The following is a 71811-nucleotide window of genomic DNA, read 5'->3' on the forward strand; positions in this document are numbered from 1 at the left end:
CGGAGCAAAGCCTCCCTCCAGGATTAATGAGTAATGACCTCATGTTTGCATTTGATCCAGGAAAGTGAGAAATTTACATATTTCTTTCCTTTGGGCTAGAAGAAAATGTTGCTTTCTCAATGGCCCAAAAACTCTCCCTGTGAAGAGGAGTCTGTTGAAATGTTAATCCTTCAGGTGTTTTTCCTTCAGTTCAGTTTTTAGTCTGTTTTCTAAAATCTGTTTGCAAACAGCTCAGACTGAGAAATTCCTGCTTTGCTGTAAAGTTGCTGCTTTACTGCACTGAGAAAAAATATCAGCAGCCATAGCTACTTGGTTTTTTTTTTTTTTAAATCAGTGCCAAAAGTTCCTATCTCATGGCTTCTGTATATATTTTTTGAGCTTGATTTTGCTGTTTAAAGAGATGTTACCATTCATGGAAATTTTTTAAAAGGCTTAGTTAAGTGCAAATTAGCTAAGATCACTTCTATCTCTGTGTGTGAGGAATTTGTCTCATGGTGGCTTTCACAGGTCTTTCTTTGAAATGCATTCCCTCAAGCCTGATGTTTCTCTATAGAAAATTATTTTATTTCCTAGCCTTGAAATGAGCTGAAGTTTTAATGTTTATTTCTGAAGTCAGCTACAGTATATAAAGTTCATACTCAGTTACATATTTAGGGTTTTTTCTTTTCCCAATGCCTTGATGGTATTTTCTGCTTGGCAGTGGGTTGGACTGGATGACCTCTTGTGGTCTCTTCTAACTCTGTTTTCCAACCTTATGACTCTTAAGATTTTAACAATCTTATGCTTTTTTTCTATTCAAAGCTTCTGAAAGATTTTCAGCATTTTTTGTAGAAATTAGCTTAAGCACACTATTTTTGCCTATGTAGAATTTTCTAGAATATAATGTTAGAATTTCTGTATATTATGATTTAACGACATTTATTTTCCATGCATAGGTTGCCTTAGCAAGTTTCAATTGAAATAATGATTTTTCTAAAATTTTCAGAATTTCCTGTATTGAGGTTAATTTAAAATGTTTTATGGTGCTAAACTTTATTCAATTGCAGGTTTATGATTTTTAGACCTACAGCAAGATTCCATGGAAAGGAATTATTTTAAAGAATTTCTAAAGAATTCTCAATTCTAATGCTAACGTTGTTTTGTTTCTAGCTTAAGTACAACGCTGCAAGGATGCTGGAGAATCATTGTTAGTTGTGTTTTTCTCTATTTAGTGTTTATGTGGTTTAAATGGTTGTCTAACACTTTATTTCTATTATTATGCAGGTTCTTTCAGGTTTCTTATTTCTTATGAAAAGAATAAAATGGAGTATTTTAAGCACATGATTGGGGAAAGCTGATTTCTGAATTCTGCTATTGCTGCTCTGCTGGTACAGTCGGTGGACCACTAATACTCCTCTTGCTCCTCTGGTGGCGCTCCTTCATCTGGTATGACAAAACCTTCATCCGTGGCATAAAGAATCTCAACAATCCTTTGAAGAGCCAGTGTGGTGTAGTGGTTAAGAGCGGTAGACTCGTTATCTGGGGAACCGGGTTCGTGTCTCCATTCCTCCACATGCAGCTGCTGGGTGACCTTGGGCTAGTCACACTTCTCTGAAGTCTCTCAGCCCCACTCACCCCACAGAGTGTTTGTTGTGGGGGAGGAAGGGAAAGGAGAATGTTAGCCGCTTTGAGACTCCTTCGGGTAGTGAAAAGCGGGATATCAAATCCAAACTCTTCTTCTTCTTCTTCTTCACTCTCTCCTTCGTTCTCCTGACAGATCAGCTCAATGTTCCTCAGTTTTCCAAAGTAGAAGTCTCTTTCCTTCTCCAAATCTTCCACAGTCATCTTTAATACATTGATCTGTTGGATCAATTCAGCAGACTCTTCTTCCCCAATTCCTCCAGGAGCCTTTTTAACCATCGCAGGTCCAGTTTTATTAGCCACTGTTGTTCTCTGTGCAACCATGGGCCTCGCTGGAGCTGTGCCAGTAGAACTAAGATTCTTTTTGGGTTTGTTGAGCAGGGGTACGACAAGAGCAGGGGCTGGTGCCGTCTCCTGGCCTTGCCGAGCTGCCACAGGGTCATAGTCTTTCCCATCGTTGTTGTTGTTGTTCAGTCGTTCAGTCGTGTCCGACTCTTCGTGACCCCATGGACCAGAGTACGCCGGGCACGCCTATCCTTCGCTGCCTCTCGCAGTTTGGCCAAACTCATGTTAGTAGCTTCAAGAACACTGTCCAACCATCTCATCCTCTGTCGTCCCCTTCTCCTTTCCCATCGTAGTTTGCATCAAAGAATTTTTTGAACCACTGAACAAATTCAAAATTATCCTGGAATTTTCCTTTCACTAATTTGTCCACAGGAATTATTTTGTCAACACCCATTCGTTTAAAACCTGCTTGTAGGACCTTGTAGTTTTGGATGTATTCGTGTTCCAACTTTGCCTGGAATTTTACTTTCTTCAGTGTTACAGAACCAGGGAACAGCATATCCATAAACTGACAATAAGCAGCGCCTGAGCAAAGCTGCTCTATCTTTGTCAAATTCAATTGTAAGGACTCATTGATCCAGGCGAGCATGTCATGTCGACTCAAGTTATCGCTTGTCACCGAAGTGGAATACACATTGACGGCCATTTTCTCAGTCGCTCGCCGTTCAAACCGGCCCCGCCCGGGATATAACGTCACGCGGGTACGCCGGCGGGCTGACGTCACTTCCCATATGAGGTTTGTTGATCTCTCTCTGAAGACGAATCCAGATGCATTACTATAATCTCTGTTTCTTTGTTCTCTGATGTGTAGGTAGCTAAGTTGCTAGTCCTCAAAGTGGTTCAAACTGGAATGAAAGTGTTATTTCTTTTGCTCACAGCTAGAGGGTGTGTTACAGTTTAAACTACTTGTTATCTTTGTGAATGTTTTTTAAAATTTCTTCCTTTGTTAAGGTTTTCCAGAAGCTATTCTTTAAAACTTTTAATTAGTTTTAGAATTAAATGATAGCTTATATTTTTAAAGTTTCTTTTTCAGATTTCTAAAGTCTTATCTACAGTGGTGTATTATCTTTGCTTTAATCTTTTGTGTTTAGATTGTCCTTCATCTAGAGAGGAGCCATACTCAAGTTGTTACAGGTTTCCTGCTGAAAGAAAGCTTACTCGGGAGTAAATTTACCTACCCGGCTATTTGCTTCAAATTTAGTGTTTCCAAGAAAAAAAAATTTCTGTCTACTGCCAATGGAGTTCTCTACTCAGTGCTACTCAGTTTTTTGGAAGTTCTAGTTTACTGATTTCCAATCTTTAATTTCATAGTTATTATTACAGTTAAGTTGTTATATAATAGTGTTTTTTATGAATTTCCTTTCCTTTCTACTGCATGAACAAAAAATAAAAATAAAATAAAAATAAAAAGGTGTATTATATCCCTAGATGTTTTCTGAACTATGTTTTTCTAAAAAATATATTTCTAATCAAAGTTTTTCTAATGGACTAAAAAATTTCTTTTAGAATTTTGAACAGAATAATTTGATTCTGATTTCTTTAATTAAATATTTCTTTTCACAGGTATTTCTTATATTATTATTGAGAATCTAAACAATCTCAATTAGAGTTTCTTAATTAAACAAGTTTCTTCTCAAGTATTAGTTTCAGGATAGAGGTTCTTCTCAATCATTTGATTTGTATGAAGATGAAACAGATTTTTAATCATTTCGCTCAGCTCTAATTTTGGAGCAAAGGAGCAATTGTTTTTGCTTTAACAGGTCTATGGTGAAGTGCTAGCTGAAGTGTGTGACCACAGATGTGCAAAATCCTGTAAGATTCCTGTCCCAGAGTTTCATCCTAATGCTGAAGTTAACCAGACAATCATAACTGGACAACTAAACTGAGGAGAGTTGAAGACTCTGTTCCAGATGCCAAGTCTTCAAAAGAAGATCAGTGTGATCCAGAAAGTTTAAGAGACTTTTTAGCCAAAAGAACTTTTACCCAGAAGACCTTTCTTCTAGTTACCATTGATCAGAAATCCATCATTCTTCAGTTGATTGCTGATTCTATTATTGCTTCAATTTATTGATTGTACCTTATGTATTGATTTGTATCTTCTGTAAACATTGTGTTTGTATTCTATGATTTTATCTCATGATGTTATTATTATTGTATGCTTACTTCATAATTGCTATTAATTGTTGTATGCTTATTTCTTATTCAAGTTTTTCCTGATATAAGGTAGTCTAATTTCATTTTGATATTGCTAGTTTTTGCTTATTTTAGAATGGTTAATGTTTTCTAATTTTCTTAGTTAGAATGATTTTAGTTAGTTTAGTTTGTGATATGTTTTCTGATACAATGCATTCCCTCTTTCTGCAACATTTTCTCTAATATCTTTCCTAGACCTGGTTCAGGTTTGTCTCCAAGGGATTTATACGTGATTCAACAACAGTTCCAGGTGGATGAAGATGACACCATGCCATTGCTTCAGTAATGTGTTATTAACAGCAACAAACAAACAAAACAAAAAAGAAAAAAGAAAAAAAAAGGTTGATATGTGGTATTCATGCAGGGATAAATAAGGAATAAATAAATTGCCTAAGAACATTGTGGAGGTCGAGCGGGACATTCCGAGACCAATATTGGTTGTGTTTGAGTGCAAAGCTCCTTTCTGGTTCTGGCGGCAAAATATGATTTTCATATTTATCCTACATGACCTGAATCTGGCTGTATTAATTGGCTGTGTCTTAAAACTCCATTGCTGGCTAGCAACAGAGTCACGTCTCTCTTTTCCAATTTGGCTGCTGTTTAGTTCACAAGAGCATGGCAAAAGGATGTGTTCTTTGATAATCCCTGAGAACCCCAGAACATATGTTTCCTTTGATGTTAGTTCCTGGAGGCCTGAGCAAATGTCATAATGGCAGGGATCTGCCAAGAAGATTTCTCTCTTATCTGTATCCTGTTTCTTTCTTCTACCTGATCTTGGAATGCTAATTACCTGTAGCTAGGAAGTAGGGTTAGATCAAACCAGTTTCCTGCTAAGTTCAAAGATTCTTTGTTCTTCTCATGGCCACATGGCCTGTGGGGGGAGTTTGCTCTGGACACTGTGATTGGATGATTTGAATCTTGGAAGGCGGGTTTTGTGTTCAATAAAAAGTACCTGTATGAGGGCTGGAGGAGAGCTCTCTCTCTTTCTCATCTACCCTCATACAGGTTGTTTGCTGGTTCAAACGTCCTTGTCTTTTCTCTATTCTTTAAAGTAACGTGCCGTGGTAATTCAACTAGAAACACCACACTGACTCAGGGTTGCCTCTCTTCAGCTGCAAAGGACAGACTCTGCAATAAAACTTTCCACTACTCCCTGTGAAAATGTGGCAACACTTGCTCATTAGAAGACAACTTGAAGCTATTTCTTACATTTTGAAGGTGACTAATAAAACTGTGAATGAGTTTCATCTGCAAAGAAGAAAAAGGGATATCTTTAATTAAAAGAGAAGGAAATCAATGTAACTTTTTGTGTGCTGTACTGTGCTTTCTTCTTTTCATTCCAGGTGGTTAACATGCAATGCACAAATTTAGACCAGTTTAATCTTTCACTTTCACTTTTTACGGTCACGGAGGCAAACAGACCGTACTAGCTCCTTGCTCTCTGCGTTTCAGATTCCTGCAAAAGCCTTACAAGAATTCAAAGCAGTTCTGAGGAACCCGCCCATCTGAAGGAGCAACTCTGCACCAGGCAAGCTCTCCCTGAAAGTGGAAGAGTTTTGAGGAAACTCCTGAAAGCGGTAAGCCATTAATCCACTCATTCTTAAACAGCCTGGCAGATCCAGATTCTTGTATGAAGCTGAACAAACCTAATGCTTGAAGCCAGCTCCTCCTACAGCACTGCTGTGTCACAAAGCAAATGGGATCTGACCACCCTGTGATTGGACACCTTACCCAGGGGTCCCAAGGCATGGCCCAAACCCAACTGAGAGTGTGAAAGGTAAGGCAGAAGCCTAAGAGGTGTGATAGGGCGCAGAGCTGGATTCAGGTTTGATGAGGACCTAAGCTACTGAAAGGGACTCGGGTGGCACTGTGGGTTAAACCACAGAGCCTAGACCAGGCTTGCTGATCAGAAAGTTGGCAGTTCGAATCCCTGTGACGGAGTGAACTCTTTTTGCTCTGTCCCTGCTCCTGCCCACCTAGCAGTTTGAAAGCACGTCAAAGTAGATAAATAGGTACCGCTCCAGCGGGAAGGTAAATGGCGTTTCCGTGCGCTCCTCTGGTTCGCCAGAAGTGGCTTAGTTATGCTGGCCACATGACCCAGAATCTGTACGCCAGCTCCCTCGGCCAGTAACGCGAGATGAGCGCCGCAACCCCAGAGTTGTCCGCGACTGGACCTAACGGTCAGGGGTCCCTTTACCTTTACCTAAGCTACTTAAGGTAATAGGGTTGTCCTTTGTCAACAACAAATTGTCGCTATTTTTGTGTTGAACATATGCTATATGGTAATGGTAATTTATGGACCTCATAGGTATCTCAAGCCATTTGCATATAACAAAATATGTATTTTATCAAAGTAATTGTTGAACTGAAATACAATTAAGAAGAAGTAGGCTAGCAGGCGGGGCCCATTACTTACATCAGGCATCCCCAAACTCGGCAAGCCAAAGCATGAAGTTTGGCAAGTAAACAGGGATTACCATTGCAAAACATTGCAACGCTCAACCTGACATCACTTTATTACATCAACACAATATGGGGACAGGGACGCGGGTGGCGCTGTGGTGTAAACCACTGAGCCTTGGGCTTGCCGATCAGAAGGTCGGTGGTTCGAATCCCTGCGACGGAGTGAGCTCCTGTTGCTCAGTCCCAGCTCCTGCCAACCTAGCAGTTTGAAAGCACGTCAAAGTGCAAGTAGATAAATAGGTACTGCTCCGGCTGGAAGGTAAATGGCATTTCCGTGCACTGCTCTGGTTTCGCCAGAAGCGGCTTAGTCATGCTGGCTACATGACCCGGAAAACATGTCTGTGGACAAATGCTGGTTCCTTTGGCCAGTAAAGCGAGATGAGCTCCCCAACCCCAGAGTCATCCGCGACTGGACTTACCGGTAACTGTCAGGGGGTCCTTTACCTATAATATGGGGACAGGCCTCTGGCGATGCATGGCAGCTTGTGGAATGATATTTTTGACTCAAATGGTAGATTTACCGTAATTTTCGGTGTATGAGACTCCCCCCATGTATAAGACGCCCATTTTGGGGGACTCCAAATTAAGAAAACACCCCTCAGCACTACCTGAGCGTAAGACAAGCCCTAATTTTAAACCTATTTTTTTGGGGGGGGGGACAACTAGTCTTATACACGGAAAAATATGGTCATTAAACAGAAATAAGCTTTTGTGGGGTGGGGTGGTTCAATATACAGTCATACCTTGGAAGTTGAACGGAATCTGTTCCGGAAGTCCATCCGACTTCCAAAACGTTTGGAAACCAAAGCCAATTGGAAGCCGAAGAAGCCCCATCGGACGTTCAGCTTCCAAAAATAGTTCACAAACCGGAATAGTCACTTCTGGGTTTGCGGTGTTCCGGAGCCCAAACATTCAACTTGCAATGCGTTCCAGATCCAAGGTACGAATGTACATTGTTGTTTCTTGTATAAATGTGTGACGACAACAACAAATTTAGGAGAATGATCACACACACGAGATGGATAGTTTGTGTCCTTTATGTAGCTTTCACATGGGAAATATGTATGGACCTTGCAGGTGGACAGGAAACTTTTTAACGTGTTTTCTTTGGGTGTGTTTGTGTTATTTCTTGGTCTTCCAGTTCTTTAAGCAGTCCAGCAGTCTCAATGTCCCAGATGCACTCCAGAAATTCTTATTCGTCACTGGTGAAAGGTATTCAGTATTTTGATGTCACCGGGGGCTTCAACCCTTGCAAGCTCCTTCTTACGGGAGACCAAGCTTTCCCTGTGCTGGTGAGTACGAAAGGCAACGTACTAATAGCCGCATCCTGTTATGGGGCAGGCCGGATGGTGGTGACGGCGCACGAAGCCATGCTGCAAATGCCCCAGTTCCTGCCGTTCATTAGGAATAGCCTAGAGTGGCTCAAGCCGTCTCCAATAGCAAAAGTGGGTGTCCACCAGAACATGGCCACTCTCTCTGATCTGCTCCTCGGGAATTCTGTTCAGGTGCATCCAAACGCCAAGCTTGGGGGCTCCTTTGGGGTCTACTGTATCAATGCCTATGACGACACAGAAGCTCACGGCCTTGTTCAGTTTGTAGAGAGAGGTGGCGGTCTGCTCATTGGAGGGCAGGCCTGGCATTGGTCCTATCAACATGGAAAAGAGAAGGTGCTGGCTGAATTTCCTGGCAACCGGGTGACTGGCGCGGCTGGAGTCTACTTCACCGCTGCTGTGGGAGACAACGGGGTCTTCCCTGTGCAACCTGATATACCAGATGTTCCCCCAAGCCCTGAGTAAGTATACCTCTTTATCTCCATTTATTCTTCTTGGGAGAAGAAACAATGCAATAGTCAAACTTTGGTTCTCGAACGGCTCAGTTTTCGAACATTGCGGCTCCCGAAGGCTGAAAACCTAGAAGTAACTGTTCCGGTTTTCGAATGATTTTCAAAAGCCAAACGTGCTACGCAGCTTCTGTTTTGAGTTTCCCTATTGTACTGAGGCTTCCGCTTTCAGCTTTCGGTTGTCGAACGTTTCAGAAGTCCAACCGTCTTCCAAAACGGATTATGTTCAACAAACGAGGTTTGAGTGAAGATTTGTTTGAAGTATTCCGTCCCTGACATCATGTCACAATTTGGGATGACCAACAGATAGACACAGCAAGATTCATTGTGGGGAAACACCCACACCCTGTTTGTGTATACAGAGAAGAGGAAAACCATAATGAATCTGCCTGCCCCAAATAATCAGAAAAGCGAAAACGTATCCTAGCCGTCAGATGCATAATGGGCCCTTAACAATGCCAAAATAATGACAACATACAAATCCATTTTTTGTGTGAGTGGATAGAATGCACATAGTGCGCAAAGATACTCTTTTAAAGCATAAATCTAGCCTAAGTATAAGTCAGGGTGGGGCGGGGACAATCTACCTGCTACATAAATAGGTTATAGCCCTCTGCAGGGCTTTTCCCCCCCAGCTGGGACTCGCCATAACTCAGTTCCAGCACCTTTCAAGGTGGGCTCCATTGCCATTACAAGAGAACAAGGGCGGTGTTCATGGTGAGTTCCAGCCCCTCTTTGCATAGAGAAACAGCACTGATCCTCAGGACGATGCCCCAAATCAATTTGGCTTCTGAACACCAGTAGAAACCACAAGTAGGGTGTTTTTGAGGCTTTTGCTCCCCTTATTAAGAGACACAGGTTTCACTCCAAAGTTTTTGTGGGAAATAGTGAAGGATGAGCATCCCGATGCTCCCTCGGGATAAATTAAGAAATCACCTAAGTTATTTCAACCTGAGCTTCCTCTGCAGTGACTGCCCTTCAAAAAAGTAGGCCTTTTGTCCAGTGTTAAAAAATAGGGTAGAAAAGCTATTTGTCACATAGCTCCTGGAAAGTCTAGCCGCCATTTTGTCCTTCTTACAAGGGTGACTTGTGCTGCAGTGAGACTACAGTGCCATCGCCAGCCTCTACAACCTGCGTCATGCTCCACAATATCTATCACACCCCTCTGTGGCAACTTTCATGTTGCAGACTGGCAAGACTGTAATTTCCACATCTATGCTTGACTTTTGTCTGCCTTGGGACCTTGATCTGTTTTATGTGGATCTCGATACATATTGACACATGTTGATGTCATACATTTGCAGTTGAATAGTTGTACCCATGTATTATTATGTTTGAGTTCTATATTATATCTGTTTATATGTAAAAATGATGGGAAATTGAGATTACTTTATCAGCCGGTTACGATCTTTGTGTGTTTGGTATAGCGTTGTTTGTGACCTTGGTTCTTTTGGGTGTTAATCGCAGCGAGAAAAGAGGCATTTTCTTACTCTGGAGTCAGGCAGGGAGGCATTTCTCACCCTGTGCCCTCAGCACCCACTTTATTCTTAAGTCAGAGTCACCATACGTGGCAACAAGACTTTGTATTCTGACAATCCTCAGCGTCCTGGCTAATTCTGAATGCTAGTTTTGTCCGAATCAAACAGGTTGCTCAGTGGGCTTACGAATCTATTAAGGACACACCAAATAGGATGGAATAGCTCCATTAGTTGTTATGGGGGCAGCAGGGAGACAGGAGGGATGGTCCAAAGACCAAGGGCTGGGCAAGCTACGTTTTACCCCATTGAATTTTTTCTCAAGCTAACTGTTGCCTGGGTATTAATGTAGCACAGCTTTACAAGTATATACAGTTGTACCTTGGATCCCGAACACCATGGAACTCAAGACGTTTTGGCCCCCAAACACTGCAAACATAGAAGTGATTGTTCCGGTATGTGAATGTTCTTTTGGAACCCAAACGTCCGACTGGGCTTCCGCAGCTTCTGGTTGGCTGGTTCAGAAACTGCAATTTGGTTTTCAAACACTTTGGAAGTTGAACGGACTTCCAGAACTGATTCCGTTTTACTTCCAAGGTACAACTGTACAGGAAAGAGCCAAAGGGACTGGAGTCTGGTAAGATAATACTTTGTACATTTTTTGGAAGGTTCCATGGGGAATTACAGATGGATCTCGCAAGTGTGCTTGGCAAAGCTAATGCCCTTCTGTCCTCTCAGATACACCTGTAGACCAGCATTCCAAACATACCAGAGGGAGTCCAGAAAATCTTACGAATCTTTGGTGAAAGGTATTGAGTCTTTGGCTATCACTGGGGAGTTCAATCCTTGCGAGCTGCTTCTCACCGGAGACCAAGCTCTCCCTGTCCTTGTAAGCACCAACGGGCAAGTACTAATAGCTGCATCCTGGTACGGTGCAGGCCGGATGGTGGTAACGGCTCACGAATCTATGCTGCAAATGCCCCAGTTCCTGCCGTTCATTAGAAACAGCCTAGAGTGGCTCAAGCCGTCCTCGACGGCGCAAATCGGTGTCCACAAAAGGTTGGATGCCCTCTCCGAGTTGCTCCTCAGTAATGGTGTCAAGGTGCACCCAGATGCAAGGCCTGGAGACTCTTTTGGGGTCTACTGCGTTGATGCTTACGATGCTGCGCAAGCTGATGGCCTTGTGCAGTTTGTAAAGAGAGGCGGGGGTCTGCTCACTGGAGGGCAGGCCTGGCAATGGTCAAGTCAACACGGAAAGGAGAAAGTGCTGGCTGAATTTCCTGGCAACAGGGTGACCAGCGTGTCCGGGGTTTACTTCACTGCCAACGTGGGAGAGAATGGGATCTTCCCGGTGAAAGAGAAAATGCCCAAGGTTCCCCTGATCACCCCGTAAGTACACTATTTGTCTGTTTTATTCACGTGTCTAATGCATACTTTTTTCTTTGTTTTATATAATTTTACACATTTTAACTCTAACAATTTTAAAGCATTAAAAGGTTCATTGAAACCTTCAGACCTCCTTCACTCCCTCCATTGGTTCCATATTTACAATAACTTATTCTGCATCTTTTACCCGTATCCATCTATTATATATCTATAGTTGTTGTTGTTGTTCAGTCGTGTCACACTCTTCGTGACCCCATGGACCACAGCACACCAGGCACCCCTATCCTCCACTGTCTCCTGCAGTTTGGCCAAACTCATGCCAGTCGCTTTGAGAACACTGTCCAACCATCTCATCCTCTTATTGTCCCCTTCTCCTTGTGCCCTCCATCTTTCCCAACATCAGGGTCCTTTCTAGGGAGTCTTCTCTTCTCATGAGGTGGCCAAAGTATCTATAGTCACCATAGTTAATTCCATATTACAAGTGTCATTATATCCCTGCCAATGATTTTAACTGTTTACAGAGGTCTTTTAAATATATTAAAAATTCACTCCAGTCCTTTAGGAATACTTGATCTTCCTGGTTTCTGATCTTTCCAGTCCGTTTACTTTCATAGGATGTAATCAAGGCGGTGTGAAATAGACCACTGTAAGAAAATCAGTCTATAAATATCCGCAAATCATTATTAAAAACATCAATAAAACATCAGTTGGTAGTGCTTGGTTAAAAAGTGGAATTCGTATTGTGAAGGCCTGTCTAAACAGGACAGTTTTCTGAAGGTGTCTGAAAGGTGGCAGGGATGCTTCCTGCCAAACGTCTACTGGCAGGGAGTTCCACAGGGCAGGGTCTGCCACCTTAAAGGCTCAGACCCTCTCGAGAGCAGTCTGGGTGCTAAATTCTGCACTAGCTATAGCTTCTGGACCAGGTACAAGGGCAGCCCCACATCAAGTGTGTTACAGTAATCAAGCCTTTATGTTTCCAGTGCATGGACCACTGTGCTCAGGCTGTCATGATCCAGGAACAGAATACCACCAAGACATTTGGTATTTAAACTTAGTATGAAGTATTTAATCTTTACACTGCATTTGTCACGATTTGGCCTTGAATTCCAAGGCGCTCCATTGCCCTGTTAGACAGCAGAGTTGCAGTAGCCTATTAGGAGTTGGCAGGTCTGGTTCCAATATATCAGGCAGAGCCAAAAGTTCATTAGCAAAGAGAACTTTTTACTAAGGATTTTCAGCTTCGTAACAGGGAAAAAAGCTTCAGAAAACTTAGCAGACAAGAAGGGTAGGAAAACAAAAGCCCACTGAGCAGATGCTTAATTTTACTGTTTACTATTAGATACTGATGGATTATTGAATATTTATTTCAAAGTTATTGTGACTGTTTTATATTGAATCAGATTGTTGCTATCAATGTTTGATGTTTTATTATGTTTTTATATGTGTTGGAAGCCGCCCAGAGTGGCTGGGGCAACCGAGCCAGATGGACAGGTATAAATAAATAAATAAAATTATTATTATTATTAGCTGCGCATGGAATTGCCAAAGGAATGGCTTTGGTTCCAATGCAATGAGCCTCCAAGTGTTGGGACTCCCAACTCTCCTCAGCCCAGATCATTGGCTAAACTGAGAGGCTTGACAAGAATCCAAAACATTAGGAAAGGACCAAGTTAGGCAAGAAAAAAGGGCCAGGGCCTTTTCAATATTGGCCCCGACTTGGTGGAACAGCCTATCACAAGAGACCAGGGCCCTGCGGGATTTGGCATCTTTCTGCAGGGCCTGCAAGACGGAGCTGTTCCACCTGGCCTTTGGGTTGGTTTCTGTTTAATATTTATGCTTCATCTTTATTGGTGGGTTATTTTGAAATTGAGACCTGCAGTTTTAATTGAATTTTTAAATTTGTATTTTAATCTGTTATTTTAAATTGATCGTTTTTATGTTTTTTGCTGTGATTTTAATTGATGTTAGCCGCCCTGAGCCCGGTTTTCTGGCTGGGAAGGGCGGGGTATAAATAAAATTATTATTATTATTATTATTATTATTATTATTATTATTATTATTATTATTATTATTATAACCCCCAGTTTTAATAACCTAGTTTTATCTATTCTTTTTTAAAGACATGGATTAGACATTGAGGGTGACTTAAAGACTCTTCTGAATGGAGTGACGACCTTCTGTTTTAAGGGCATGATTCCTTCTGACCTGCTTATCCACGGGAACCTGGCATTTCCAGTGGGCGTAACCGATTCTTTCCAGTGCTTTGCTGGAGCCGCCTACTATGGCAGGGGACGTGTTGTGGTCTCCTCCCACGAAGGCATGCTTAACACACCATCCATGAAAACCTTCCTTCTCAACGCCATCAACTGGGTTACTGCTGGAAAGGGAGGGAAGGTTGGCGTCGGAGGCCAACTGAAGGAACTTTACTCCATGTTAAATCAGGCTGGGATCCCTTGTGAGCTAACGGATCTTAAGGCTGGCTTGAGCGTGTACTGTTGCAACGCCTACAGTGACAAAGAGAAGGAAAGAATCCACGAATTCGTCTCTGAAGGAGGTGGTCTCCTAATCGGCGCACAAGCTTGGTACTGGACTTATCAAAATCCCACCGCCTGTGCCGCCGCACAGTATCCAGGAAACAAGATACTGAATAAATTTGGGATTGGGATCACCGGACACAGTATCAACCTACCTGATGAAAGTTACCCAGCGAGACAGGCCAGCGCTGTTGCTTCGACCTATCACTTCCGCAAAGCGCTCTTGCAATTCAAGGAACACATCCAGAGCAAGCAAGCTCTGCAGACTTCATATTCCTCATGGCTCAAGAAGCTGGGACAAGACTGTGCCACATTCCTGAGCATCCCAGCTACCAACTCTCCACCTCTCTCCTCGGTCCATGAGGATATGATGGAGCTGGTCAAGTTCAAGTTTTTTCAGCCGGAACTCACCGAAACTCAGAGAATAACGGAGGCGTCCATGTTGAGCTCCGGCACCACTTTTTCTAGAAAAATAGCACTTCTCTGCGAGATTCCTGGTGTCAGTGCAAGCAACCCAATTAAAAGTACCTCGGACAAAGCCATTTTAATTCAAATGGCATTCCAGCTCTACAATAATCTACCACATTTCCGAGACCCAGTGCCCCATCTGATTCAGAACCTTCCAAACTATCCCACAGCACCTCCTCAAGTCATTCAGATCAACGGAATTAATGATGGTGAGAGATTTTGTTGCTTAAAACCAGTTTATTACCACGGTGTTATCTCCCTCAGGTGAATCTGTTCCTTTCGGATTGTCCGATTGCCTCCTTATCTGAAAATGGGCCATTTTGCAAACTTGGTTCAGAACTCATTTCTCTCAGTTCTGGTCATGTTCCAAGTTGCAGTCCAAAGTGTCTCTCCCATTTGTTAACAGTTTCTGCAGCATTAATAGGGGGTGTTGTCAGGGAACTGCCCTCAGCAGGGCGGGAGGTGTCGTTGATGTACCGACAGCCCTGACACCTCCTCAGTAGTGACACCTCTTCAAGCGGGAAAAGCGGTACCTCCTCCAGCGGGGAGGAGCAAGCTGCAGGCAGCCCGTTGAGGCAGGGGCTTGAGGGTGTTACTGAGAGCCTCAGCACGCCTTGTTAGTTTCACTCTGACGGGAGCGTTCCACTTCCGTCGCCCCACTTGAGCAGAGGGGGTCAAAAGGAGACAGGGGAGGTTGGGGTGACAGCCGGAAACCGGCACTCCCGTATTCTGCAAGTGACTGAGATGGTCATGTTTTCTTGTTCTCTGTATTTTTATATTTTTCTATATTTTTGTAGAGCTCCGGACCACAAGACGAACCTGGGTTTTCCTCCTCTAAAAGGCAGGGAGGGGGGCGCACCTTCTCCATTCACAGCGGCTCATCCCCGCTTGCTTTAAAGGGACATGGGGACGAGGGGAGAAACGGAGCGGGGATGAGCCTGCTTTTGGCATCAGCGCGCAGGGTGGTGGAGAAAGCAGCAGCATCCCCGTTGTTTTCTCCACCACCCTGTGCCTTGCACCGATCCCAAAAGTCTGCTTTTGGGATCGGCGGGCAGCGCGTGGGGTGGTGGAGGAAATCCTCCACCAACCTCCCTGCCGCCCACCGATCCCAAAAGCAGGCATCGCAGCTACCTCCCCCCACCTCCCGCCAAACGCGGCGGGGAATGGGGGAAGGCAGCAGGAAGTGAAGGGGATGTTGCTGGATCATGCCAGGATCTCCGTTCATGGAGCTGCCAGCATGATCCAGCAACATCTCCACTGCCTCCCCCCACCTCCCGCCGAATGCGGCGGGGGATGGGGCGAGGCCATGGGAGCGAAGCCTTCGCTCCATAAGGCGCACAGGGATTTTCCCTTCCTTTTTAGGAGGGAAAAGGCGCGTCTTATGGAGCGTAAAATACAGTAGTCTGCACCAATACACTGTTCTGAAGACAGTTGGGACTCATGCTTGGTCACTCACTTGCGAGCAACCGCCAGCAGATCTGACAGGTGTCATAGGAGCCACTGGCACATTTCAAGTGTGGGGGTTGCACACGTTGGCCTCCCCACCCTGCCATTCCCAGGAGCAGCCAATGGGGGGGCGACCTTGCTCCTCCGCATCTCCCAGCAGCATTTCCACTTGCCAGGTGGAAGGGAGAGGGGCAAGGTAGTGGGGAAAGGCTGGGACTGTGTGGGCTCACCAGCTGTCAGGCATGCAGAGTCCTTACCCCCCTTCCGTAACTTCACATGCAAGAACTAACAAGCAGTTGATTTGTAGTTCTTTTATTGCAGCATCACGTTGTGAGCACAATCACACAGCTCTGCACAAGGGCAGTTTTGGCTAGTCTAATGCTACTTCTGACTTCCAAAGCATTTTGGGCGCCAACGGAAGTTCCTCCCTCCCTCTGACCCCTTTGCTCTCCGATACGTTCAGACCTCCATGTCCGTGGTGAAGGGCTGAAATATACTCGGAGTCAAGTGTGAATTTCATGCTCTTTATTCAGCTCATAGTAGTGAGGAATGCAGTTCCCCCAAAATGTTTGCTTTATATACACTATTTACACAATGGGCCCCACGTGATTGGCTAATTCCGGGATGCTCCTGTATGCCAATCGGAGTGCGGATTCACTTCCACCTGGAGCTGGATTGGGTGGCTCCTGCAGACCAATCAGACTGCTGCAATCTCAATCCTATTGTTCTGGGACCATTCAGACTGCTGCAGTTTGGATCCTATTCAACTCAGTACATAACAAGGGCAGTCCCCCATGCTCTCAAGAGACGTCTCAACTAGCTACCTCCTCCCTTCTGGTTCTCGTCGTTATCTCAGAACTGGGTAACTCCTCCCTAAGTCATTCAGCTTATTCTCTCTGCTTCTGAACATGCTGTGGACAAGGGAGGCAACTCTTCCCCCTCCAGCTCTCCATCAGAGAGAAGCCGGTCTGCCATAGAATGCATCCCACAGTCCTGGCCTTCAGACTGTTCCCTGACACCAGCAGGGGCAATAGATCGGCCACACTAGGGTGCCTGCACAGCCCCAACCTGCTGCTTGGAGGCCAGGTGTGTGGCGGGGCCTCTTGACATTAGCTGTTCCTGGCTGTGACACAAAGGAGCCACATTAGTCAAACATGGATGTGTGCCCACATTTGGCTGAAATGTGTGCATGCAGTGCATTCACTCAATAAGCAATCCTGATTATTTAACCCAGATAAATGAAAATATTAAGTGAAAGGTTGTTTAAAACAAACAAACAAACAAACACTGTGAGAGGGCTCTATAGAACAGTCTTCCTCAGCCTGCCAGATGGTTTGTGACTACAATTCCCATCATCCCTGACCACTGGGTCCTGCTAGCTAGGGATCATGGGAGTTGTAGGCCAAAAACATCTGGAGGGCTGAGGTTGAGGAAGCCTGCTATAGAAACTTTTTTCAGTAGGCAACATTTGGAAAAGTCTCACCCTCTGAAAGGAAATATTAAATGGAACTTGCTGCTTACTATTAACCCAAACAGTCCACTAAGAGGTTGTTCAGTAGACGATGAGTTCATTGCTATCAGTTTCTATTTTATTCAATACATAACAAAGGAAGAGCATACAGTGGGTCCTCTGAATACCCAGGCACCTCTATAGAGATGTATTGGAATTTCAAGTTTTTTTCAATGAAGGGATATAAACGTAATACACTGTAGAGCCTATGATCTACCTCCTATGATTCACCTCCATGTCTTGGTTTGGCCTTGCAGGAGACGAAGCTTGGAGAAGCACCGGCCTTTATGTTCCTCCGGCGAAGACCGTCACTTTGCTCTTTCCGCCCAACGCCACCAATGCTCAGCTGCAGGTGATGGTTTTAAAACATCAGAGTCAGGGCTGCGACTACAGCTTTGAGGGGACAACTGGGTTGAAACAATTAGCTCCTCCATCTCTTTAAATCTCTGTCAAGAGGATCGGGACCAGGCTGCTGGGAAGATAAGGGTAGCTGATCATTTCCCCTGGTGCAGTTTTCTCGGTAACTGTTCTCCCTCCCGGTAAATTTCCCCATCGGAATATTCAGCAAGAGTTACCTGGAAACACTCCCATGGGGAGAGACTTGACCCTTTCCCCTCCTCCCTAGCCGGTATTTGTGATTGATGGTTTATATTCCACTAACTTTTAATACTCAGGGTATATCCACTGAAAAATCAATGGCCATGACTGAGGTTCATTATTTTCAATGGCGCAACTCTGAAGTAAAGTTCGTCGAATACAAACCTTTATAACATCGGTATTTTACAAGAATACAGCACAAGATAGGGTGGTTTACAAGGACAGGTGCAGAAAAATGCACCTTTGGGAGCCAAGCGTAGCACAACCAGTCCCCATCCCCCAGCTGAAGACTGCTCCGAGGTCTACCCCTTTGACCACCAGGCTCCACCTCCCAACACGCTAGTCCAGGCATAGGCAAACTCCGGCTCTCCAGATGTCTGGAACTACAGTACAATTCCCTTCATCCTTAGCTAACAGGACCAGTGGTCAGGGGTGATGGGAATTGTAGTCCCAAACATCTGGAGGGCCAGAGTTTGCCTATGCCTGTGCTAGTCTCTGCCTCCCAACTCACCAGGCTCCGTTAATTTCAATGCGGCTACTCTGAGCAAAAGTTAGTTGAATACAACCCTGTATACAATTAGTATTTTATTTATTGATTTAACTGTACATTGGGTTTTGATAGGACTGTTTTATAATCCACTTGTTATGGGACCTACAATACGTATTTTTTTTTACACTTTTGAGCACCAGGCTGCACTTCCCAACTTGCCAGTCCCTCCCCCAACTAACCAATCTCCACTTCCTCACTCACAGAAAGACCTTCTCTGCCACCTTTGCCCTTATCCCACCTCACAAGATTGTTGTGAAGATTGCGTGTGATTATAACCAAATTGTATCATGCAGAGTCCCTTAGATAAAAGAGCGGAAAGAAATGCAATAGTGCCTTGAGTCTTCAACAACAGGAGACCTTATCAACTGCCCCTTGGGGTTAATATTTTGCACCACCTGCTTGTTGAATCCAGCATCCTTTTCTCCAGGTCCAGGTTGGCTGCCATTCCGATGACCTGAGCAATGCCGAGAAGTTGCTGCGTCCTCCGGTAGTGATCAGGCGGTTTGAAGTTATGAGTCAGAGGATGGAAGTCTCCAGCTTGTGGGGTGGCCTCTTGTACATTGTGCTGCCAAAGAAGTCTTCAGTGGGCACCATATCAGTCACTGTCGAAGGGGCTTCCCTGGCTCCTTATTTCAAGCTTGGTAAGGGGGCTCCCTTTGTAAGAAGCAGGGGAGATATTTTGTGAGATCAGAAATCTGATTAAGTTGTGCAGGAACCCAACTGCATCATTAAGTTCTTGCTAAACAGGGCTGCCTTCAGATGTCTTCCTAAGGTTTTATAGTTGGTTATCTCCTTGACTTGCGGGTCACGCAACTCCATATCCTCCAACATTTCTCTGATGAAAATAGGGATGTCCTAAGGAAAAGGAGGACCTTCTGTGACCAAATCAGAAACCAGGGTGGCTTCTGTAAATCTGGGACCATCCTTGGAAAACAAGACACTTGGGAGGTTCAGGCATTTTCTAGATTATGCAGGATCACACCCAACTACATAATGAAAAATAAAGCCCACTCAGAGCAAGGGCAAACCTTCCTGAATCCACCTGCCCTTTCTCTGGAGGTATCATCAGAACCCGAGACTCTTCACAAACATTATCGTCAAGACGGCGCTCTTATTGGGAGGAATACACTGACCAAAACCCATCCATTTCTTTTTTCTTTTTTCATTTCTCCACGCTGGAATATGCAGTTAATTGTTATTACTTCTTTCTGCAACAAAATAAATAAATGCATTCAGGTGAAACCAGCCTATCTGCATGGAATGGCACTATCCGCCACTACCCTGCTCCCTGGGCTGAGTTAGAAACGGAGAACATCATCTTGACAGTGGCCTCCGGTGATGTGCGGGGAATGGAGAATCCAGAGATCCTTCTGAACACCTGGGCTCAGATGATGAGAGCAGTGGCCAAGTTAGCAGCCATCCCTCTCCTTTTCCCCAGACCAGAAAGAATAGTGGGAGATGTCCAAATATCTGTTGGTAAGTACAAACTTGTTCACATACAGGTGGGTGAAAACAGTATATTCTCCTATCCATTTTGCACAACCCTCCTGTCTTTAAATAAGGAGCCACCGGGATCTATAAAAATATCCTCAGAGATGCATCTGAGCTGTAAGCTTGTATTGGTTTAAACCATCATGGCTTCCACAAAGAATCATTGGAATGTGTGGTTTGGTGAAAAATTGGCTGAAGGGGTGAAAAATTGGCGAAAAATTGGCTGCTGCTGAGGGCCTGAAGGGCCTTCCTTCTTTCTTGGTAACCGATGTTACCAAGGGATGTCCGCATGGGGCTGTCGGGATCCACAGAATGCTGTGTGAGATAATAAGTCTGCAGGCCTGAGTGTACTAGTAAAGTAGAACTAGCTGATGCAACTGGCTGGTGTAATCAGCCCGCAATACTTACCATAGAAGTGCTGGGTCAGAGTGACTCAGCAGTAATGTGCTGACAGGTGATTAGCTATCATCAGTATAAAAGGGAAACCTGTCCAGCAGAGTTAGGTAGTAGAAAAGTGTGGTCAGAGAGAGAAAGGTCTTCCTATTTGCCTTAAGGTGCAGCCAGGTACTCTGTTTGTCTCTATGAACTGCTCGTGTATCTTAGCCTGTAGATATTTGTATATACTTCACAATTAATATACCGCACTGAAGAACCTCGGACTTCAGTGCCATGGAGGAATTTGCGACAGGGGCTTGGGATCATGTCAGGCTGGAGCAATCCAGTGAGCTCTTGGAGCTGTCTGACTTGGGACGCCAGCCCAGGCCAGGAAGGGAGGACTGATAAGAGAGCTGCAGAAGGAAGCGAAGGAGGGTGGTGCGCAGCTCAAAGAGACTCAAGACATATCAGAAGATAGTCTTTCAGAGACTGATACCCCACCCCGCAGCTTGCAGGAGCGTCGAAGGGGTGGGTTGCGAGAGAAGGGGAAGTTGTCGTTACTTAAGCGACGTCAGAGGGTGGGGTCCTCACGTGGGGATAAAGGAAGGAGGAACAACGCTGTAGAGCAAGATGAGTCATTGTCCAATGTAGCCGGCAGGGGGCTCCAGACCTGAGGCTGGTTTGTTTTCCCTTTCTATTAATAAACTTCAACCTTTCACTGAGTGAACGCGTACGTGTCTGGCTGCGGCTTACAGATTGAGGGGTGAGGGGGGTACAGCGGTGGAGGCAGATATTTTAAGCGAAGGGCTTTGAGATATGGAGCGCTGGTACAACCGTTACTTTTTCATAAATCAAACATGCGTGCCACCCGTAACAGTCCATAAAGAATTTTTAAATTACACAATAATAAAATCTTTATACAAAATTTGAACAAAGCACGAATGGCTCCTAGAGCCAAAAATACCAAAATGGGTGCCACCACTGGAGGCAATGTCAATGAAGAAGAGCAACTCCGAAATAAGATGGCCAACATATCAACAATTAGCAGTTGAGAAAGAGGGAGATATCAAATTAAAACCATATGAAGAAATTAAAAATTATTGCAGTAGTTGGCTACAGTACCATCAATTAGTACACAGATTTAGACAAGATAAAAAGAAGGGATTCAAACAAAATATATCTAAATTACAGAGTGAACTAATTCAACCCAAGAAGATGATTATATCCAAAATGTATAGATTGTTGCTAGAATGGGAGCTAAAAGTGAAAGTACTAAAGAGGAGATGATCAATGGACAAGGGATATTGGTCACGTAATTGAGCTTGAAAGATGGGAGAGGTTATGGAGGAGAGATCTGCATTTTACAGCCTGCTCAACAATCAAAGAAAACATGCTCAAGATGATGTACCGATGGTACATCACTCTGGAAAAATTATCAAAAATTTACAAAAATCAATCTAATCTGTCTTGGAAGTGCAAAAAGGAGGTGGGCACATTTTACCATTTATGGTGGGGATGCAAAGTTACCAAAAGCAAAGCTACAGGGAACCAGGCAGAGGGCCTTCTCGGTAGTGGCGCCCGCCCTGTGGAACGCCCTCCCATCAGGGGACACAGAGATAAACAACTACCTGTCATTTAGAAAATACCTGAAGGCAGCCCTGTTTAGGGAAGTTTTTAATTTGTGACTTTGTATTGTGTTTTAATATTTGTTGAAGGCCACCCAGAGTGGCCGGGGAGACCCAGCCAGGTGGGCGCGGTATAAATAATAAATTATTATTATTATTATTAAAAGATTCTGGAACAAAATATATGAGGGGTTTAAAAAATAATATTCAAAATTACATCCATAAAGAAACCAGAAGCCTTTTTATTAGGATTAATTTCGGATGAAATCCCCCAAAATAATATCAATGTATTCTTATATGCCACAGCTGCAGCGAGGTTATTAATTGCCAAAAATTGGAAAGGGGAGAAAATCCCAACAATATCAGAGTGGAGAAATAAAATGTGCCAATTGGTAGGGATGGCAAAATTAACAGCAAATATCAGAGGCCGATCAAACCAAGAAATAATAAAGGAATGGGAAGGAGTAAAAGATTCTATGATTGTACACTGCTCCAGAATGGATATGTTGGTGGATTTGGAGTAAATTGTGCATGGGAAAATGAGAGGAAAATTAAAAGATACTAGGATAATGATATAGAAAGTAGCAACACAACTAAGAAAGAGCAAGTAAAATATTGAGTAAATGAAATCACGCATGGGTGAGGGGGAGTGTGGGATAATGGGAATAATATAATTTTATGTATTGGATTTTTTGTGTTTGTTTATGGCTTCATTTTTTATTTTTTGTAAGGATTTGAAGTTGAATAAATAAAGATTTGTTTTTTTTAAAGAGATATGGCTATGCTCGAACTCCTTCCAACCTGCGCCCCATCCCAAGGGACAAAAGTAGGATGATCAGGATTACCTACCTCCATCATTGGTGTTGTGCAATGCTAGGTCTATAGACAATAAAACCGCCACCCTGTGAGACTTCTTTGCCTCACAGAGGGTTGATCTGGCTTGTGTGATGGGAGACCTGGGTGCGCAAAGGCGAGATGGTGCCCTTGGGTTTCTCCATCCTTCCACCAATCGCAGACTGTGGGCCATGGGGAGGGGTGTTTTTAATCTGGGAGGATTGCCCTTTCAGAGCTCTGCCAGGGCCATCAATCTCCAGTATTGAATGTGTTGGCTTGGTGTGAGGCACCGAGGAGAGCTTGTCTGTCTGGCTGTTGTACCGACCACCTAGCGCACCGGCAGCCACCCTTAATCAGCAGTCTTAATCATGTTCTTGTAGAATCTTGTCATAGGAGCCCGTGCGGCTTCGTTTTCAAAATAATGAGTTTTGTTATCAGAATTGTTTAGGTTAGCTAACCTGGGTTTAAGTAACATGAAATAGTTTGGGAGAATTCTCCCCCTACTGCTCTTTATTTATTCTTTTGGTTTGATCTTAGTAACTATCTGATTTCCCTCTGAGGAAACTGACGGAGTATCCAGTGAAACGAGGAAGAGCCGGCAGCTCGTTTAATATACATTTACCTCGTTTTAGGGATTAGTCACGGCTGAGTATTTGATACTTTTTTCCCTTGGTTATTTGCATCCCGTGATTGTCTTTCTGTTTTTTCGCTAACATTGGAGGACTGGCTGTTAAAAATGTTTGAGTACGCCGAGCTGGCGAAGATGACGGGAAAGGTTAGGAACCAGGACAATCAGAAGTTCTAGAATGATTGGAGTAAATTTATTGACTATTTAAGAGAAAATTGTAAAAATTTAAAGACACTAACAGGACTGACATAATCCCTACAACATAAGTCATTAGAAATCTTTGACCAGGACTTGGAGAAGATGAAATCATGAGAAGGATCAGAGATGAACATTAAAGGCATTAATAGTTAATTGGAATAAAAAAAAAGTTTGAAGGAAAGGAGGGAAGTCATAGCTCGACAGAGCATTAGTATCATAGTTAATATTGTAAGATGGATAATGTATTGTTGGTTTAATTGAAATAAAAACAATATTTCTTTATGCAGTGACTGCAGCTAGAGTACTAGTGGCTAAGTATTGGAAGAGCCAAAACATTCCATCGAGAGGAATGGTTACTGTATTTTTCGCTCCATAAGATGCATTTTTTTCCTCCTAAAAAGTGAGGGGAAATATCTGTGCGTCTTATGGAGCAAATGGTGGTCCCTGGGGCCGAATTGCCCAGGGGCCAAAAGAGGATCATGCTTTTTATTTTAAAAAGAGAAAAGGGGGTGTTGAAAGGACCCCGCTCAGCAGCTGATCAGCAAGAGATCAGGAGAGAGATGAGAGTCCCAGCTCCCTTTCAGCTCCACCCTCTTGCCCAGGCCTCCATTGTTGAATGGGCTGCAGAGGGAGGTTGTTTGTTTCCCCAGCGACATGTGACTGGCTGATTAGATTATCTGTCTGGAAACTGTAGAAAAGGCTCCCTTTCCTTTAGAAGCTGCAGAAATGTGAGTTGAACCCCATAAAACGGGGCTTTTCTTCTTTGCATTTCCCCCTTTGCAAAAAAAGCTGCACAAATTTGAGCTGACCATCAAAAAAACAGGGCTTTCAGAGGAGGAAAACCAGAATTTTTTTATTAGTTTCCTCTTCTAAAAACGAAGTGCGCCCTATGGTTCGGTGCACCCTATGGAGCGAAAAATACGGTACTTAAATTCAGCGAGTACTTGGAACTTACAGTATCTATTCCACACAAAAGAAACAGTGCTGTAGAGCTTTATACCTTTCTAACGTTGTCAATTCTCAGTAAAAAGTTAAAAAAAACACCACAAATTAAAAATAATAATTTACTATTTGTACCCTGCCCATCTGACTGGGTTGCCCCAGCCACTGTGGGCAGCTGCCAACATCTATAAAAATCTAATGAAATATCAAGCATTAAAATGCTGCCTTATACACACAATGACATGGAAAGCAACCCCCCATGCAAATCTGATTTTTCTGTATGTTAGAATTCCAATAAAAATATTTTTTAGGGGGAAATAACACAGTACAATACATAGACAAACCACAGTACCTTATTCATTTTAAAGCTGAGGGGAAAGATACCAATGATTTATTATCTGCAAACGATTTATTCAGCTTTCACGGAGAAGCATGCGTCTGTCTTACAAGTACCCCCTGTCCCAACTCTCTCGCCAGGTTGGATGCACTCTGGCTACCCGATCATGGCTAATGTGGCGGCATCAGAGGAGATCACGGATGTACAACGCATGTACACCAAAGGCACTTGGGGCCCAATCCATGAACTGGGTCACAATCAGCAGAAGAGTCAGTGGGAATTCCCCCCGCATACCACGGAAGCTACCTGCAATCTCTGGTCTGTTTACGTCAATGAAACTGTGCTGAACATCCCCAGAGAAAGAGCCCATCCAGAGCTTAAACTTGAGAGCAGAATGAGGAGGGTGAAGGACTATATTCGAGGAGGAGCTCGGCTGAAGGACTTCACGGTGTGGACTGCACTGGAACCTTACTTGCAGGTACATAAAGAAAGTACTCTATATGGAGTCAAGACTACTGGATGTTCGAGATAAGGCCGACTATAAGCCAAGTGGATAACAAGCTCTCCTGGCCGACTGCCAGGCAGCCATCCTCGGTCCACAGCGTTTCCTTTGGTGTGTGTAATAAAACAGTCTTAGCAGAGATAAGGTCAATAAAGCTTCAGAATACGACAGCTCTATTCTAAGTCATCTTTTATTCCAAAAATATGTACATCAGCCAGGAGCAAATGAATTTCTCTTCCTCTTGTCTCATAGCACGGAAAAGAACTGCAACACAGATTACAATAGCAATATAGAACACACAAAGCATCCAGTCAGAACGTCACTTCCTGTGCAGAGTTTTAACCCTGTGTTAACCTGATTCCACAACACTGGACCATTTAGACCAGTGGTGCCTTCACTGGCCAATGGTAGAAGATGCTCATACTGACCCTATTTGCTGCAAGCCAGGTAGAAAAAATTGCTCAGGGGTCATTCCATGAAAATGAGGAAATTTTTTTAATTTTTTTTTAAAAAAAATAATAATTTTTTTACATGTTAAGTTTGTGTACACATATCAAATTGTTTTGGCAACAAAACAAATTATTCCCAGAATGCTTCATTCCAAGATGGCCACCACCTGAATGTAGCACATGTTGCAAATGAATTTGTTTTTGAAGTTAGACATACATTAAAGGTAAGATAAAATCTATTCAAACCATGTAAACAATTATTGTAATATGTATACTGAAAGCTTAAAATGTCATCTTTTGATTGCAAATAATCTATATTGCTCCAATTACATTTTTCATTGGTATTGATTGATTCTAATTATTGATGATGAAGCTGTAACGTGAGTTACCAAAACAAGTTATTTTTAGAATATCTTCCTGAATTGGAGCTTCAGAATTAAACTTTTCTGCATTTTCCTTCTAGGCAATAGATGCAATGTAATCATGTAAACATTATAATTTTATGTTACAGTTTGTGCCCTACAAACACTATCAACATGTGTAACGCGAGTTACCGCAATTATGGTAACTCACGTTACAGTGCTCAAATTTTGCATTCTAATTGCTCTTTTTGGAAAATTACTTTTTGGAAAATTACACCTGTGTGGCACAGGATGAAATTCAAAGTGCTCACTGGAAACAAAACCAAGTAAGCTTGTTTACTTGTTCAATGTGGTATAGTGGGAAGCACCACCCATTGGTTCTTGCATTTGACAATTCTGATCATTCAAAGGAGAAAGTGGTATGTTACATAGATTTCATTTTGCAGCAGATTCGTAAAGAAGTTGACATAATTAATGTATGGTCTGATGGACCAAGCTCACAATTTAAGAACAAATATGTTGTGGCTGCAATTGCTGCTCTTGAAGAAAAGCACCACAAGAAAATAAGGTGGAACTACTTTGCTACATCGCATGGCAAAGGCCCAGTTGATGGCACAGGAGGGACCATTAAGCGTCAAGTTTGGAATGCAGTGAGAGCAAGAAAGCAAATAGTTTTCAACAGTGGCGTAGCAAGCCTCTGCGCTGTTGGGGGCGGCGGCGGTGCAGAGGCACCCCCCTGGGGGGAGGGGCACGACGCGTGCATCGTGACGTCATCGTGACGTCACGGCGCACATGGATGCAGAAAGGGGGAATTTCCCCCTTTCCGCGGCTTTTTTTGGTGGGAGTGGGCCAGCGAGGAGGGGGTGACAAGCGTGACACCCCCCCTCACTGGCCCACCCACCCCCCGCCGAAAAAAACGGCGGAAAGGGGAAAAGGAGAAGCAGAGCAGGTACTTGAATGCGCCTGCTCTGCTTCCTTTTCCCCCCCTCCCAGCGGTTTTTTTTTGGCGGGGGTGGGCCAGCGAGGAGGGGGTGTCATGCCAGTGACAAGCGTGACACCCCCTCCTCGCTGGCCCACCCTCCGCCAAAAAATAGCCGCTGGGAAGGGGGGAAAGGCGACATGCTCTCGTTCGGGGCCCGCCCGGCGGGGTGGGGTGGGAAGGGCCAGCCAAAGTGTCACCCCCTCACCTGGAACTAGGGGCGGCCCGCCCCCCGTCCCCCCTTGCTACGCCCCTGGTTTTCAGTGCCACTCAGTTTGTCACCACAGCAACTAAAGTCTCTATGGTGAAAATAGTGATCACACCAGGCCAAATCGTTAAAAGAAACGCTACGCTGAATACAATGAATATTTTCAAAAGTGCGCAGCCAGTGAAGGCCATATAAAAGATGCACCATATTAAGATTCTGGAACACAAACCTATTTGCTCCATACTTTCTAAAAATAGTGATGCAGTAACTAAGCAGACCTATGAAGTGGGAGTTCTACCTTCATTTAGTTCTAACCTTCCTACTGTTGCAAGTTCAACAGTTCCTGCTGATATTAAGCTTGGATCTTGGGTAGAAGTGAGTTATGAGGGAAATGTTTTTTCCAGGAACTGTGAAAGACATTAAAATTGTTGAAGAGCAGCAGGAGTACAAAGTTAGTGCTATGAAAAAAACTGGAAATTTCTGGACATGGCCGATCTAAAGTCATTGGCGTAATTTCCCCACCTACTATGGTTAATTCAAGAGGCTATTATAGATTCTAAACTGTCTCTAACATTCATGTTTAAATAAATATTTGTCAAAATTTCCTAAGTGACAAGAAAATAATTATTTACCTTCATAAAATTCCAATGTATGAAATTATTATTTGAAAAGTAACGCGAGTTACCATATTATGTAACGTGAGTTACCATGAGAAAAGTTATTCAATTAATAACCATTGAAATTTGAAATGCCTGACCACTATGCTATGAAAGGCAAGATTTCTGTAATACTATTGCCTAAAAAGTTTTTTTCTAAATTCCTCATAAGAGGAGGAAAAAGAAAAAACGTGGGTACATAAAATTAGGCTGTCCAATTCATGTAACGCGAGTTACCACACAAAAATAATTTTTATTTTTAATATTTTGAAATTAATATGAAAAAGGTAATAGGTTTTTAAAATAACCAGGTATGTATTATATACACAATTATTTTATTCAAGATTGCTTCTCATTTACTATGTTTAGATATTACTTAATTGTAGTAATCATAAGTCAAATGTAACGCGAGTTACCATGGAATGACCCTCAGGTCTTTCATTCCTTCAGGACTCTGGGTTGTATTTCAACTCTGCAATATTCAGGGTCGAGTCATTTGAAATCTATTGACTATAGTCCCATCCATTGAACTTCTGTAGGCCTAAACTTTGGATTCAGCCATTGCCGGGGTGGCATTCAGGAGCAGAAAAGACAACTGGCGATGCACAGGGGGGGTGTTTTGATGTCCCCCACTTTCCAGTGCAGACCCTCCTCTCCACCTCCCAACTTATCACAAACTGCTTAACGAATATTATCCCCTTCATTATAAAAGCCTGTGCTTTTAAGAAATGGGACATCAAACACCTCTCAGATCTAACTCGGCTATCCAAGTGCCAAAAGACAGTTTGAATTGTAAAACTATAAGCCAGAATTAAACTGGTTTAAGCTGTAGAGCTACAAACCCTAGGAAGGAAGGATGTCTTATTGAACATGACAGGACTTAGAACCAAGTAGGCAGGCGGAATGTTCCTTTTTTGCAGGGACTTCTGGGAACTGTAGTTTTGTGAGAGTGTTTGTTGCTTCTGTTACTGGAGTGACTTTATAGATGGGGAAATGGGAGGACTGGGGAAATTCCAAGGGCTGCAGAAGTATTTCTATGAGGCCTATTCTAAAACCAGCCCAAGGAGGACCAAGCGTGGTCAGTGGTGGGGAGTGGAGGATCATTGGAGGACAAAGGGGAATGCCGTGCAGTGAAGTAGCTGGAATCCTGAAGAGCTGCTCTCATTTGTTCCCAGAATTCTCAAGGGCCGGGGGGGCGGAGCAATGCAAGTCATAAATCGTGTAAAACTCATTAATGCTTCGGTAGCATAAATAGGCACCCAGAGAGACAGGAAAAGCAACCGTGATATATTTTTAAGTCCTTAGGAAAGGGACTGAATAATTATTTTTTCCAGTTGCAGGAGGCCTTTGGCTGGGACCCCTACATCCACATCTTCGCAGAGTACCAAACAATGACCCACATCCCAACTGACAACAGCTCCAAGATGAACCTCTGGACACGCCATTTCTCCCAACAAGTGAGCAAAAATCTGGGTCCTTTCTTTAAAGCTTGGGGGTGGCCAATTGAGGATAATCTCACTCGGGAGCTGGCCAGATCCTTTCCCCCATGGACAGAGGATCCGATGAAGAAGTATGAATCTTGCTAAGAAAGGGAAACTAACAGACTGAAATTGTGCTGAATAGGATACAGTCACAATCAACCAATATAAGCCCCAGCTATAGAGCTGTAAACCATGCTGACAGTGGTCAATGAATGTATTCAGGATGCTTTCTTCTCCCATTTAGCCATTATTCTCTGTTCAAGCAGGACCTGAGAATGCAACAGCACTCACAACTTGTGATTCCTGGCAACTGGTATTCAGAAACTTTAATGCCACTGACCATGGATAGTAGCCATTGATCGTTCTATTCTCCATCCGTGTGTTTGTGTGTTTTAAGATTTGGTATCTGGTTACAACTATTGTAAGAGAAATGCAAACTAATCAACCTCATAAACTGGAGAAATGAATGCTCTTGATGCCCTGGAATAACAAAATCGATGATAATATACATGCAAATTACCATTACCAAACTTTTTTCACGCAATCGTTGCAAGGATGCCCTCTATCACCGCTTTGATTCATTACATTATTGGAAACATTATTAACATCATTAAGGAAAGATAAAAGAAATAAGGGGCATAAATTTGGGAACACAATGTTACAAAATTAAAGCATTTGCAGACGATGTAATTATAACAACAGAAGCAGCAGAAGAAAGTATTCAGAAAACATTAATAAAAATGAAAGAATTTGGTTAAGTTTCGGGATTTATATTGAACGAAGATAAGTCGAAATTTGTGGCGGTCACCTGTGGATTACGATATGTAATATGAATCATATCATTACTGGGCCTGAATCATAAGCGCAAGTTTCTGATAAAATCCCACAAGGCTGTGTGTTTTCCCATAAGGCCATGCACTCTTTGCCAGTTTTTAAGCAAGCAGAGCAAGCTCTCACTAAAGCTGGTGTTTGCCGAGATCGGATTTCCGCTTGTCAGGCATTCCTGTGATAAACGTAGCTCTTTGATCCCCAAGCCTCAGAAGGGAAATTGCCTTATCAATCTCATGAGTTGATAAACAACTTGGTTTTAGGGTTAGGATGCTAAATCCTACCTCCCTGCTATCTTCATGACTTTTCTCTTCCCTTCCTGCAAGGTTCTGTTCTGGCTATATATCCTATACTTTGATGTGCAGGAATGTGGTGGGTTTCTTGGGATGTTCAAGGAAATCTTTGTTACCTGATAGCAACCACGGTGGAGACTGATTGAGGGGTGTTGTCTGTATCTGATTGGATGGTTTGAATTCTGTGACATGTTTTTCTTTGGTTAATAAAATACCCTGGTGGGAGTTCAGGAGGGACGAACTCTGTCTCTCCCAGTCAGGGCTTGCTGGTCAAGTCTTGTCTCTCATTCTTGAACTCATGCAATGTGGCATAAGTGAAACGCTACAGAAATTGTTTTCCCTTTCAAGCTTGCTAGATGTGTATTTTTATATGAGGATTGTATGTTTATGCCAGTGATGGATTGTTTTGCATTTTAATCCAGGCATCATGCTTTCTCCTTCTGCTAGCCTTGTTATAGGTAATTTATGGAATTGCCAACTTATTCACGGTTATATGTCATTTCTGGTATTAAAATTTGTAATGCGTATTCCCTAACTCATCTACTTCCCTAACGGCGTCGCTTAGGGAAGGGTGCCCGCCGTGATTTTTTAACGGTGGTGTTGGTTTGTATGGCCTTCCTACCTTTATGGCGCCCCTAAAATACCCCCTTTAAATGGTATTTTGCTGTGTTTATAGCTCGTTTCGGTTCTGCAGATGATTCTCTCCATTCTGTAGATAAATTGCAGTTTCTTGAGTATTTTTTAAATGACGCTTGTCATTTTCAAAACAAAAACAAAAAAACAAAAAAAAAACAAAAAAATTAAAATGGGGGAGGGGTCCGGGGTAGGCGGTGGAGTTCCATCTCCAGTTTTTTGCCTGCAAAAAGTTTTTTTACTTTTGGTCCCGGATTGGGTCCTCTCTTATGTTTGCCTAGTAGTTTGTTATTTTGTGCTGGGCAATACTTAGTAAGAAAAAGGGTTCATGGTTGATGTTAAAGGAATAATTTTCCAAAATCTTGCTATTTGAAAACTTATCTTTCCTATTGGTCAAAGATTTTAATGGTAAATAGAATAATGCCTTATGATATTTAGTATGTCTGTACAGATGCTTATTTTTTATGCTCAAATGTGCATTTATGCCTTGGTAATAATGTTGGTATTGTTTATATCGAAATAATTCTTTTTGTATTCCTAACCTCCTTCCTTTTTTATCAAGTCAAAACAAAAATTTGAAAAACAAAAAAGAAAAGTGGATATGTGGGAATACACTTCGTGGGTTCCTTTGAACCCGCGGTTATTTGTTTAATTTAATGATTATTTGTGTACTACTTTATGTATACTTCCTCACAAAAGTGAAAGTAAAAGTAAGAGACAGTGGACATTTTGCCACTGAGATCACTCCGCTTTAAAGTTAGTTCCAGAGGTTTTTTGAAGTTATCAATGATCGTTTATTCTGCTTCCCGCCTTTTTTGGGGGCAGCAACAGCGTTTCTATTGGTTAATATATTGGTTATGATGCCACACTTGGTTATCAGTAAAAGGCTGAGGCTCCCCGCTTTAGGTATTCTTAGTTCCTTTAGGCAATCTCAGTTCGGTTAGGATCTCAGTAGGTTAGTTATCGTTATTCTTTGGTTCTTTTCAATTGGGTTAACTTTAGTTTAAGGGTTTTTGGGGAGCGGGCTGGATGGGTTGGATGGTTTAGAAGCGCGTGTAGGATTTAGTTAGGCTATAGTTTGCGGAAGATCCTTCGGTAAAGGTTTAGTTAGGTTTTAGTTTAGCATAGGCTTAGATTGAGGAAGATTTCTTGGTTTAATTTTATTTAGCCTTAGCATTGCGGAAGATTTGGCGGTGCAGGGTTTGTTAGTTTAGGGAAAATTTTAGAATAGGGCTAGGAACAGTGAAGTGTGAAAGCCTATGCGGGTCAGCCAAAGCCATTCAAAGAAACATCTGTGTCTGTCTGTCTTTAGTGTTTATTTAGAAAAATTTCGGGGTCTACTTAGCCTTAATGCTTGAGTACATAACTTTAGTATAACTCAGGAGGTCGCAAGTATTTGTAGCTATTTTCACGAGGCATTTTCATCCGAACCAACTCACGCACCTTCAGACTTAGTTTGGCGAACAGCAATCCAGTGCGAGTTTATGCGCCGGAATTATCGGATGCTTCGTTCGCAGGCCGGCCGGCGCCCGTGCTTTTTACGCATGTGAGGTGCTGGCTGCTTTTCCCTGGCAACTGGAATCGCACGTGTAGGTGGCCTAAACTTACACGTGGGAAGCTCCAGCAAAGAATCCCCGCAGAAAGAACAGAATTAAAAATAGAGAACAAGGTAAAAATTTTAGGGGTATGGATTACAAATAAAAATAAGAATTTAAAGACAATTATTATCAAAAAATGGAAAGAAATTAAAGGAAGTATAGAAAAATAGAATAAATTAAAACTTTCATTATGGGGGAGAGTGTCAATGATTAAAATGGTGACATTACCGAAAATCTTAAATGTTTATTTCAAACTATTCCAATAATAATTGGGACAAAATATTTTAAAAGCTGGCAAAGAGACCTTGCCAACTTTATTTGGAAAGGGAAAAAAGCCAGAATACAATTAAAAATAATGTTGGGGCCATTTAAATGTCTGGTGTCCAACGGAGGCCTCTGTGCCTCACAGGAATCCAGGTCCATTTCTGCAAAATGATCCTTTCCGGGCTTTCTCTCCTCTGCCTGACTCAGGAGGAAACCTTCAGCCAGGGCCACCGCCTGGGAACTGGTCTCCGCTCCGCATTCCCTCACCCAGCTCTCCATCTCTGGGGGAAGGACAGCCAGGAACTGCTCCAAGATCACCAGGTCCAGCATCTCAGCTTTCGTGTGCCTTTCTGACTTCAGCCACTGGTGGCAAAAGTGGTAGAGTCGACTGCAAAACTCTCGGGGTCTATTGGCCTCCTGGCAGAACTGCCTCATCTGCCAGCTCTGCACCTCTGAGCAGAGGGTGTCCTCCTCACCCAGGATCTTCTGCACTGGGTTTTCCCAGAATCCCCCACTGCTCCCATTTGGGTGGCATGGCCTCTTCCTGTTCCTGGGCCAGCTGAGTCTCGCTTATCCATCTGTGCTCTCAGGAAGCCTTTGAGAGATCAGAAGGAACCATTTCGTCTTCTGCATGTCGTAATGAAAAGCTCTAGGAAATCCAGATCCCAGGAGGGGACAGCGATGCAGCCCTTGCAGGAGAGGACTGGGGAGGAGCCTTACCTACTATTATTATGCCTTTTTAGTTTACAATAAAAAATACATATTAAGTAACAAGCAAGATTTATAGTATACTTGGAAAATTTGCCCCTGTACATTTTTAGTAGGCTGGAAAACTTGCCCTGCATACGGGGCACATTTTCCAACTTAACGTGATCAGACTTAACCATTTGCTGTCAAAAACTACATTTACTATTTTGAAAAATAATTGTGCAGATAAAGGTTTAGGAAATGCTGTTTACCTCCAAATAGATAAAAATAAAAAATATCAAAAATTAAATTATAAAAAGTTGGAAAACTTGCCCCCGTCTCCCCTACTGTATTTGACGGTTGTAGTTTACTTCCATTTTAAAACTGACTTTTTAATGACAACATATAGTAGATTCTAAAAGTGCCACACTGTCGGGTAATCATGATCCTATTACTTATGCTTCCCAGGCAATATAATTTTGTAAACTCCATTTTCCTAAAAATTAATGCTTATTCCACAACAGGTTTACGAAGTTCAGGAATTGCAAGTTTTTCAGTGTTGATTTTATGCATTTTTAAAAATCACTGTGGTATTTAACAACACCTTAAGTCCTTTAGAGAAGGAATTGAGCATTTTCAATACCCATCACCTTCCTTCGCTTCACTCAATTGTTTATAACACTTCCCATTTTCTTCTAGTCGTGAGGGAGGGGTGGGGCCTCACAAGTGGAGCCTAGGGCTTCTCCTCATCTAAATCGAGCCCTGGGTGTGAGGGGGGATGAAGTGCAACTACTACTAGCTCCTTGGCGACATCTTCCCAAGCATTCATATGGTTTCTCCCCTGTATGGAATGTCTCGTGTGGTTGATCTCCCCCCCCCACATATCCTCACTAGGTTTGCAGGATCAGTCTCTTTCATTCCTCCTCCTCGTCCTCCTTCCTCCGTCTCTCCATCCCCGCATCTGACCCGGAGGCGGCAGGAGAGGCAGCCTTCCCTGCGGAGAAGATCCTCCGGGAGGAAAAAGACTAAGACAAAGGCCCCTCCAGGCAAAGCAGCTGCATCCCACAGGAAGTAAGGGCAGGCCTGGGACAGGAACTGGAAGCTCCTCCTCCTCTGGCCCCAGACTCCCCTTCCGGTCTCATCTTGTTATATGTTTAAAGACAGACTCGTCAGTCTTTATTGTATTTTTAGGAGGGAGAAAAGAAGACACCAGGAATAACCCATCTGGGCAAACCAGACTGCATTAGTCATTTTACAGAGATTCAAACAAATCTATTAACTCACTTGGCGGATGTCGGGAAGCCTTGACGAGTGTTGTTGAGCCTGTAGGAGTGTGCCTGAGTGTGTGTGTGCTTCGCTGACCCCGAAGCCCCTTTTCTGCGGGCAGTATTTAGATGTAGGGGTGTGCAAAGTGAGTGTGTTGGGCAGCTTCCTTTCCACTGGTTTGCGCTTGCCCGCTAACTGGGGGGGGGGGGTTAAGATTATACTTTGCCATTTTGAGACTTTAACAGAGCGCCGGGACCTTATTGTTGCCAGGGTTACAGCTCCCCGGCTGTCGCCATTTTCAGTGTGGCCACATGGTCCGGCAGCAGCGGCCATCTTAGGAGAGGCACACTGTTTCCAGCATTACTGGGATTTCCTGCCTGTAGCAGCGGAGTTTCCAGACTCTGCTTGTAGCTTCTGCAGTCACTTCATGTTAGGAACTGTGGTGTATTTAGTCAGCCTTATTGTATTTGGTGATTTATTTGGAGTTTGTTCCATTTTCTTTGAATCCGGGGTTAGTTGCAACCGGCCTGCTTGCTTTCTAAAATTTAGAAGGGGAATTTCATTACAATATCACGTTTATCATAAGCACATTCATTTACAACCTAGTGTTTGTGTTTCTAGTGCGATTCCCCCCTTTTGTCTAATCCCTTGCCCCTGTTATAAGAATTACGAGGGGGGGGGAAGGCGATGCCAGGGCATGTCCAGTTTTACCATTTCAGGCATGAACAGAGAGGGGTAACTGGACTGGATATGATGCCCAATTCTCCAGTTCCCAGAATCCTCCTCTTCGACGCCATGATCCACTGGCACAGCTTTCAAACATCTTCCTCTTCATTCCACTTGCAAATCACCCCTCAGGAATTTATCACCCTATCACCTCTCAGGAAGGAAATTCTCCTTTCATGGTCAGGTCACCGGCAACAACGATTCACAACTTCCACAGCCCAGCAGGGCTGTCAATCTACTCCTTTGATGAGCTAGCAGCTATTGTCTCGCATAGGAGGGGGGGAGAAAACTCATCTCAAAATGACAGCTGTCAGACTCGAACCATAATATTATTGTAAATATCCCTTGCCCTGCTGAGTGATACTGGAGTTATATTTTGTTCTCTTAATTGCTTTATTGATACACTGATGCTCTCTATTTGAAACAATGTATAACACTACAAAATTTCCCCTTCCGAGTGTAACCAATGTTTATGTCAGACCTCCCTTTCTGAATCTTTTCTATTTAGCTGATACTGTAACCTTAATGACATAACCCCAATACGTTAGAATTGTTTTGCTATATTTGACAGATGTTTTAAGAGTGTAATTTTTATAACCATGTTAGATTTCTCTTCTGTAATAAGGGAATTATATTGTTTGAAACCTACCACTCCCATACCACGGTGACACCTAGTGTGTCTGCTTAGATAGGACACAATTACACATGGACAGTAATGTTATTCATTAATGAAGAAACATCCTGAACATGAATTTCACACCCACCCATATTGGAAGCCATTGCCAGAAAGGTGTGAGAACTCCAGACAGTCGCTAATCGCTCCACCATTTCAAAGGTCCGCTCCAGAAAGGAAGATAAGGGGAAGAACATTTGACACCCCTCCACATGAAAAGGACACCCATTATTTCCATGAACTATCCAATTTCTGGGTGAGACCCTTGTTTTTCACGCCTTCCAGCCACCATTGGACTGTATGGGATTAGGAGGGTATAAATATTAGGGTCTCCTATTTATCAGGGCCCTTTCCCTTTTCTTAGAAGGCAGGGACCCTACAGCTTTTTTTCCCTGTGTAACACCCCCCCCCCCCGTTTGCTACACTGCTGCGGGTCTGCCCCCCTAATTCCTAATTCCTAATTCTGTTTTTTGACATTTTCTGCAGAAGTGCAAATTCACAGGCCTGAAGAGGATATGTGCAGGCTGATCAGGAGAATTCCTGGGCTACCTCATACCAGCCAGGGCCATCGTGGGTGTACCTCTCAGGAAGGTGGAGTATGGAGAAGAACATCAGTTGGCTGATGAAGACCTTTATTGGAACAGACACAAAGGCGTTCATGAGAAGCACAGAGCTTCCTGTGTCCGCCGAGAAGAAAATCTTTCAGTGAGTATATTACCCAGCAGTTATGTAATCATGATAGCATCTCAGTATGAGAGTGTATCAGAGTTTCTCGCCTGTATGAGTTCTTTGATGCAAAGTAAGGGAGCCGTTCTGACTGAAGCTCTTTCCACACTCCCAGCATTAACGGAGGAACAAGAAGGACATGTTTTCAGAAGTCCCAACCATGGAGACAATGCAATGCATGTTGAAGTAATGTGCTGATTTGTCCAATCAAAATGACCAGGAGGAACAGCAGCATCCAAGCTTTGCTGGCACAGGCAATAAAAACATTACATGACTTACAAAGAGAGGATCCGAGGGACCAAGTACGCAAGAAAGCAAAAGCCAGCACCAAGCCCTTATTTGGCAAAATCATGCAGAAGGCAAGATTATGGTTCTATGAAACAGGAAAACCCAGTCAAGAGAAGAGATATAGGCCGTAACAAGTTGTATACCAAAAAGGTGAAGGAGTTCACAGCCCTGCTGAACAGGAGCAACCAGGACAAACACGCCCAAGGCTGATCTGAACTACTGGAATAAGGAAGGAGCACTTCTTTAAAACTCTCTAGTGCCCCCGCGGCACCGGGCAAAGTGAGCAAAGGCCATGGCACAGAGCAGGCACTGGGAGCATCATAGAAATTCCATAAAGATAATATAAAAGGCCAATAAATGACCAGGAGACTGTTTAGAAAAACGATCTGGCGGCCAGCAGTATCCAAACTTGGCTGACACAGGCATTAAGATTCAACAACATGGGTACCAATTGCAGGTGGAAGATCTGGATGAATCCAGGATAAAAACGTTGCTGGATTTGCACAGCATCTGGGGGACCAAGTACGCACGAAAGCAAAGTAATAGGGGATTTTCAGATACTTATTACACAAAAAGTTACCAAACAACAAACTATTCTTTAGAGATCCACACGGCATCTACTCTCAAACTGCTATCATGGACATGGGAATATTAAGTGAACTGTTTTATCAAACAAATGCCTTTCTCTCCACAGTTTGTGCCAAATAAAAAAAAACCTTTGGTAACCTGCCTTCTTTGGTATCCTAGCTGATCTATCTTTTTCTAATGAGGGTACTCCATTCAGATCCCCCATCAAGATCATTTTTTGATCTGCAAATTCCAGTAAGTCTGTTCCTTACCCATTATCCTAATCATCCCCACACATTAAGTGGTGTGAAGGTCTCAGCAACACGAGGCCTCAACCATTAACTCCAAATCCTAACCCCAGAAACCCACGCTGTACAGTGACACCAAGGTGGGGGGGGCACTCCAGCCATCCTTAGGGCCATTTGTCCTCTACCCGCCTTACCCAATTCCCCCTTCCCTACCTGGCTGACTGGGGACGCGACAGAGGTTGGCACCCTCTTCCAACAGTCTAGTTTTCTCTTGTTTCCCCACCTGGCATTGACCTGGGCTGGGAGGGATGAGATGGAGCTCTACTTCCCTCCTACCCCTCCCTCTTTGATTCCAGGTTGTTGGGAGGGGGGTGTTTCTGTTGTGATTCCCATTCCACCTTAATAACAGACTGAGGATGGGAGCTTGTCTGTATAGTGTTCCAGTGTGCTGCTGGGAACTTCCGTTCCTCAGTCTGTACTTTCGTTTTCCAAACATGGAGGTGACTGCACGTGTGCTTTCTTTTGTCCTCATGTTCGCCTAATAAATGCTTAACTATAATGCTCATGCCAGCCTCTGTGGTGCATCTTCTGCTGCTAAATGGACAGAAACGAGTGCCTGGCTTTCTGAAGCTAGGTCTCTGGTCTCTGCTGCTGTTCCAGGGTTTCAAAGTTCGACCGGCAGTTCGGCCAGGGGGTGTTTGGCCCAGCAGGGAGCATGCCCGTTGTTCCCGTTTCCCTGGACAATTTACAACAGTTTCCCCCAATGCATTGCTTTTTAAACCCTTCCCTGGCATTCTTGGAAAGGGATGGCCAGGAGGAAAGGTGCCTTTCTGCTCTGAGCCGGCTGGAAGGCAGGGAAAGTGAGGAGAGGAGACTCACATAGGTCCTCAAGGCAACCCTCCCACCTACATGGCTGAGCAAGTTTCCTTTCCTCTAGTTTGTGAGCAAAATATATGAATGGTTTTGTGTGAGGGCTGGTTTCAGAAGGGGGGAAAGTACCCTTTTTAAACCTACAGGAAGGATTTTCTTTCTTTCGCTCATGAGGGCAAGTTAAATAGACGAGGGGAGTGGAAGGGAGTGGTGTGCGAGGGGGGGAAACGTGTGTGAGGAATAGTAGCCATTAAATCGGCTCTGGGTCGTTACCAGGTCCTGGAGAGAGGTGACAATGCCCCAGACAAAAGCAGCTTGGCAGGTAATCTAAAATCTGTGCCGGGCAAGACCCTACATATCTAGCTGCACATGCTAAGGTCGTAAGGGAGCACCAGTTGTTCTCTCTCCGCTGGCCCTTTAAAGAAGGGGAGAGTCCTGCCGCCCAGCAGGATTCTTCAGGAACCAATTACAGTGAGGGAGAGAATTAGGGTAGGCTTTAGAATTAGGCTGTCCCCCCCCCCCCGGCTCGAGTGCTCAGCCCTCAGAGCGCAACAGTGTCCAAGCCCCTGCTCCGCCTCACTTACCTTCCCGCTCTCCCCTCCCTGGACTCTGCTTCTAGGGGGGGCAGCTGCCCCTCGCTGGGTGCGCCCATGGCCCCATTGACCGTAGACCTAAGGGTTTCTAGAATGGCAAACAGCCTGGTTTTCCTTTCTCTTTTCCCCTTGGACTTTTGGAACTTGTGTTGTTTTTTTTGGAGCCAACAAACTAAAAACCACACCAATCTAATTATTGGGAAGGACATCCCCCGCACCAGCTGTTATGGGTGAGAACAGAGAAGCCACCGCCATCAGACGTGTGGTTTCGTGGGCTGCGTACAGGCTCAATGCTCAGGGAGCGGGGCTAGAGGGCAGGAGACCCTTTCCTCCAAGGCAGGCCAGATGGGCTTGCAGGAACCAGCACCACCTGAACTCATGAGAGGCCCATTAGGCTGCAGCAGGGCCCACGCTTGGAAGTAGAGAGCAGGGGGGGGCAACTGCTATGTAACAGAGCGAGGAACTAAAAGGACATGTTATCAGAAGCCCCAACCATCGAGACAATACAATGCATGTTGAATTAATGTGCCAACTTGTCAAATCAGTCCAAACCTTTGTATGGTTTTTCACCTGCATGTGTGTCCTTTTATGTTCAGTGAGAATGCTCCTCTGATGGGAAGCTCTTTCCACACTTATTATTTTAGATTGCACTCCTGATGTCCCACACAAGGAAGAACTTACTGTTGTTGTTAGGTTTGTACACATTAACCCATTATCAAAGAGCATTTTTTAGGCTCCCCCCCCCCCAGTTACTGACACTACTGCACAGGGACTAGCGACATTTTTGTTGGATTTTTAAAAATCTTCAAATATTGAACTAGACGACATGCGAGGTCAAGGATATAACAACGCAAATATGCGAGGCAAAAATATAGGCCTCCAAAAGAATATATTGGATATAAATCCATGTGCTTTCTACATTCCTTGTGCGGCTCACAGCCTCAACTTAGTAGTGTATAATGCTGCTAAAAACTCACTGGAAATGACTTCTGTTCAAGAAATGTATGTATTCTTTTCCGGGTCGACGTCACGTTGGTGAACCAAGTGTCCACTTAACCCTCAAGAACATTATCAAACACGCAATGGGAAGGTAGAGGCATTGAAAGCACTTCCATTTTAGTATGGAAAAGGTTTACCACGCCTTATATTTTTATATTTTATTTATTCAGGTAACAAAAGAGATAGCGACGCAAGCAACGTAGCAAATTCGCTGATGTTGAAATTGAAGTCTTTCAAATTCACTTGTTCTTTAGTGATGTGGTTTAACATAATATTGTAAATTATTGTTGTTAGTAAAACCTTACAAAAGTCTGTCGTTCTTCCGGAAGCATTTAAAATGATAAGAGCAGGTCAAAAATGACTTGGCTTACAGGAAGACTTTTCATTGCCTACAGACAGCCACCCAATCAAACAACTCCTCACTCACAATAATACAGCAACCAGACTTAACATGGGCACTGGTACCAGAGCCTGCAATAAACCCAGGTGCCAACTCTGCTGTCACATGCACCAAGACAACACCATCACTGGATCCAACATACTCCCATCTCAGGCCAACTTAATTGCTCATCTTCTAACATTGTATATGCCATCAAATGCCAGCAATGCCTTTCAGCTCTCTGTATTGGAGAAACAGGCCAAACCCTACGCCACCCTGGATGTCGTCACTTCCCTGTATACTAATATTCCGTTAGATGAGGCACAGGCAATTGTTTGTAATTTGTTACGTTCACGACCTGACCCTCAGCCCCCCACTGACTTTCTGTTGGATTTATTGGGTGTTGTTTTTGAAAAGAAATTATTTTTGTTTTTTGGATACATTTTATTTGCAGGTACAGGGAGTGGCTATGGGTTCGCCAGTAGCTCCATCTGTGGCAAATATTTTTATGGGGGCCTTTGAACAATCACATATTTTGAATAACAATCCTTTTGCCAAGTTGTTGTTGTTTTATTGCATATTTATCGATGATTTGTTTTTCGTGTTTGAATGTGAAAATGAATTTAAACATTTTAAGATCAAACTATGCAAATAAAAATAATTGGCCAGGAGATTGCCTAGTCTCCTTCATAACTATGGACATGAGAGATAAGATCCTACAAGTAAGCAGTAAGAAGAAACTTAAAATACTAGGATCGGATATTATCATACATAAAATTGTGCCACCAAGATTATTAAGAAAACGTGATAAGTTTAAACCACTGATCAAAGCCTTCAAAGAAAAATCTATAGCCCACAGGTGGGAATTCCCAGAAGGGATTTCATTTTACTTTAAAGGAAAGAGAAGGAGGTTCACAATGTGGGCTGAGGCAGATAAATTCAGAAGAACTTATAAGGAGGTGTTAGGAGGAAGAAAACCGCAGGGGAAGGGAGCGGAGAGTCTAGGGAAGCTATCGGAGGAGGAAGGGTAGCAGTTCAGGCTGGTGATAATTCATTATTGTATATCTTACAGGAGTATAATTTTTAACTAAAGTAATAAAAACAAAAGCAAAAATATTATTGTTGGAAACCCACCAAAATTTGATTAATAAAGGTGATTATGAATTTGAAAACACTAACTTGGAATGTTAACGGCCTGAATAAAAAAACCAAAAGAAATAAGGTAGAACATATATTATACAAACAGAAGTAGGACGTAGTATGTTTGCTGGAAATTCATGCCGCACAACATCATGCCAGAATTCTATCCAACAGAAAGTTAGGAGTAGAGTTTGTCTTATCCGATAAAAGTAAGAAAAGAGGGGTAGTAATCTATGCAAAACAACAATTAGAACCTAAAATGATTTATAAAGATACTGCAGGTAGAATAGTAATTATTAGGATAATGGTCCAAGGTGAGAACTTAATAGGCATCTATGCTCCTAATGAGAAAAAGAATGAATTCTACCAACAATTGGAAGAGGTTCTAATTGAATATGTGGGAGAAAAGATTATTTTAATAGGGGACCTAAATGGGGTGGCTGCCCCAGAATGGGACAGAACTACAAAGGTATCTAAAAATAAAAAAATAAAATTACCGAATGCATTCTTTTCTCTAAAAAACATCCTAGGTTTAGAAGACGCATGCAGGTTACATAATCCGCTTAAGAAAAAATTCACATGTTTTTCATACCCAAATCAAACAGCGGGGAGAATTGATGCAACCTGGGTAACCAAGGACCTTACCTCTAAACTATATAAAACGGAGATACAACCAAAAACAATATCTGACCACAGTGCAGTGGTGGTATGGTTGAAAGGGGAGAGGAAAAAAATAACCAGATGGAGCCTTCAGGAAAATTTATTAAAAGATGAAAAAATTCTAGAGAGGGCTAAAGAACTTTAAAAGAATACTTTGAGCTGAACTTGAAAGATAATATGGACCTCAACACGGTATGGGACACGGGAAAGGCGGTGATTAGGGGTTTCTTTATCCAACAAAATGCCTATCAAAGAAAACAAAAGGAGAAGAAAATTCAAGATTTAGTGGAAGAAATAAAGAAAAAAGAAATAGAGCTATATCGGAAACCGGATAATGAAGAAATAAAGAGAAATATTAAAGTATTGCAGTCACAATACTCTATGCTGATTAATGAGGAGGTAGAATGGAAATTAAAACTCATGAGACAGAGAAATTTTGAACAAGCCAATAAGCCAGGAAAACTCCTGGCGTGGCAATTAAAGAAGAAAGTGAGAGGACAGTTAATAGAATAAAATTAGTCGATCAAATTATAGTAAATCCCAAAGAAATTCAAAATAAATTTGTGGACTTTTATAAAGATTTATATAAAGGAGAAGAAACAACGGAGGACATTAAAAAACATTTAGACCAAGCTAATATACTAAAAAAAATCAGATGAGCAGAGAGAATTATTAAATGGTCCAATTACCATGTGTGAAGTTCATAGAGCAATCAAGGAGGCAAAAAGTGGAAAATCACCAGGTCCGGATGGCCTGTCAGCTCTATATTACAAAAGCTTAGAGGAGATAGTGGCGACACCCCTTAAGAATATTATGAATAACATCTTAAATGGAGGGAATATTCCGGACACATGGAGGGAGAGCTATATCACCTTAATCCCGAAGCCAGGAACTGACCATCAAATAATGGCCAATTTTAGACCGATCTCACTTCTTAATAGTGACTATAAACTATATGCATATATACTGGCAGAGAGAACAAAAAAGGTCCTCCAAAAAATTATCCACGCAGGCTTTCTCCCGGAAAGGCAAATTCGACATATGAGAACTATAATAAACCTATTGGAATATCTAGATACTAGAATCGATAAATCTGCTGCCTTGATGGCAGTGGACGCGGAGAAAGCATTCGACAACTTGTCGTGGAGGTTCATGGAACAAACGATCCATCAAATGGCATTTGGAGACAAATATTGCAATGGAATAGAGGCAATATATAAGAAACAAAGAGCAAAAATTATTATAAATGGGGACATTTCTCAGGAATGTGAGATCAACAAAGGGACGAGGCAAGGATGTCCGTTATCGCCATTGATTTTCATCTTGATAATGGAAATTCTAAATAACCAAATAAGGAAAGAAAAAGGCATTAAAGGAATTATTTTGGGGAGAACTGTGTGGGAATACACTTCGTGGGTTCCTTTGAACCCGCGGTTATTTGTTTAATTTAATGATTATTTGTGCACTACTTTATGTATACTTCCTCACAAAAGTTAAAGTAAAAGTAAGGCTCAGTAGGCATTTTGCCACTGAGATCACTCCGCCTAAAAGTTTAGTTCCAGAGGTTTTCAAAGTTGTCAATGGTCGTTTATTCTGCTTCCCGCCTTTTTGGGGGGCAGCAACAGCGTTCCTATTGGTTAATATATTGGTTATGATGTCACACTTGGTTATCAATAAAAGGCTGCGGCTCCCCGCTTTAGGCAGATAGACAGGATTGAACAGCCGTTCAGTTAGACGTTAGTCTTATGTTATTTTGGGTTCTTTTTAGTAGGGGTTTTTGGGGCTGAGGGTTGGATGGGTTAGAAGCGCGTGTAGGTTTAGTTAGGTCTTTAGTTTGCGGAAGATTTGGCGGTAAAGGTTTAGTTAGGTTTTAGTTTAGCATAGGCTTAGATCGCGGAAGATTTGGCGGTACAGTTTTAGTTAGCCTTAGCATCACGGAAGATTTGGCGGTGTAGGGACTTTTAGTTTAGGGGACTCTTAGAATAGTGATAGGTTCAAAGAAAGTCTAGAAGCCTATGCGGGTCAGCCAAAGCCATAAAAGAAATTACTGTGTCTGTCTTTATTTGGGGAAGAATTTTGGTTTCAAAAAACGTCAGGGGTTTCACTTAGTGCTTTTCAACAGTGTAGGAGGTTGCAAGTCACCCCATGTTTAGTTACGAGGCAAGTCTTTTATTCCTACTCGCTCACGCACCTTCATATTTCAGCCTGGCGGACAACGGTGCGTCCCGTTCGCAGGCTTGGCCGGCGCCCGTGCATTTACGCATGTGAGGTGCTGGCCGCAGATCCCCAGCAACTGGAATCCAGTGTGCAGTTGACCTCGTCCTGCACGCGGAGGCTCCAGCAAAGAATCCCCGCATTGCAGAAAAATATTCAAGAAAAGGTGGCTCCCTATACGCTGCTTTCATAGATTTTAAATCTGACTTCGATTTAATACCAAGGGACAGACTTTGGGAAAAGCTAGGAGCCACAAGCATAGATAGACGCTTACTGCGTCTTATCCGCAGCTTGTATGAAAATACTAAGGTCAGGGTAAGATGCGGCTGACGGGGCCATTTAACCAAGGAAATTCAAACCTATCACAGGGTCAAACAAGGCTGCGTTCTTGCGCCAACGCTATTTAATTTCTGTATTGTTTAGTTGAAAATATGATGAAAGAAAACACCCATCCACCCAAATTAGCTGGTATGCCCTTCCCGGTTCTCCTATATGCGGATGACGCAGTTTTAATTTCTTTTTCCTGTGTTGGTTTAAGGAAACTTCTGAGAGCACTTACTAAATATTGCCAAGCTGAACAACTAATAATTATAGTAAATCTAAAGTCATGGTGTTCTCAAAAAAAAGGAAACATACATGGAAAATTGATACGTCAACTGATTTAACAGGTAGCATCCTTTAAATACCTGGGAATAACCTTCCAGGAATGTAGGATTAAGTTGGTATTAGCGCTATTGCATGTAACCGCCATTAGCTGTAAGCGAGCCTGCTGTGCATGACGGAAGTAGACGTGGCACGATGTTAAGTATAGTAATGCGCATGTACGGAGTTATTCCCATCTAAGGCAATGTTTGTATGTGTCCAATTGGTCGGTTGTGTATGACCCGACAGGCTACGTATGCGTAAGGAATAATAAAAATTGCCGCCCCGGTGCTGGCGGAAAGATTCATCCGCTGTTCTTATTGGGCACCAGATCAGACTGCAGTCTCCCGTTCTCTACCCTCACGACCATACCTCATTTGTTGGAGCAGGTTCTCCGACACAGGAAAGGGGCTCCTGGCATCATCAGATTAAAAATACCATTGCTAACGCAGACTAAAGCCATAGTAAGGTTGTTGTTTTTTTACAGGAAAGGGGGCCAATATATCCCAGCAGCCTCCCAAGTATATGCTGCAAAAATACTACCGCAACTCACATGGATCCCAGATTTGCAGTTTTAAAAGCTCCTCTCCTTTGGAGGCATTTCAAACCAAATTCTTTCGCAGCCTGCTAGGGGTCCCCTCCCCCTGTGTATCCAATATAGCAGTCCCCTTAGAAGTTGGACAAATTCCCATTACTGCGCGGCTGTGGATTAAGGTGATACATTATTGGCTAAAACTTATTTTTCCTCCGGTTGGGCTGGCACCTCTAACCTTACTAGATACCCATCAATCTAAATGGAAAGATACTTTGTATGAAAAGTTGAGAAGTTAGGGGTTTTCTCCGCAGACCCTGATAGTGGCAGGATATGAGAAAGCTAGAAATATAGTCCGCCAACGTATTTGGGACGTGGAGTTACAATGCCACATGAGTGAAATGAACAGACACGCAGTAATAAGAGATAATGGAACTGTCAAAATTACAAACATCAAAGTATAGACACTCTTTCACCCTTGCCAGATTTAATGTGCTACCCTCTGCCCTGTTACAAGGCAGGTATGAGGGTAAACCTTATGTGGCACGAGTCTGCCCATGTGGCTCACTGGAAGTCGAAACCAATTTACATGTGCTGTTACACTGTAGTTTCTATGAGGACTTACGGTTGACTTTCATTACACCGGTCCTACAAAAGTTCAAGAACCAACCTGAATCCCAACGTCTAAGAGCCTTAGATGACAAGGACCCCGAAATCACAATCAATGTAGCTAAATTTTGTGTATCTGCCATTAGACGTAGGAAACAAGAGCTTCTTAATGGCTGACCCTTTTAATGGCAACCAGTGGGGGCATGACAACATTTAATCTTTGTGGGAATACGTTTTTAAGGTGCTCCTGCACCTGTTTGCTTTAATGCTTCCGCATTGCACGGAAAGTTAGGAGATCCGGCAGAGGTTGCTGCCTGGATCCCTCCGCACTTGGGGCAAAGCGCGCCAATTTAGCCTTATTAATGGTCAGTTAAGAGTTTCCCGCCCAGAAACTCACCTAGAAACGTTGTGATTGGTTGTTGACAATGTTATGATGGTGTTTAACTTTCTAATAAATAGCCCCTGCTCTCTGTAGCGGTGTGGAGTGCGCGCGAGACAAGCTAAGAAAGAACATCGGTGCGATACAAGCCAGAGAGAAACCGAAAGAGAAACCAAGCAGTAGAGCGCAACTTCACCATTGACTGCAGTCTCTTAAGTCTTTATTTCATTTTATTTCAAAAGTTTATTTGGCCTCCTTAGTTTTGGCCGCTTCTTTAGCTTTGCCCATCTTTCCTATCCGGAAACCTCCAGAACTCCCAACAACAATCTCACGACCTTCAGGTTCATAACCAGCGGACCCTTTCACGGCCAGTGGGAGCAGGAACTCCGGGAATTACTGGTCGTCCCAGATGCTGGTTATCCCCACAAATCTTAATTGCTGTTTCACTTGCACTGTAATGCTCTTTGTATCCCTCTTATGTTTTGCTATGTGATTTGTTTTGTAAGCTGGAGCTGGTCTGAGACCGTTTTAATATATTATTATTATTATTATTATTGGGACTTCCGGCGAGGACGCCATTGCGGGCGGTCGAGGGTCATTTCGGCAGTGAGACGACCCTGGCCTGTCCGGGGGTAGGAGCTCCGCTACCGCACAGCGGGCTCCGCCGAACCGCGGGTCGAGCGTCCCGCGGCACGGGCTCTCCAGCGGGCCCACTATGGCGCTGAACCCTTCTCCCGTTCCCCTTGTAAAAGGGGCGCAGGAGTGAAGGGACAACGGCGCCGGGCTGTGGAGGCGATGCCCCAACCGGGCAGGCGAAGTGGCGGCTGCCGTCTGCACTGAGCGTGTCGTTCTTACCTGATTCGAAGGAAAATAAGAAGAAACCCGTATGCCGTAAGAACGGAGTTAATTGGATTCTAAAATTTGACAATTGGCACTCCGGGAGGAACGTCAAAAGGAAGCCCGTTCCTCTCTTTGCTGAATGAAGAAAATAACATTGTTTCTAGCTGCTGCTGCATTAGCGGATACAATGTTTCTATGGAGCTTTCTGACAAGAGATCGGCTGAACCCCTGCCAGGGGAACTAAGATGTTGGAAATATTTCTTCTTTGAAGTTGTTGGATTATAATCTTTTCACCCTGATTCAGGGGGAAATGGCGGCTGAAACTTGTGGTTAAAGATGGAAATGTACTGAAACTCGATATCCTCTGCCTACTTCTACCATGCTTGGTTTCGTTTTCAAACTGGCATTAGATCGGGGTATGACCCATGAACAAAGGATTATTCTTTTGAAGTTAGAACTGTTAAACCAGAAATTAAATTTGTTGAAGCAGAATGTTGAGGAAAAGTGGTATGCAACAGGAAAGACTCTTGAGAACTCTGTTAAACTGGAAGAAAACCTTGCTAGGGAACTTGAGGATTTTATATAGTGACTATGCAACTCCAAGAAGATGGAAAATCCTGTTGGTGTGAGAGACCCAGGGTTGAAAGACAATTTATATCCGATTTCTGGGGTGAGAGCCCAGAAATGAAGGGAAAACGACTTTTGAAATTGCAATTTGAAGATGACTGGAATTCTGAAATGGAGATGCTGGAAGGTGATGCTTTGTGTTCTCTGGAGTTCTCTGCAAGGGTGTTTATGGACTGCGTCTTGACCTTTGGTTATAAAGAAAAAGAGGACATTCTGGACAATGATGTTGGAGGGAGGTGGAGAGATCTCTGGTGGGTGATCCCGAGATGGCGAAGGAAAATGGTTAGAAGAGGGATAGGGTGAAAATATTTAAAATATAATTAGGATGGCTTACCATGGTACCCTGAAGTCAGTGTGTTAAGAATTTATGATTTGAACTAGTGAAGAGATATGTGAATTGTTTATTAGCAGCAGTTTAAGTAAAATAAGATGTAAGATTTGAGTTAAGAAGTAATAGGTTGCATTATGAAGTAAAAATAAATATTAAGAAGTTATATTTAGATATTTTGATGGTAATAGATTCAAATTTTAGAGATGAGAAGTTATTAAAGTAAATTAGAATTGGAAGCAAAGGAGAGAAAACGGGGGAAGTCCCCCAAGTAGATTCGAAACAAGATTTTGATTAAGTAGTAAAAGGAATGTTGGTATTCCAGTCGAGGTTTGTATTTGTTTTTATTCTGTTTTAATTGTTGTATTTGTCGATGTTGTATTTGTTCTGTTGTATTGTTTTTATTATGTGGAAAACCAATAAAATCTTTGTAAAAAAATTTTTTTTAATAAATTATTATTATTAGTTTTGTGGGTGAATAAGAGGAATGTTAGTATCAGATGTGATTATGTTAAACGACTTAGACAAAAAGAATCAGTTTAATTTTTTTGTTCAAGACTCTTCATCCACAAGGGCTTAACTCAGATTAGATCTGAATCGTTTTATTTAATTTGTTTAATTGCGAAGAGTAATTGTGAGGTCTGTCTCTTTAAATGTCTTTCTGCTCTATAATTTGACTAGGTATCTTTGTGTATATTAGGTTCTGTGCTTTCCATGTCAGGTAGTAATGGTTACATACGGCTATGACCACTACTCCACATAAGGAGCATGTATATTAAATTATTATTTTTATTTCTCTTTATTTTTCTGATTATTTTGCACTCTTGTTGATGCTGAGCATTGTCCTTTATATGATCCTTTATATGATTGATTAGATGTATATATTCTGTTTTGTTATTCTTTATAGTTATGAACTGAAGATTACACTGAAACAGTGTACTTATCCGGAATGCTGTCTTTGCTGCATTTTATTTAACATTATAAAAAAAATCACTGCATATTATTTGACTTTATAAATAAACATTTTGCCCTACATTATTTGCTCCACATGTTGCCTTTTTTCATATCCTGCTTAGAGTCTGCAACACAGGCCTATCTTTTTTTGCAGACCTAGAATTATATGATGCAGCTGGCGTAACATGGATGAAAGAGTGGTTTGAATTAGAAAACACTGACGTGTTGGGAGTTGGAAAGAGTGGGCCTGGGGTTTGGTTGGCACATGTATCTATTGGATGAGAAACTGAAGACATAGTAGTTTTATGAACAGTATTATAAGAAAATCATTATATAGGAAATGGGGGGGGGGACACCAAGGTATATTGGAGCCAAAGACGCCGTGGTGGATATCACCAATGGAAATATTAGCAGTAAAGAGAAGAAATATGGATAATAATTGGCTAACGTATCAGTTTTTATTGGAGGAGGTGGATGGTAAATTAAAATTAAGAGAATATGGTGAGATAAAATTGCATTTAAATGTTTGGCTACAGTATTTTCAAATTAACCAAAGATTTCAAAAAGGTATGAAAGTGGATTTGAAAATAAATTTCTAAATTAGATAATTATTAGGAGGGAAAAACAAATATATAAAAAATTATATGAATTGCTACTAGGAAAGGAAACAAAAGATGAACAGATAAAAGAAGTAATGAGAAATGGCCACTGTGTAAGGTTTCTTGTGGGAATACACTCCGTGGGTTTCTTTGAACCCGCGATTATTTGTGTTAAGATAATGCCAATTATGTGTACTATTTAACGTGTTCTTCCGTGTAGAAGTGAAAGCGAAAGCAGGGCTCAGTAGGCGTCTTGCCACTGAGATCCCTCCGCCTAGACTTTTTGGTTCCAGAGGTTTGAACTTGTTAAATGATCAGTTAATCTGCTTCCCGCCTTTTGGGGGGGGCAGCAACAGCGTTCCGATTGATGAAAGTATTGATCGTGACGTTGCTTCTTGGTTGTCAATAGAAGGCTGCGGCTCCCCGTTTTAGGCGAACAGTCAGAGTTAGGGTTTGGATGATTCAGATGTAGATAGTTGGGGTTTTGGGGGACGGGTTGGTTGGGTGGAAGCGCGTGCAGGAGGTAGAGAGGTTAGCTTGTGGAAGAATTGGCGGTTTAGGCTTTAGCTAGCTTTAGTTAGCCTAGAACTTGCGGAAGAATTGGCGGTTCAGTCAGCTAGCCTAGGTAGTGTTAGAACAGTTGAGGCATAGAGAAAAGTAATAGCCTATGCGGGTCAGCCAAAGCCATCTAAAGAAACATTGTTTGTCTGTCTTTATTTCGTCTTAATTTAATTTTTCGTAGTCTATTGGCGCTTTTGCCTGGCCGTAGTTTTGGCCACCTTTTATTTGGGTACGTTACTTAAGGGAACAACTTAGGAGGTCGCAAGTGCTCGCAGGAACATCTACGAGGCACTTTTTTCAACCGAACTACTCGCGCACCCTTCAGATTTAGCCTGGCGGACAACGGCGCGGTGTGAGTTTAAACTCCGGAATTATCGGCCGTCCCGTTCGCAGACTTGGCCGGCGCCCGTGCAGGAACGCATGTGAGGCGCTGGCCGCAGATCCCCGGCAACTGGAATCCCGTGTGCAGTTGACCTAGTCCTGCACGCGGGAGGCTCCAGCAAAGAATCCCCGCAACTGGTGCCCCGTGTGAGGCCCTGGCAGTCCGGCATCGCTTCTACGGGAGCTCCGGTGAGAGGCTACACTTCGGAAATCCATCCGGAAGCAACTATTGAGGTGAGGCATAACGGCCCGGTCACCCAGGACTTTGCTGCGGAAGAGCAAGTCCACCACTCGCCCAGACCAGGAGTTGAAGGTCTATATTGCGTGCAAATTCATCCCACGGGATCCCCGGGTAGAGTGGCAAGGGTTTTGGTGGAAGTTTTTGATAAAAGTAAAAGTTTTTGTTAAAAGTAAAATTCATCTCTTAGAATTAAGAGGTGGGCTCCTCGCTCTCAGCTTCCCAAGTTCAATTTTGTGGAGACTTGTCGTACCTCCTAAGCAAGAATGGCCACCCCGTCAGTGAGACGGAGATAGAAGAATTAGTTAAAACTATTGGAGAAGTTTGCCCTTGGATCCCTAAAGAGGGAACGAAGGATTTAGCTTCGTGGGACAGAATTGGAGGGGAGTTCATGGCCCATCCGAAGGTCGGGATCCCTGTTCAGCTAGTTTGGAGTAAAGTCAGAACCTGCCTTCAGCAAATTGCTCCTAGAAACCTTTTAAACAATGGAAATGTAAATTTTGGGAATGCTGCCTTTAACGGTGCCCCTGTGCTGCCGCTTGCCGTCGTCCCGTTTTCTGCCCCATCGCAACAGCCAGCCCATGCTCCGTTATCATGCATGCACTCATTTTCGCCCAATTTGTCTTTGCCAGCTTCGTTGCCGCCTGGGCCGGTACAGCAGCCTGCGATGCAGTCGGCCTTTCCAGCCCCGCCGCGGTCTGCTTCGCCGCCAGCGTCTTCGCAGCCATCGCAAGCCTCTTTCCAGTCAGCGACCTCTAGCAGCTTACAACAGCCGCAGGCCGCGCTTCAAACAACGGCTTCGTTTCATCCATCGCCAGCACGACTTCCAGCGACTCCGCAGCAGCCGCAACCCTCGTTCCGGCCAGCGATTCAGCTTCAGCCGCCAGCCGTGTTCCGGCCAGCGATTCCTTTCGCCCCACAGGCCGCATTTCAGCCGGCTACTCCATTTGTGCATCAAGCCGCTTTTCAACCAGCAGCTCCTCAAGCTTCATCGCAAGCATCATTGAAAGCAGCAGCATCCTTGTCTACAGAACTACAGCCTGCTCATCTAAAGTCATCATTGCCAGCTTATTTCAACTCATCATTGCAGCCAGTTCAGCATCGCTTTGCCAGCCCTTCAGCACCACCGATGCCAGTGCAGACTTCAGGGCAAGAGCCAAGATCCCACACAGTAGTCATCGAGATGCCAGAATTTGCAGCGCAGAATCAACAGTTCTACACTATGACTCAAGAAAGATTGACAAACCTAGCCATGATCAGCATTGAAAAGGAACTAGCAATAGATACGAATTACCTTATAAAGGATTTTGCTCATAGAAAGGTTCAAAAAGTAGATTTTTATGTACATTAGATTAGTTAATGCCTACCTAGCATATGAGCAAGTAAAAGTACACCAAAACCTCCTGAATTACATCATTAGGAAATCACTGTACAAGGTATGGGAAAAATATAAAGATTTCCTAGATCCTAAAGTGCCTTGGTGGATATCCCCCAACTGAGACAGTGGTGGTATAAAGGAAAAACACAGAGGGAAAATGGCCAACATACCAAGTACTATTGAAAGAAGAGGAAAACCAGTTAAAACTAAATAAATGCAGAAGTGTCTGGGTGAAAGTGCTCCAGACGGAAACCCAAGTGCCGTTTCGCACGTCACCAACCTCCTCTATGGAAAGCAGCACATCGGTTTTGGTCTTAAGCGCATTTACTCAAATCCAACCCGGTTGCGCTCAATGGGATTTTCCTTTTGAGTAACACAGTGTAACGGTACTGAAGACCAGGGCGTCCTCTCAAAGTAATGATTGCTATGATAAGGGGTGCAAGATGAGGAGAGAGAGGGATACTGTGGCAGCAGTTACACTTTGGGAACTCCCTGCTGTCTCTGGACGCCAAGCAGGTGCCTCCAGCCTCCTCTTTTTGGAGGTGCATCTAAGGTTCTCATGCAGGGCCCCTATCCGGATGCTTACAACATCTGCAGGCGCTTTAATTTTGTTTTAGACTGGTCTGTTGCCATTCTCAACTCTCCACTTGTTTTAAATCGTGGCTGTAAATGATTTAGCAATGGTTTTTCTAAATAAAATGAAACGCAAGCCCCTTTGAGGTTCCCTCTGCAAACAGGCAGTGTCTCAATCTTAGGAGACCCACCAGGCAAACCTGCTCCTGCCGCTTGAACCAGAAGGGAAGGGAAGATTTTTACACTGTATAATTGGGAGCACGGGTGTGTGTGAAGGGCATCTACTACTAGCTCCTTGGTGACATCTTCCCAAACACTTATATGGTTTCTCCCCTGTATGGAATGTCTTGTGTGGTTGACTAGGAGGGATTCCCCCCCCCATTCACGAGTTAACACTTGCCCCTGGGGGCCATAGCAAACAAGGCACTGAGATTCTCTGCAGTCTGCATTTCAGCCCAGAACTAACTAGTTCCAAGAATGGAAAGGAAAGAAAGATTATCCATTCTACATTCTTATTTCCCACAAATATCTGGCCTGCTGTGAATCCCTCACGCCCCAGCTCCCAAGAGGACGAGATCAATTCTCTATGGGTTATTTGTTGGGGAGATCGCAATTAGCCCCCATCCACTTTAAACAGTGTATATTCCAAAAAGATGTGAGTTTACAGCCCTTTAAAAGCAGCAGCAATCAAACACACACACACACACCTAAGGCCAAACTGCAGGATTAAGCAGCACTTCTTTAAAAATATTCAGCCACACACACACACACACACCCCCGGCACCAAGCAAAGCAGGTGGAGGCCACAGCACAGAGCAGGCACTGGGAGTGTCATAGAAATTAAGAAAATAAGAAGCTGCAATATCGCTGAGCGAGTCTTAGAGTGGAAGCTTGGTGGCACAGGAAGTAAAAAGCCAGAGCTGGCGGAGGAGAAAGAATCAAAGACAAATATTCTGCATTGCCTTTGGGGCAATAAAATTCTTGTTTTACTCAAAAGCACTGACAAACCTCGTAGTACAACAACAACAAAAACCAACTGCAACATGACAAACTTAGCAATCATTCCACCTACATTTTTCCCTCCCTGGTTCCTTGAAAATTTCAATTCATGTTGCGTATTATAGTTACTTTATACCAGAGGTCCCTCAAACTACGTCCTGCGGGCCAGACCAGGGTCCTGAGCCCAGCCTGCCCAGCAACCCCTGAGAGGGGATTGTGCCCATGCCTGAGTCCGGGGGGGGGCACATTTGGGTGGTGGATAGAGCATGCCCCCAGCTTTCCGCTTATCCAGGTGTTCACCCTTGGCTGGAACCCTGGGTCAGCGCTACCTGCGGAGCCTATGCAACCAACCACTTGCTTTAATCAATAAAATTGTGGGCTTAAATTCTGCCAAAAACCAAACCAAAAATTGCGATTGGGGGGGGGGGTTTGAAAAAAAATTTATTGTACCAGGTAGCACCTGACCTTGATACGCCTCCGATTGCCCTGTGGGAAGAATTCACTTCACCACTGCTGTTCTGTTACGCAAGTGAAAGACCACCTCTTAAAAGCACAGAACCTGCACAAGCAACGCTGACATCAAGCCCTACATATATTAAAATAAATAGAAGTATTTCTTGGAGGCAGTTTTCTTCTGATGGCACAGTACAGAAGCATAACACCACGGGAACAGTGTAAAACCAACTCAAACAAGTTTTATTACAGCTATAAAACAAAGTAGGTGTTCTCTCTCTGCAGGCGAAATTAAAACTGCAACTTCTATTCCTTTTGTATTCATCAGCAGCTGCATCCAATCAGCCCAGAAAACACACCCAGAACTTACAGAAACAGTTCTGTAAGTTACACTCATTTTCTTTTCTGTTTCTTTGCAGAAGGACTCCTAACAATATTGTCACCTGAGCCCACCCCCACCCATCTCTTTCCCTTTTTTTTCTTCCCAATGTCTCAACAAAAATTTGTAAAAGTGTTACATGTAAAAAATTTGAGACATTGCACATACCTTTGTAAATCAAGAAATCTTTAATAAAAAAAATTCTTCAAAAAAATAAGGAAGCGCAGAACCCAGTAAATCAAGACCCACATAAAAGTGGGACCTAGTTTATTCTAACTATTGCAATAGGACAGAGCTCAACTTAACATGGTTGTTCTAGCCCAGGCATGTCAAACTTTAAGTAGGCTGTGATCTACGATCCAATATAAAAACTGGCAGTGATCTGCTACCCTTCTTCTATCTGGGATGGTCGTCCTCTTCCACCGAGTGCGCAGCTTCTGGAGGGACGCACATGGAGTGGTGAGGGAGGAAGGGGACACCCGCCTAGCCAGCCAGATCAGCCGAATCAACCCTGGCGATCAATGGGGTGACAGATGTCGCAGCCAAATTGCCCTCACATCCTACTACCCAGGAATGGGTGCAGGGTGGTTACTGGCTGCTTCCCCCGAAGGGGCAGGTACGTGCAGCTGCAAAAGTCCCCTCCTGTGAGAGGAGCTTGCTGGCTGCTCCCTCGACTGGGCTGGCATGGTGTCCAAGCAGCCCCTCAGGCACGTCTCTGGCGGAGGGCTGCAATCAACCAACTTTCATCCCACCATCAGCTTTGGGCATGCCTGTTCTAGCCAAACTGCCAAGTTAAGAGTCTGCCTTCCGTTTCCAGTTGTGGAATTGGAAAATCGCTCCCTTGGACTCTAGGGTACATTGGAGGTAACAGTGATAGCAGGGAATAGCTTCTCCCTCAATCCCTTTGAAGAAGTCGGGGGGGGGGGCGTGCCGTTAAACCCACAGACACCTTTCAGTGCCGACCTCGGTCACCGGCAGAATGGGAAGACTTTGGCAAGAAAGGAGAGGCAAGCAGCTGGGTGATGCAGAGACTCCATTTTAAAGAAAGCCTCGTTGAACTACCAAGTTCTTTGATTTTGGGTAATTCGGCTGAAGTAAAAGGCACCCCCCCCCCCGTTAGCATTTTCATCCCTCCCTTTCTGTCAATCTCCTGACTCCGTGGAGAGCGGGGGGGGGGAGCTTACTTGGTAGCTGTTATTCCTAACTGTCAGTTCTGAGGAGTATTTGGAGGTAAAATGTGTTCTCATCTCTGCTACGTGACTGAAACTCACACAGTCTATATATCTATATGTTTAGCTTATAAATAAAAGGATTACTTCAAAACCTCTAGAGCTGAACTTCATCTGTTTATTGGTGCTCACAGTTAGCAGTTGTGAGTCCGGATATATGGATAAACCCATCACCACCCCCACCTGAATGAAACATTTGCTGTAGTGTAGACCCACTGTGCCGGAGGTCTGTAGGCCAAAACAACAGAACTCCGGCACAGAGTTTCTAGTTCTGGGACTTCCGGTTAGGCTGTTAGGGGATCTTTGACCTCACTTCCAGGCGGCGGAGCAGGGAGCAGCGGAATTCTATAGCCCAGATGGTTGGAGCATGGCGCTGATAACGCCAAACTTGTCAACTCCATCCTTAAGAATTCACAATTTTTCACTCAAGGAATTATGATGGTACCCATTATCCATAGATACAGGCTTTTGTGTATTCCTGCATTGCAGGGGGTTGGTCTAGATGACCCACAGAGTCCCTTCCAACTCTACAGTTCTATTCAACGCATTATCCCAGGATACATATACTTTAGGGTGCTTTGGATCCAAACATCTCCCAGGGTCTGTCAGAAAGCCAGTTCATTTATGCCATTTAATTCTTGAACCCACCCTCCAATCCCTCACCAAAAGGAGCTTGGATTTTTGGAAAGCAGGGTTCATTCAGCTTAACCCATCCAATTGTGGTATTTTGAATTGAGATGACATTCATTTCACCGGTCTAATAGCAGCTAGGCTAAGGTTCGTCCCACAAGCTCCCTCTTGGTATTTGGTTAGCCATAGGAAAATAGTGATTAATATTATTATTAATAATAATAGTAATAGACCGGACACGGGCTAGAGCTCAACTTCGAGCCTACCAAGTGGCAATGGCGACAGCGAAGAGGACCTTCTTCGCTGTTTCTATTGCATCTGCAGAAAACAGCAGCAGGAGACTCTTCCAGGTGGTTCGCAACCTAGCAGAACCACCTTTGTCACCGGGGTCTGGTAGGGACCCCAAGATCTCCTGCAATGCTTTTGCAAAGTTTTTTGCAGATAAAGTCGCTCAGATTCAGAAGGAGGTAGACTCCACCGTGGGAGCAGGGCCGGGGCGGGAGAGTGCTAGAGCCCTGTCTAGTCATGTTTCATGGGATCAATTCCAATCTGTTACCTCCGAGGATGTGGACAGGCTGCTTGGACGAGTGAAACCGACCACCTGTCTCCTAGATCCTTGCCCATCCTGGCTTATAAAAGCTAGCCGGGAAGGGCTGGGCGATGGGCTCTGCGCGGTGGTGAATGCTTCCCTCTGCGAGGGAATCTTTCCAGACCCGCTGAAAGAGGCGGTCATTAAACCGCTTCTTAAAAAAACATCTCTAGACCCGGCCAATATGGCCAACTATCGCCCAGTCTCAAATTTACCATTCTTGGGCAAGGTGATTGAGCGGGTGGTTGCTGAACAACTCCAAGCACGCCTGGAAGATGCGGACCATTTGGATCCCTTCCAATCAGGATTCAGGCCTCATCATGGGACTGAAACTGCCTTGGTCGCGCTGGTTGATGATCTCCGGCGGGCTAGGGACAAAGGTGAGAGCTGTTTCCTGGTTCTGCTGGATCTCTCAGCGGCCTTTGACACCATCGACCATAACATCCTTCTGGACCGGCAAGAGGGGTTGGGAGCTGGGGGCACTGTTATACAGTGGTTCCGCTCTTTCCTCCTGGGCCGTGTTCAGAAAGTGGTGGTGGGGGATGAGTGTTCAGACCCCTGGGCTCTCACTTGTGGGGTGCCTCAGGGTTCTGTCCTCTCCCCCATGCTTTTTAATATCTATATGAAGCCGCTGGGAGAGATCATCAGGGGGTTTGGGTTGGGTGTTCATCAATATGCAGATGACACCCAGCTCTACCTCTTTTAAATCAGAACCAGTGAAGGCGGTGAAGGTCCTGTGTGAGTGCCTGGAGGCTGTTGGAGGATGGATGGCGGCTAACAGATTGAGGTTGAATCCTGACAAGACAGAAGTACTGTTTTTGGGGGACAGGAGGCGGGCGGGTGTGGGGGACTCCCTGGTCCTGAATGGGGTAACTGTGCCCCTGAAGGACCAGGTGCGCAGCCTGGGAGTCATTTTGGACTCACAGCTGTCCATGGAAGCGCAGGTTAATTCTGTGTCCAGGGCGGCTGTCTACCAGCTCCATCTGGTACGCAGGCTGAGACCCTACCTGCCCGCAGACTGTCTTGTCAGTGGTGCATGCTCTGGTTATCTCCCGCTTGGACTACTGCAATGCGCTCTACGTGGGGCTACCTTTGAAGGTTACCCGGAAACTGCAATTAATCCAGAATGCGGCAGCTAGACTGGTGACTGGGAGTGGCCGCCGGGACCACATAACACCGGTCCTGAGAGATCTGCATTGGCTCCCAGTACGTTTCCGAGCACAATTCAAAGTGTTGGTGTTGACCTTTAAAGCCCTAAACGGCCTCGGTCCTGTATACCTGAAGGAGCGTCTCCACCCCCATCATTCAGCCCGGACACTGAGATCCAGCGCCGAGGGCCTTCTGGCAGTTCCCTCACTGCGAGAAGCAAAACTACAGGGAACCAGGCAGAGGGCCTTCTCGGTAGTGGCGCCCGCCCTGTGGAACGCCCTCCCGTCAGAAGTCAAGGGAATAAACAACTACCTGACATTCAGAAAACACCTAAAGGCAGCCCTGTTTAGGGAAGTTTTTAATTTGTGACTCTGTATTGTATTTTGATATTTGTTGGAGGCCGCCCAGAGTGGCTGGGGAGACCCGGCCAGATGGGCGGGGTATAAATAATAAATTATTATTATTATTATTATTATAGTGCTGGTTAAGATGGACCACTGACCTGGTCTGGATGGAGGTCTAATCGTTTTTCAAACTATGCTATTCTCTGTTGGTATATATTTATAATGTAAATATAACACAATGTACCAATCAGAACATAGGTACAAAAATAGAGAACTCACAAGCTAAACCTTCAGATCGTGGCCAGCAGACCTTTTTCACGGCGCAGTGGGAGTGGGACTCCAGCATTACCGGCCGTCCCATCTGCTGGCTACCCACACACCTGATTGCCTTTCATGACACTCGCATTATCAGAGTTAAAGGCTAACAACTCAGTTGTCAGCAGACTGAAGACCAGACAGCCCCACATTCAGGATCTTGGCTGCATCTGCCACCTAGTACAGCTGGCCACTGGCTGGGCCATCAGAGCAGCACAGGTACCTGTTGAAGACATCCTGGTCAGAATATACACCCACTTTGATAAAAGGTGAATTCATGTACATTATTAGATAGGCCAGTGGTGGCGAACGTATGGCACGGGTGCCAGAGTGGGCACGCAGAGCCCTCTCTGTTGGCACGCGCCATCACGCCAGCAGTGCCGTTGTTTGGGGTTTTCAAATTGGACAGCAGCTTCCCCCCACGCCTCCTTGTGAGTAAACTGCTCCCACCCAGCAGTAGCTTAGAGGCAGTTTGTCTCCCCAATGTGGGAATACACTCCGTGGGTTTCTTTGAACCCGCGATTATTTGTATTAAGTTAATGTCAATATTATGCACTATTTTATGTGTTCTTCCGTGTAGAAGTGAAAGCGAAAGCAGGGCTCAGTAGGCGTCTTGCCACTGAGATCCCTCCTCCTAGACTTTTTGGTTCCAGAGGTTTGAATTTGTTAATGATCAGTTAATCTGCTTCCCCGCCTTTTTGGGGGGCAGCAACAGCGTTCCTATTGGTAAAATTATCGATCATGACATTGCACTTGGTTGTCAATAAAAGGCTGCGGCTCCCCGTTTTAGGCGGACAGTCAAGTGTTAGGGTTCAGATGATTCAGATGTAGATAGTTGGGGTTTTGGGGAACGGGTTGGTTGGGTTGGAAGCGTGTGCAGAGGTAGAGAGGTTAGCTTGCGGAAGAATTGGCGGTTTCAGGCTTAGCTAGCTTTAGTTTTAGGTAGCCTAGAACTTGCGGAAGAATTGGCAGTTTTAGGGCCAGCTAGCCTAGGTAATCTTAGAGCAGTTTAGGCATAGAGAAAAGTTAAGGAGCCTATGCGGGTCAGCCAAAGCCATCTAAAAGAAACAGTGATTGTCTGTCTTTATTTCGTCTTGAATTTAATTTTTCGTAGTCTAGTGGCGCTTTTGCCTGGCCATAGTTTTTGGCCACCTTTTATTTGGGTACATTACTTAAGGGAACAACTTAGGAGGTCGCAAGTGCTCGCAGGTACTTTTACGAGGCACTTTTCATCCGAACTACTCACGCACCTTCAGATTTAGCCTGGCGGACAACGGCGCGGTGCGAGTTTAAGCTCCGGAATTATCGGCCGTCCCGTTCGCAGGCTTGGCCAGCGCCCGTGCAGGAACGCATGTGAGGCGCTGGCCGCAGATCCCCGGCAACTGGAATCCCATGTGCAGTTGACCTCGTCCTGCACGCGGGAGGCTCCAGCAAAGAATCCCCGCACCCCAAAGCAGCTATATTCCTGCCTCCCCGCCTCCCACCATTGGTGGGATTTTTTTTACAGCCAGCAGGCTTGGTGGCTTTGTCAAGGGTTTTCGTTGATTGGTTGCTGCCTGCGATCCTTGAGACTATGTGTTGTTTCTGCTCCTTGTGCCATAGGAAGCGTTTATAATTCGTTTGAGTGTTCTTCTCCCCCCCAAAAAACAACTGTGATCCTAGCCCCCCCAAAAGCTCTGCTAGTCTTGGCAACCCCCTCCCCCAAAAAACTCTGGGCAATGCCCCCCATGCTCTATGTGTTGTTTCTGCTCCATGTTTATAATGCGTGTGAGTGTTTTTCCCCCCACCCAAAAAACTACTGTGATCCAAGCCCTTCAAAAAAGCTCTGGAAGTCTTGCCAACCCCCCCCCCCAAAAAAAACTCTGGCAATGTCCCCCAAAACTCTATGTGTTGTTTCTCCTCCGCGTGCCATAGGAAGCGTTTATAAGGCGTGAGTGTTTTTCTCCCCCCCCAAAAAACAAATGTGTTCCAAGCCCCCCCTCAACAACTCAGGGCAGCCCCCCCCATTTTATTATGGTATATTAATTATTATCCCATATTAAATTGCCGTGTTGGCACTTTGCGATAAATTAGTAGGTTTTGGGTTGCAGTTTGGGCACTTCGTCTCCAAAAGGTTCGCCACCACCGAGATAGGCCTTGCAAACATACACATACATATCCAGCTACTAACAAAATTATTTTCTGTGTTACAATGCAAAAATATGTGAAATCTACAAGGAGTTTGTAGATTTTACAGATTCAGACCACCTGAAGCTGTTCAGGTACTGCTGGCTGAGTGAGCCTCACACAGCCAGCCAGCTGCTGCTGTACCAAGTGAGGCTTTTTGCAATGGGCAGCGTGGGGCTTGGCCAGCTGGGGGAGTCATGGGGGGGGGAGCCGGGGGAGTGGCACCAGGCTGCCCAGCGCCCCCTCCATTTTGGCGCCCTAGGCATTTTGATACAAGAAGGAGAGAAGTATAAGCTGAAATCATATGAACAATTCAAGGATCATGTTACAGACTGGTTGCAATATCATCAGATTAATGTGACATTCAAGTCAGATAGATTTGGAGACTGAATTAATTGAGCCTAAGAGAAAAAAATCTTACTAGAATGTATAATTTGTTGCTGGAGTGGCATACAAAGGATGAAATGGTAAAATCAACAATGATTGAATGGGCAAAGGATGTGGGGCACAACATCATGTTGCAAGATTGGGAAAAATTATGGAATACAAACATAAAATTTTCAGTATGCAGTTTATTGAGAGAGAACATCATGAAGATGATGTACAGGTGGTATTTAACTCCTGTGAAACTGGCAAAAATGTATCATGGACAAAGTAATAAATGCTGGAAATGTAAACAAACAGAAGGAACATTTTTCCATATGTGGTGGACGTGCCCTAAGGTAAAAGACTTCTGGGAAAATATATATAATGAAATGAAAAAAGTGTTGGAAAACACCTTCAAGAAAAAACCAGAAGCCTTTTTGCTGGGCATCCTAGGCCAAGACATTTGGAGGAGTGATAGAAATTTATTTCTGTATGCCACGACAGCAGCTAGAATTTAGATAGCTGAAAACTGAAAGACAGAAGAATTACCAACGATAAAAGAGCATCTGCCATTCTTCTATCGTTGGTAATTCTTCTGTCTTCCAGTTGGACTGGAATATGGACTATATGGAGCTCGCAGAAATGACCGGGAAACTCCGTGAACAGAGGGACGACACTGTGGAAAAAGAATAGATGAATTTTAAGTTGTATTTAAAAAACCATTGTATGATTTAAAGTTAGATATAACTGGATAGGATAGGTTGTAGAGTAGAAGATATATGATTAAGATAGAAGATGATAAGGATTAAGATAAGATAGAAGACTAACTATTCAATTAGGCAATGTTATGATATAGGTTTAGAGGAGTAAGATAATGATTTTTAGTTATTAGAAAGGAGATTATGATTATTGGGAATTTAGGAAGTTATGGAAAGGTATTCACAAGGGAGGCAGGAGGAAGTCCTACTACAATGTGAGGAAGTACTATTAGTTATAAGAATCATGTATGTCGTTATATATTGTTTTTATTTGTTGTTTATGTAGTTTTATTATATGTATGTTTTGGTGTAAAAAACCTTAATAAATATTATTTTTAAGAAAAACATTTTGGCGCCCTAGGCAATTGCCTAGTTCGCCTAAATGGATGCGCCGGCCCTGCAAACAAAACATGTGTGCATTTACTAGAAATGATGCAAAGCAAGTTTCAAATTCGATTTAAAGAGCTTCATCTCAGTGAACAGGACGACATACAGCTTTTCAAGAACTAATGTTTTGTTCACATTGAAATTGTTGATCTGATTGACCAAATGGAATTGGCCAAACTACAGAATTGTGACTCTGAAAGACACACTCAAATCAAGCAGCCTCACTTATTTCTAGGCATCTCTCCCTTCTGAGACGTATCTTAATCTCAGGAACCACGCACTCAAAATTGCAACCATCTTTGGCAGCACCTATGTTTGTGAACAGACCTTTTCCCCTGAATGCAAACACCTGAAATCTCCAACCAGATCCAGACTAACTGATGAACACTTCCATCACTTGCCACGACTAGCAGTGACAAATATGGAACCGGATATTGACCATCTCATTAGCCAAAAGCAGGCCCATACTTCCCATTGAAATACTTAAAAGAGGTTTATGTTAATTAAAAACATTCATTTTAAATATTGTATTGTTTTTCCTGTTCTTTTGTGCACAAGAAAAATATGTGCAGTGTGCATAGGAATTTGTTCATATATTTTTTTAAAACTACAGTCCAGCCCGCAACAGTGAAATGGCCCCATTTAAGGAAGTTTTTAATCCATTTAAGAAGTTTAGGGAAGTTTTTAATCTGTGACATTTTAGTGTATTTTAATGTTTGTTGGAAGCCTCCCAGAGTGGCTTGGGGGACCTAGCCAGATGGGCGGGGTACAAATAAAATAATAATGAATAATAATTAAGTTTGAGGACCCCTGCTTTAAATATATGGAGTGCGGAAAGACCTTTCATTTAGGGGTAGTTATTTTGTGCCATGCCATGCCTTCCCCACGCAGCAGCCATTTTGTGTTATGCAAGATTGCAGTAACACTTGCAACGAGAACTATGGACACAGGGCAAAATCTCTCTCCCCACCCCGGGTCAGGGTGAAAGGCAGGAAGACAAACAATCCACAAAACCAAACAATTGTGGCAGCAGCATGGCACGCCAAATTTGCGCAGCTTTTGGGGGGAAATCAAAAGTTGTGCAGGGTTTTTATTTAAGGGAGTTGCCAAAATTCCCTATCAGCTGCTCTACAGATCCTACAACAACCAACCTTGATTACGCGCAACTATGCATAAATCTTACAAACAAATGTAACTGGCTGATAAATGGTAATTCCAATGTCACATAATTTTTAAGTGCTAATCGAAAAACATGCAGATAGACCAAATCCAATGAACAAAATCATTTAAAGACTAGTACATACTGACTTGAAACCTACAGTAACTCAACAATTTTTTTCAGGTGGTACGCGTGGTTTTTACAAATGTGGACATTGTAGTGTGTGCAAATTTGCATTACAGGTAAAAGAATTCACTAATGTTGAAGGCTATAAGTTCACTATACATTCCTTTGCCACGTGTTCCACATCACGGGTGGTGTATGTCATTAGATGCCCATGTGGTTTCTTGTATGCAGGCTACCCATAAAGGTCAGGGTCTCAGAAAATAAGTCCAGAATCAGGAATTGTGTAACCGATGTACCTTTAGTTACACATTTTAATGAAGCGTCACACACTGATCATGATTTAACACTTTTCATAATTTGGACTTATTCAGGCCCCATGGAATTAGCTAAGAGGAGACTGATGCAAGAAGAAGCCAGGTTCATTTTTTTATTGAACACATTACATCCTGCTGGGCTAAATACTGATGTAGATTACAACTGTTTCTTATGAATTTTATAGTGGTATAAGTATGTCTGAAAAATAGTTGTGATTCTGTTTGTATTTATAATTTGTGGTCCTGTTTCTGAATACTATTAGTATAATTTTGCCTGTGGATTCCTTTAAGAAATCCTTTAAAATTAGATTCAGAATCAATACATCTTGCATTTAAGCAAGACAGAGCCAGCCTGACAGGCACCAGGCATGCTCAAGGAGGACAGGTGTGCTGCTCCTTTAAGCTACCCAGTCACCTTGGAAGGGCAGGCTCCACTTTTCCCCAGAGCTAGCCCAATCCTCATACATTCTGGATAACCCTGCAGTTTCCCAGATCCCATATAAATGCTGGTAATGTGGCAACAGCTTCAATTGCATTGACTCCCTTTCCTCACATCAAAGAACTCAACAGGAGAGAAACCGTATACATGTTTGGAGTGTGGAAGGAGCTTCAGTCGCAGTAGCAACCTTACTAGCCACCAAAGAACTCCTACAGGGGGGAAATCTTATAAATGTTTGGCATATGGAAATAAAGTTCAAGTTTATTAAATTTGTCAGGTCCATGCCTTTACACAAAATACCATATAACATTAAAAAGATAAATAAAATTATTAAAGTAAGTTAAAATTCATGCCGCACTTTCCCAGCAAAGGAGACAAAACCAAATCCCCCCACCATACAGGAAAGAGGATACTACAACAACAGGTTAGGAGAGCGATGGGAGGGCCCTCACTACATCATCCATGAACCCCCCCCTCTAGTTTTCATAGCCCTTGCCACAAAGACTGCTACCACGTGGGAAATCCGTGGGTCAGCGTCCACCAGCAGAAACTTTACTTGGTCCTCACGAGTTGACTATTGATTTGGGAATAGTTTGTAAGATCACATCCATGAAGGCCGAGTAGATGGGACAGTACAAGTAATGTACGAGATCCTCTTTGGTTCTCATGTGACAAGGACATATACGGTGCTCTACCGGGATTTTTGCCAATCTGCCTGACAGATAGGCCGTAGGGATAGTTTGAAAACGGGCCATGGTGAAAGCTCCCCGAAGGGGGGGGATCGGTGATATTCGCCAAGTACCAGTAATTGGCGCAGGTTTTGACTGTTTTCAGTCGGGGAAACCAGTGGGAGGACCCTGGGTTCTGTATTTTTGTGATTGTCTAACAAGGCGTCTCTCTCCAGGATCCATTCCCGAACTTTGCCCGGGCTCCACAGTTTGAGTGTATTAAACTCCGGTAGGGTGCATCTAACCAGGATATCAGATAGGTTTTGATGCCAAGTGGTGTTCTTTTGAAAAGATACAAAGGCTTGTTTGGCCAATAAGGTGTTTGAGGTATTTGGAAGATTGATGTAAAAACGTAGGAATCTTAAGTGGGCCCTGGCAGACACAGAAGGTAATCCTACCTCCACTCTCAAGAAAGCTGCCGGAGTTCCTTGAGGAAGGCCTAGGATCCTCTTGAGATAGTAATTTTGCAAAATTTCAAGCCGTTCCAACAGATTTGCAAAATTTCAAGCCGTTCCAACAGATTAGCAAAATTTCAAGCCGTTCCAACAGCCTCTAGTTCCACCCCCAGTTCAGAGGGTTGGACTGGATGGCCCTTGTGGTCTCTACCAACTCTATGATTCTAAGAAAAACCGTATACATGTTTGGAGTGTGGAAGGAGCTTGTCTCAGTAGCGCCCTTAAGTCTTAACAAATTCATACAGGGGAGAAACTGTATACAGTACATGTTCTGAGTGTGGAAAGAGCTTCACTCGCAGCAATGCGCTTACTAGACAATCAACAAATTCATTGAGGCAGCAAACCTTATAAATGCTGGGAATGTGGCAACAGCTTCAATTGCATTGACTCCCTTTGCTCACATCAAAGAACTCAACAGGAGAGAAACCGTAAACATGTTTGGAGTGTGGAAGGAGCTTCAGTCGCAGCAGCAACCTTACTAGCCACCAAAGAGCTCCTACAGGGGGGAAATCTTATAAATGTTTGGCATATGGAAATAACTTCAGTGACAGGGGCACCCTTACCGAACAGTAAATAACTTTTTTTTTATAATCTCTCTTTATTATTTAAAAATACACATAAAAATACAAATACACATAAAGACAAACACAACAAAGTAAACATAAACCTAAACAAACTGCTATTCTTCTCTTTTCTTATTTACAAACAAATTTTTGTACCTCCAATTATCCTCATTGCATTTTTAAGCTATTATACCTATATCGCGTACAGTTATATATTTCATTTACAAATAATAATTTTCCATCCTTAAGTCTCTATTTGTTTACCTTAAAGGTTCAGTCTGCATCTGCCATTAGGATTCCACTTATACCATTATTCCTTAAGTAATCTTTGAATATCCTCCATTCTTTCCATACTTCCTGGGACATTTGATTCCTAACTTTACTTGTTGCTTTTGCTAAATACAGATATTATAACATTAAATTTTGCCAGTCCGTTATAGTTGGTGCTACTGGATTCTTCCAGTTTCTGGCCACTAACATTCTTGCTGCTGTCATACCGTATAAGCAAATTACTTTCTGGTTTTTTTATCTCTTCCGGCAAGATGCTTAACAGGAACATTTCTGGTTTCTTTTTGAATGTGTGCTTTAAGTTTTTGTGTTCTTCATATACAGCGTTCCAAAAATCACATATAACCGGACAGGTCCACCACATATGTTTGTACGACCCCATTTCTTTATTGCACCTCCAACACAAAGGGGATCTATTTCTGTACATTTTAGCTAATTTTTCTGGTGTCTGGTGCCACCTATACATCATTTTTAATGTATTTTCTCTTAGATTATAACAGGCAGTGAATTTAATATCCTCCTGCCACAATCTTTCCCATTGTTCCATCATTATATTGTAACCTAAATCCTGGGCCCATCTCACCATTACTGATTTTACTTCTTCCCCTTTGAGTTCCCATTCCAAAAGTATATTATAAATACGTGAAATAAATTTCCCATTGCTTTGGAGGACCTCTTTTTCAAATTTAGATTTTTCTTTTGCTAACCCATTTTTTTATCAATTGCCAATCTTTGATAAATTTGAAAGTATTGCAGCCAATCTGGGAGATGTACTTTAATTTCTTCGTATTTTTTCAGATGTAGTTCGTTTTGTTTTTCTTCTAATAACATTTGGTATGTGGCTCTTCCTCCTTCCATATTTGTCTTTTTAATTGTTATTACATCTATTGGCGATGTCCACAATGGTATTTTGGGTTCTAATACATTTTTAAATTTAGTCCAAATTAAGTATAACGATTTTCTGATTAGGTGATTAAGGAACCCCTTGTGGACCTTCACCTTTTCATAAAATAAATATGAGTGCCAACCATACCAGTTCTCCACACCTTCCAGGTCTATTAATTCGGTATCCTGTAACAACATCCAATCTCTTAACCAATTAATCCCTGCTGCCGCATGGTAAAGTTCTAAATTCGGCATGGCAAATCCTCCCCTTTCTTTCCTGTCTGTTAGTAACTCATATTTAATCCTCGGTCTTTTCCCATTCCAGATAAATTTGGAAAGATCTCTTTTCCACTCTTTGAAACACTTCATTCCCCCCAGGATTGGTATTGCTTGAAACAGAAATATCATCCTGGGTAGGACGTTCATTTTGACGACCGATATCCTACCCCAAAAAGAAAGGTGTAATTTGTTCCAAACTTCAATTTTAGTTTTAATTTCCTTCCATGTCTTTTTGTAATTATCCTCAAAGAGATTAATGCACCTTGGTGTTAAATAGATTCCTAAATATTTTGCTTTATTTTTAATTTCTAGACCTGTCAGTTGTTGTAACTCCTCTTTTTCTTTTTTGTCCAGATTCTTAGTTATTAAAGTTGTTTTTTGATAGTTTATTTTCAGTCCTGCCACTTAGCCGTAATCATTAATTATCTCTAATGCCACAGGTATATTTTCTTTGGGATCTTGAGTTGTTATTAGCAGGTCGTCCGCAAACGCCCTGACTTTATAGGTGTTTTTCCCAATTGTTATCCCTTTTAGGTTTTTTTTCCTTCCTGATGTTATTTAGGAGAACCTCTAATACTATCACAAAAAGTAGAGGTGAAAGAGGACACCCTTGCCTTGTTCCTTTGGTTATGGTGAAGCTTTCTGTTACACTCCCGTTTATTATAAGCCTGGCTCTTTGATGTCTGTAAATCGCTTCTATAGCTCTCCTTATGTTTCCTTTTAATCCTATTTTTTCTATCTGAACTTTCATGAACTCCCAGGAGACATTATCGAACAGCAAATAACTCTTACAAGGGAAAACATCTTAGAAATGTTGGAAGATCTTCAATCATATCAAATAACTCCTACAGAGAGTAAGCCAATCATCGTGTTCAGCATTAGAATTTGCTTCCATTAATTTTATTCCTTTTAGTGACTGTGTTGCAGATTATTCTGATCAGAGTTAGATTTTCATAGCTGTATTATGTTTTATTTCCCATGTATTCATCACTTGCATATAACGTTGCTTGAATATTTCTCCCCAAAGATTTGTTAAATCTGTTGTGAATTTCTCCTTGGTATTACACCAGGCTGGTATTCTGTTGACATATGTAAAGCAGATCTTTGCAATGAGAGGATAGCCTCTCAGATCACGTTGTCCACTGGCGACAAGTCTCTCAACAACTTTGTTGGTGTGGCCAGAAATGTTCTACCTGAAGGAGCGCCTCCACCCCCATCGTCCAGCCTGGACACTGATCCAGCTCAGAGGGCCTTCTGGCGGTTCCCTCACTGTGAGAAGTGAGGTTACAGGGAACCAGGCAGAGGGCCTTCTAGGTAGTGGCACCTGCCCTGTGTAACACCCTCCCATTGGACGTCAAGGAAATAAAACTACCTGACTTTTAGAAGACATCTGAAGGCAACTCTGTATATGAAGATTTTAATGTCTAATGTTTTAACCATTTTTTATGTGCTGTAAGCCGCCCAGAGTGGATGGGGAAACCCAGCCAGATAGGTGGGATATAAACATTAGTTAACTTTTCTTAAGTTTATCGAAATTATGTACCGGTACTGTATAGGAATTCCTAAGAGACCTGATCACACAAAGGTCCTGGAACAGCTGAATGCAGATTAACAGCAACTTAAAAGAGAGCCAGTGTGGTGTAGTGGTTAAAATCCAAACTTCATTTTGTTTTCTTAACTAGGTATCTTGCTATTTTTCATTGTTTTGAATGGCTTTCCTTGTTGTGCTCCTCTCCTGCTGTTTCACAAGATGACAATACTGTGCTACACACAAAACAAAACTTATCCCAACTCCTTCCTCCAAAACCCCAATGAATTCAGGTAATTGCCCAATCAAGCTGCAAAATGGTTCCAGCTGGAGGGCTGCCTAGTTTTTAGGTTCATTTCAGAAGTACAGTCCCTATAACATTGGGGCCACTCAAGCACTTTAGTCAGTAGATTTCTCGAAGCTATGCAGTACTCTGTAGATTCTGACTGAATAGATGCATTTCTGATGCAAAAAGCTAATGCATTAAATATGTTTAAAACTTTTAATCACTTGCCGATTTTAATTCTTGAGTGTTTTAACCAGCTTTTACTGTTAGTGGGTTTGCAAAGACTCAAATGATTGCATTAAGCTTTTTTTTAAAAAAACTAAATTTTATGCAATACTTTTTTGGGAACCAAGGCCTACCCCTATGCATGGCCCCATTTGAAAAGTTTAAGGACCCCTGCCTTAAAGACTAGCAGAATTATCGGATATGTGGGTGAAGTTCAGCAGACGCACCAAGCGTTATCCTATGTTGAAGGCACATGTTGGTTTTGAGCGTATTTCAGCAGTAATTTAAGGAATCTTGTAGCATTTTAACTTATTTTGCGAACCTCCACACCACCCGTCTTTCTCCTCTCAACCACCTGCCCAGAGATTCCCCAGTGTCAGGAGTGGTTGTTTAATTGAAAAGCATTTAGCAGCTGCAAAATTTCCACCTCTAGTTACAAAAAAAAACCCTTATTTTGGTGGCTTTCCTGCTTGCTAGTCCCATGGAATGCCTCCACCCTAATTCCAGGGGCCTTCTTGGCAAACTTGCAACTAGGTCTTAGCAGGGCTAACTGGGCAAGTTATTTAACATAACATGACAGGCAGATCAAACCTTCCCCAAAGTAGCTTATACTGGTACTTTTAATTCAGAATTGTTGGGGGGGGGGGTTCTCTTTTTTGCCGGTTTTAGTTTCCCTTTGTTTTTACCAGTAATTCTACTTTTATAATTAAGTTATTTTAAATCCACTTTTATTGCTTTTAATGCTCTAACCTGTGCTCTGAGACCTCAGGAGGGACAGGTGAGAAATTATCGCTACTAATCACTAACAGCCAACATCTGCATTCAGACAGATTAGCTGGATGTTCCACCTGGTGGGTAAAGAACCAATTAAGGAATAAAAATCCCACCGTTTTCCTTTAGAAAAAAAATTGATAAACCCTCAGGCACACAACCAAATTCCTCTGAGAAGCCCAAAAGCCATTGAGAATAGCAACTGCCCCAAAGT

General features: G+C 43.3%; 2 protein-coding genes across 2 annotated transcripts; one reads left to right on the forward strand and one right to left on the reverse strand.

Annotated features, from left to right (window-relative positions):
* Positions 1-1284: 1284 nt before the first annotated feature.
* LOC117054184 (microtubule-associated protein RP/EB family member 1-like) lies at positions 1285-2646 on the reverse strand. The gene is made up of 3 exons (XM_033162729.1): positions 2245-2646; positions 1734-2066; positions 1285-1518 (listed from the first exon to the last, which is right to left on the reverse strand). The coding sequence occupies exons 1-3, from the start codon at positions 2609-2611 to the stop codon at positions 1385-1387; spliced, it is 834 nt and encodes a 277-aa protein (XP_033018620.1). The 5' UTR covers positions 2612-2646; the 3' UTR covers positions 1285-1384.
* Positions 2647-7764: 5118 nt separating this feature from the next.
* On the forward strand, positions 7765-29777 carry LOC117054449 (TRPM8 channel-associated factor homolog). Its single transcript, XM_033163296.1, has 9 exons — positions 7765-8413; positions 10675-11325; positions 13443-14240; positions 14325-14533; positions 17538-17632; positions 18855-19068; positions 19664-19903; positions 24998-25335; positions 29348-29777. Exons 1-9 carry the CDS (start codon positions 7788-7790, stop codon positions 29597-29599), a joined length of 3423 nt encoding a protein of 1140 aa, XP_033019187.1. The 5' UTR covers positions 7765-7787; the 3' UTR covers positions 29600-29777.
* The last annotated feature ends 42034 nt before the right edge of the window (positions 29778-71811 follow it).

Source organism: Lacerta agilis, chromosome 10 (genome assembly GCF_009819535.1).
Source record: "Lacerta agilis isolate rLacAgi1 chromosome 10, rLacAgi1.pri, whole genome shotgun sequence".
Lineage (NCBI taxonomy): Eukaryota > Metazoa > Chordata > Lepidosauria > Squamata > Lacertidae > Lacerta > Lacerta agilis.

What these genes read in the sequence shown, in the direction of transcription:
- LOC117054449 (XM_033163296.1), top strand. Translation starts at nt 7,788, where the DNA reads ATGTCCCAGATGCACTCCAGAAATTCTTATTCGTCACTGGTGAAAGGT. An exon ending in AAGGTTCCCCTGATCACCCC is followed by an intron (nt 11,326 to 13,442) that starts GTAAGTACACTA and finishes TCTTTTTTAAAG; the next exon opens with ACATGGATTAGACATTGAGG. An exon ending in GATCAACGGAATTAATGATG is followed by an intron (nt 14,534 to 17,537) that starts GTGAGAGATTTT and finishes TTGGCCTTGCAG; the next exon opens with GAGACGAAGCTTGGAGAAGC.
- LOC117054184 (XM_033162729.1), bottom strand. Translation starts at nt 2,611, where the DNA reads ATGGCCGTCAATGTGTATTCCACTTCGGTGACAAGCGATAACTTGAGT. An exon ending in TGCAAACTACGATGGGAAAG is followed by an intron (nt 2,067 to 2,244) that starts GAGAAGGGGACG and finishes ACGATGGGAAAG; the next exon opens with ACTATGACCCTGTGGCAGCT. An exon ending in TCAGGAGAACGAAGGAGAGA is followed by an intron (nt 1,519 to 1,733) that starts GTGAAGAAGAAG and finishes CCGGTTCCCCAG; the next exon opens with ATAACGAGTCTACCGCTCTT.